At 35.5% G+C, this 72,089-nt stretch overlaps 1 protein-coding gene across 1 annotated transcript; it reads right to left on the bottom strand.

The window, feature by feature from the left end:
- Positions 1–21,144: 21,144 nt before the first annotated feature.
- LOC145689865 (uncharacterized) lies at positions 21,145–66,228 on the bottom strand. Its single transcript, XM_081764135.1, has 3 exons — positions 66,003–66,228; positions 48,233–48,781; positions 21,145–23,939 (listed from the first exon to the last, which is right to left on the bottom strand). The coding sequence occupies exons 1-3, from the start codon at positions 66,011–66,013 to the stop codon at positions 22,595–22,597; spliced, it is 1,905 nt and encodes a 634-aa protein (XP_081620261.1). The 5' UTR covers positions 66,014–66,228; the 3' UTR covers positions 21,145–22,594.
- Positions 66,229–72,089: the final 5,861 nt, after the last annotated feature.

Here is a 72,089-nt window from a genome sequence, read left to right as displayed (position 1 = left end):
TATGCGAATGCGAACGGTCCCGACATGCTGGGATTGATCGTCCGAATTCGTGCGAATAAAGAATCGTCTGCAGAGGAATTGAGCACTACGTGACAGGAGAAAGTTTGTTTTGCGTGCAAGTAGACTACGTTGTGAGGTGCGGAGTTAAAAAAAAATAAAAAAAATAAAGATGGAAATAGATGTTGTAGCTTTGTGTTTTTGATAAAGTTCCATTGTGGAACCAAGCTCATCCATATTACACAAACGACACGTCGTCAACAAATGGGCAGATGTAAGCAAAGAAATTTGAGTGAAAGATATGTGTATATTCTTTTCTTTTGTCTTTAAAATATGAAGATTTGATTAATACACGAACCGCAACATTTTATTCAATTTGTATTTCGTTTTTTGTTCCTCGAATAATAATTTTACGAATAAATGTAATTATTGACAAATATGTTTGAAATAGCATAAACGCGTTTCTTTACTGGTGGAGAAAATTTTCTTAGAACGTAGATTGATTCTGTAATCTCTAATTTTATTTAGTTAACTTATTTTATAGTGAAAATACATACAGGCAGCGCAACCAGAGTACGATTTCTGCAATCAGGCTCTTCAGCGGCAAAAGCGGCTCGACGCCTGTCCGAAGATCTTTTCAAGGTCGGTCCATCCGCTGTTTGCCGACCTTCTTTCGGCTCCTTTACTTGTCTGCACGCCGCCGACGTTTCGGCGTCTTTCCGACAATATTTGCCGCGGTCGTCATCCGCTGTTTGCTGTCTCCTTCCAAAATGTTTGTCAATGATCCTCTCGTACTTATATTTTAAGTATTTACTTCTCATATACCCTTTACGTGCAGTCCCTTTACTACATTTCTTTTCATGCATTTACCTTTTTTATGGTCGGCACGCCGTCAACGTTCCGATGTCTTTACAACCATCATTTGTCCCTGTCGTTCTGTCCGCTGTATGCCGACTTTCCGCCGACTCCGTTTCCACAATGCAAATTTTATGGAATTAGTGCCCACCCACAAGAAAAACCTTCGGACAGTTTCAATTTTTACTTCATCATTAAAGAAGATACAAGCTCTATTCATTTTCCAAAATACGACTCTTTGACGCTGGTACGCGTTATTGCAACTTTTGAAGACGTCGTTTTTCAAGAAATATCCGTCAGTCTCTGTTTGCAGTCATCGTTCGACTGTCTTGCCGACTGTTTCGAGAAAGCTTTATACGAGGGAAATATAAGCCCTAATTCGTATTTTAAAGCATCAAATTACCTTCTAACTCTCTTTGTTTTCTTTTGGTGAACGAATCTCTTTTTGCTCGTCGCGGTCGAAAATCGACCGGAAAGACGCCGGTGTCCGGCGCCGGCAATCCGACCGCGGCATCTGGTCGGCATGGACAAATTGTCCGACTATAGGCGGTAGGATCCTGATGAGGTTGTCTGATGAATTATTATAAACTTTGTGAGCGTCTTCTCTTGCTTCACAACTCGGTACATTTCCAAAATTTACTGTACGTTGAGATTGTGGGTGTGAATCGGTGTTCCATCCTGACGTAACTACATCATCACCAACTGAAAAATGTAAAATATGTTCCAATACTGCGTCCTGTGGTAACTGCTGACATGCGAAAAATCATTTGTGAGCAGCTGTATTTTCTCTAGCAACTTGATCTGTTTTAGCTAATAATATTGTGAAAGTTGGTTCTCTAATGCTGAAACACGTTCGCTTGTTCTGGATTCAATTCCTACCAGTAGCGTCTCCTCAAGTGGATATTAGGGCGTTGGCAAGAAAGGAAAAATATATTAACCCTCACAACCATAGGCGATACTAGAGGGGGAACCCGCTCTTCCCAGGAGGAAAGATGGGCCCACCCACATTTTTTTACTGATCAAAAATATTGTGATAAATTTTCCTGAATTTACGCATAACTATTTCAGTGGCATTCGCATTCAGCATACGAGTATTTAATAGTGACTATACTTTGCCTACCCATTGATTTCCTTAATATAGTCTCCACTTGGAAGTTCTCGCAATTTTCGAAAGTAAGGAACCATGATCGTCACTGCATCATGTCCTATTTACGCCAACCTATAGATAGCAACTTACTTCTAACAATTTAATCTGGAAATTGTAAAGAGCAATCAAGGAGGATGTTATTACGTAAGAAATATATTTTTTATAATAATTATAGTATAAGTAAATATACCCTCAAAATATGAAACTGAAAATCAAAAACAACCAATTATTTACTTACAATTATGTGGATTTCAGCTCAAGTCGTCTTTCTTTGCGTAGAAACCTCTGGATTACTGCTTTAGAAACAGTAATAGGGGACCGAAACCGTAAGTCTTGATGATGACCCACTTAACGACAAAGTAAATAAAAATTAGGGAAATAGAAGGGCAGAATAGAAAACAGTTCTGTAGCTTAACATCCAGTTTTTCTTTCTTTTTTTATCAACTAACACTTGGAACACAACTTGGAACGAGAAAAAATTATATTTCTTTTCACCATACTCCTTACACGTATTTTAGGAAGAAGTCTATTGCATCATTAACTTTTAAATTGAATGATATTTTTAGCAATAAAAAAAATCATACCCCCTCTCCCCCCAAAAAAAACAAATGTTTTCCGTATTGATATAAAATATCTGTACATCCACAAATAAATCTACAGACTTGGCAACACTTGAGAGAAGCAGAAAACTCAAGACGTTGATTTCCTAAGCAACGCCTCGGATCACACAAGCACGAGGTGAGGAATACGAAGCGCATGCACAATAGGCGCCTTCTAAAGCAGTGAAAATTCAACCAAAGCGTTGACAACGACTCATCGCACATCCTCAAAACATGACGGAGACCGCACAGCACTTCTCTGTTCTCTTGCACTTCAACAGTTGATTGTCTCGTTGAAAATAAGAAATTCAAGTTCTGACGATCCGCTTAATAAAATTAAAATACTCTTTTCTTCATTTTTCGTTGGGCGTTAACACACGACTTGCACACCCAGAGAAGACTCTACTGATTTCTACCACGGATTCATCAACTTTGGTCATAAAATCCTTTTGTACGTCTCGAACCACTAACAAAATTCTATCCAACTGTGGCTCAACGTCCTGAACACTAACACTAACGTATTGTATAAATTCGCTTCTCTGATTCTCCAGTTTCTTAAAAATTTTTATCTACTTTGTTCTTCATCGCGGTATGATGTTGCTCGTACTCAGTACAAAGATTATCTATCCTACTAACCACATCTATAATTTCACTGCTAGAATTTTTGCTCAGATCTTGTAATTCACTTTGCAGTTCTGCAATTATATTCGTCTGTTTACTTCCCGTAACTTGAATACTAGATACTTCACGATTAATTCGTTTCTTTTCTGAACTTAAATCATCGACCTTAGTACATAATCGCGCTACCTCTTGCTTTAATTCGCCTTGCGCTTTCGACATGGATTCATTGCTTTCACTATCACGCTGAGATAACTGAGACTTGATATTACTTAGTTCCTTACCAAGAGTGTCCTTGAAATATTTACGACAACTATTTATTTCTTCCCTCATACTCATTAAAATAGCTTAAATGTCTGCGCATTCCATTTTGCCTTTTATATATCCACTACGCAAGTACATGAAATAAAACACTCGATGACACTAATAGTTAGACAATGCAAGTACATCTAAATATTGAATGCAGGAAACAGTTATAGCAGACGTACAAAATAACAGAAAAGAGAATATTTGAAATTACAAGACATATCTGTACAGTACTGATTTGAAATAAAATAAATATATTACTCGGGCACAAAAGTAAGGCATAATTAAACAAAAAGTTAGGCATAATGTGGGTTACTCTAATAATAACACTCGGTGTGATTTTAAAGAACAACATAATTGCGAGTATGCATGAAAATTTCATGTTCACGCCCATAAGAACAGCTAAGCTGTGAACCTACAAATATTTCGTTACTATTTTTATTATTTCGTATTATTTACAATAATATTCTTAGTGCAACATCGTTACGACTTAATAAACAATTCGTTTCTTATAGGAACTCGATGTTGAAATGCTTGCGGTTATTTTTTCGATCGGTTCCTGGTGGAATCTCAGCGGTGTGTCTTAACAAAAAATTCGTTGAGTGCGGTTATTTTAAATAGATCGTTTGTTACATAAACTCTCTGAAAAAATGTTGGGATCCAATAAAATTATAGAGTAAGAACACAATAAAATTCTTAGATATTCATCTTATTTTTAAAATATCGAACTCTCATTAAGTGTAAACAATCTCGGATTGTGATCGCACAAATAATACTTTTACTACTATTAGCTCAGAGATTTTATTTTTGTAAATATGTGTATCGAAATCATTAATTTACAAGATCATTACAAAATTTCTTCCAGTTCATGTTATAAGGTTTTAGTTTTATTTTTTCCAATCATGTAATTCATCTATCATGAAAATGAATAAAGATACCAGTTGTATTTCCGTTCGATTATAACTTAAAGAATATTCCTGTTATTTTAATTTCGTTAAAGTTAGAACACTTGGAATTCATAAAGTATGATACATATTAATGAATATCAAATATGTATAAACACAGCGATAAACATCAATAAGAATAAAACCCTATTTATTCGTTGGATCGTTTGTTACACAAACTCGTTCGAATTATTTGTTTTTCGGTCAATCATACTGGAATCTCATTTTACTTATATACTAATAAATTAGTCGCTACAAATTTCATTAGTGAACATATAAATTATTCGCTTGTTTATAAGCTCCAAACAATTTTCGATTGCGATGCAGTAAAATTATAATCTGTGGAATGTAAACTCCTAAGAGCAGAAACGGTGTCAACCTACAAGGAATTCGCTTCTTAGAGAAACTGTTTATTCATTAGAGTGATTACATTTTAGCTGGTTCGTTACACTATGTAAATTCCTAATAGTAGCTACGTTGTGAATTTAGTAATATGAACCTTATGAACCTATAAGTAATTCATTTCCTACAGCCTACGTAAAAGTTTGTAGTTACAATTGTTCCGAAAATATTACAATTTGCTTGGCTTCAAATAATAATTTGTTACAATACATGAAACTCTTTAAATGTAAAATACACAAACTAGAATGCAATTCTTAATATGTTCGTTTCATTACATATAACTCTGTGTTTCAAAAACTAAGTTGCAAAATGATAATGTATCTTTGGAAATTATAAATACATGTTAAAAATAAAAATATAATTCTTAATATGTTAATTTCATTACATGAGATTCTTTTATTAAAAATGCAAGTTAAAAATAAAAATATAATATTAAAATAAAAATGCAAAACGTGAAATAAAAATTTACTCTGAGAAAATAAAAACGTAGTTGCAAAAATAAAACTGTTAATGTAAAACAAAATTAAAAATGCAAGTTAAACTAAAAGAAGTTTAGAAAATGAAAGTGTAGTTCGCAGAAGGAAAAAAAATAAGTTTTGTAAAATGTATAATTGCAAGTAAAAAATGAAATATGTCTTTTCAAAATAAAATGCAAACACAAAATTAAAAATATAAATTAAAATTAAAATTAAAAAAAGTGCTTGAAAAGAGAATGCATAATTCGAAAAACAGAAAAATAACTTTTGGAAAAATAAAATTGGAAGTTAAAATGTATCTCTCCAACTAAAATGCATAAACAAAACTAAAAGTATAAGTTGAAATGAGAAGTATTTGAAAATGAAAGTGAAATTCGCAAAACAAAAATAAAACTTTAAGAAAACAAAAGTGCGAGTCATAGTAAAAATGTGACTCTACACACCTAAAATATGCAAAACAAAACAAAAATGAATTTAAAAAAAAAATGTAGCTTTAAATTTAAATAATTTAAAAAATTAAAATATAAGTCGTAAACTAAAATGCAATTTTAAAAAATAAAAATGGAAAACGAAAGTTTAAAAATTTATTTTTTTACAAAATTAAAATATAATTTTAAAAACCAAAATGTAATTTTAGAAATAAGAATGTAGTCTAGCACATCTAGCATTGTCACAAATCCACATCTAGCATTGTACTTACTTTGGACTTAATTACATTTCCATCGCTTCCTGCCGAAGTAAATAGCATATTGAGCTAAGTGGCGAAAACCATCATTAATACATATATTTAACATAATCTCCGATATTTTAAAATTTATTTCTAATTAACTCCCTTTTTATTTATAATTAATTTATTTATAATTAACACACACACACACACTTATATATATATACAGGGTGGGCCATTTTAATCAATCCACGGAAATATCTGAAAAATGATAAAACAGAAGAAATGTTTGAAGTACACGTTATAAATTGGTACGGGGGAAAACCAATACCGCCAAAAGTGCCCCTCCCCACCCCGCCGTAAATGGGGTAACTTTGAAATGTCAAATGGGAACATGGGTCGAGTAATACCTCGTTCGAAAGGTCGTGGAAAACTAAGTAACGCTGTACCAAAAGATGTTTCATATGGAGCACCAGTTTCAAAATGGCCGCCATGATAGGTTCGGAAACTCCAGTACCCGTAGTATAAAAACCATGGAAGGTAAATGAATGGAACAAAACTGAAATATGTAAATATCATAGGGCATATCGAATGGTGTGGTCCCTGTGATCCCAGTGGCCTGCCTGAAAGGGTCTTGGGGGCTAACTTCAAAATTTCAAATAGCGACATGAGTCGAGTCGCATCTCGTTCGATAAATCTTGCAAAATCAAACTTCTTGCAGGAGAAAACGATTGAGGTGAAACGGCAGTGTTGTCAAAAGGCCGCCGAAACATAGTATCCGTGTCAGAGAAAAGGTTTAGTACCAGTAGTATGAAAGTGATTGGAGATAAATCAATAGAAGAAAAAAGTAGGTAATTGACGTATGGCACACCGAGAGGTGTTGTCGGGGTGACACCAAGGGACAACTGAAAGGTATCCGGGGCCAACTTGAAAATTTCAAATAGCAACTTGAAGCGAGTAACATCACGTTACATAGACAAATGAATATTAAACAGCTTCTGTAAGTATATTTTCTACATGAGGTACAATGGGCAAAGTACGTTCCTTTAGCAGCTTACGTTTATAATATAAGTAGACACGACTTGCATCCATATAGTCCCTTCGAGCTAGTGTATAACAGAAAGCCGAAGTTGTTTAATGAATTGGAGACGCAATGTTATATACCAATGTCTCGTGAGTTCAAAACAAGACTCAAAAGAATTCACGAAGTTGCCAAGAAAGCTTTAGCCAAGCGACAGGCTAAAGATAAAGAACGGATTGATAAAGTAAGGCGTGAAATATCGTATAAAATAGGTGACAAAGTACTATTAAAGTCCTACGCTAGGAAACCTGGTCGTTCACAAACTAGAGCGAAAGCACTATGTTGGCCTTACGAAATACTCAAGGTGTTACCTCGTAACACCTGTGTCTTAAGATCACTAGGTAGTGACAACAAGGAATTTACGGGGAATGTTATGCGCTTAAAATCATTTCATGAACGCAAATGATCTCCAGGCAATCCTATCAACTCTGATACTAAAGCCTAAAAAAAAGTATTGATCATCTTCCTTTTATTGTGTCTCTTTACAGTAGTTTAATTAGATAGAGATGGGTGTCTTCCTGATCCAGGCCGGCTAGGTCTCAAAGACATCCAATTCATTTGAATTGATCGGCATAAAAAATTTACTTTGTTGTATACGCCCTGTACTCTCAAAAAAATTGTTCCTAAGGTTCTTCGAGTAGGCAGCTTAGAATCAAGATTCCCAGGTTTGAATCAATATTCATTTAAATTCTACCCTGATGGACGGTCTTCTCTTTTTGCAGACTGTAGAAAGGAAAACACCATCTGGTAACCGCAGGAACAATACATGTCTGGGAGTCCAGTAGCAGCCCCTACACGTAGTCATTGTAAGTCCAGTCCTTGTGACGTTTCTATAAAATTAGAGTTAGCAAGTAGACATTCCAAACAATCTACTCCTTTTGTGATGGATACCAAAGAAACACCCCAGGTGACGGTTCATAATAAAATTCCAGTTTTCCCAATTGATGTGTTCTCTGGAAAACCTCATCACGATGTGACGCGTTTTCTTGATGATTTTGAAAGCGCGGTTCAGATGTTTAAGTGGAGTGATGCCGAAAAGAGGGCATATCTACTCCCATACCTTTCAGGTACTGCTCACGATTACTTCGAAGTTCACAGTGCCGAGTTGAACGCTGAAGGGGTCACTTTCAATCAAGTTAGGGATAAACTCCTTAAGGCTTTCAAATCACCTGGAGATATCGGCGATGCATTTGCAGCATTGTATCAGAGAAAGAAGCTGCCAAATGAATCATACAATGAATACATGTTTAATGTCCTTCGCTAATGTAAAAGGGCAAACGACACTATGGATTAGAAAGAGAAAATCATAAATATTTAAAAGGGTTTGGACAGTCCAGCCCTTCAATTCATTATAACTAAGGATTGCCGAACTCTGGATGACCTACAGAAACATCTACAGCTTTACGAAGCTGCAGAACATCAAGCCAACTTAAGGGCAATAGATGAGTATACGTCCAAAATAGGCACTACCACTAAGCAGGCTCAACGCTCGGAAGAGCCAGTTCGCCAGCGTCCTAGACGCCAAGATCCATCTGTTCGGGCACTAATAAAACAACTGCGTAACATGACTCTTGAAAATCGCAACAAGCATTATCGTCAGGGTTGGAACCAGTATCGCCGTCAATAGAATCAGACATACAATATAAATACCAGCGATCAGGAGCGCAGACAGTATAATCAGTATCACCGTCACACACGGAAATTCCAACAACCACAAAACAAACGAAATCAAACTTCGCGTAATCAGAAACCATCAAGGTTCCAACAAAGACTTAATAATAGTGCACCTCAGCGTAAGGGTGGCTCCGATTCCCAAAGGAATGCTCAACCCAGTACTTCCCAGAGTCAGGAATAGGATCATTTCTCTAAGTTATCTGTGCATCTCTTATAGGTTTCCACAACTTTGTGCATCACACATTATGTGAATACCAGTATCTGAAACTATTAGTTTAACCGTAGTGACTTAAATGTTTTCATTTATTCGTAGGGAAATGTCAATCTTCATTGCTGATTTTAACGGTATGTACACCGTAAACTCTTATCTAATTCACGAATTGGCTTTGATCCCTATCATTTCCAGTCGCTTAGTAGCTGGTAGGAACCCATATATGGATCATAAGATTGTAAGACCAACACGACATTTCGAAACTTTGTCAAAATTTGAGAGAGAGCAACACAAAATTTATGAAAGAAACATAGTAATCACTTGGGGCATGGGCTCCTTAGACGCCCGAGTACTTGGAGCAATTCCTCGCGGTAGTATCATATACACTCGCGGCAGCGCCCATGTGGCAGTATTACAAGAGATTCTACAAAACAGATTTGTTATGAATATGAAAGAAAACTTGTTTGGCCCATCTATAGATGACATGCCACCCTCAACATGGGAATGTCCCCTAACTCCTCTCCATCTACACAACAACCCATACTGTCCGGTCACAAGTTTGTATCAAATGTATCGGTTGTTTGTAATCCGAGCTCAGTACGGTGATGTTGAAGAAGTATGGAACTTTGAAAATATGGAGTAATCTCTGGTATTCGGTAGAATATTAGAGCTTATTCATAGTTTATCCTTAGAAAAAAAACAGTAATGCACCTTGCACTTTCATTGATATGCTCACGTTGTAGGTACGCAACCTGAATTCGAAGTCCAAATTTGACTATTGAACCAGCATGGCAAACCAACCACACATCGCAGCAAATAATGTTCTTTATGAGATCGAGGAGTGGATCAAAAATATATGGCAGTTAAGTTTTAAGGGCATCCCATCCAAATACGTAAACGAAATAGTACCAAGAGCAATTCGAATATTTCTATCACTCCAGGCATATAATCGTTACGAAGATTTACAATGTAAGTGTTTGTTTAATATTTGGCTTTTTGTGACAAAACGTAAATTATTAAAATTCTTCCGCAGATTGCGAAGGGAACATGGATTGGCGTTCAGAATCAGGATCCGCTACAACCGCCATAATGAATGTTTTGTCATTTGCGCGGTAACTAGAAGTATAACGTGGCATGAATTTATCTTAGGAGAGAATTGATTCTCCTAATTCTTCTCTTACAGATGGCTAATTCACTAATTCACTATATTGCTCATCTGCATCTTGATTACTTCAGCTGATCAGAATCCATACACCATAACAGTAACCACCGGTGCGTCTTGGAACAAGCTCTCTCAGGTAATTACCTATGAAGCTACTATTCCTTTAGTCTATCATCAACCTGCCACTCAACTTCCAAATCTAAAGCAGAACTCTGCAATTAGTCAGAATCTTAAAGATGAAATTTGCCCAATAATCAACAATCATACATTCTCTTATTGTTCATTAGTCCAGCATGTTGACGAATTGGCGACTATCATAGAATCGCATAATGTGAGTAGGTTAAATTTTGATATCCTTGAAAGCCGAACTAAGCGTAGCATAGATTCTTTCGGCGATGTTTTCATTGGTGTTGTTCTGCAGCAACGGATGCTATAGTAGACAAAGTAGCAATTAGAACAAAGGAATTAGAATCAATAGTTCAGGCCATGAAATCGGAAGTTTTCTCGGAACATCGAAATTTAGTTCAGTTTGTAAATGCTAGTAAGAATTTTAATGTTCAGCTAAAATCGTCCATTACTCAATTAGAAGAACAAATAAAACCCACACAAAAGTCGTTAAATCAGGCACTGGAAAATGACACTGAACGAAAACAGTTACTCCTAACTACCTATGCTATGCGCCTTTACAATTCATTAATTCAACATATGAAAGATTCGGAAGATCAGGCAATCATTACTCATTGCAAGTCTCAACGCATACCACCTTCTATGATTTCTCCATCTCAACTTAAATTAGACCTCACTAAACTTCAAAATAGGTTACGTCAGCATTCTTATGTATTAGTGATACCCGTTTCTGATCTATTAAAGAACTATAACGTTTCCACTGCAAGTTGTCATTAATTTGAGGATGACGTAAGCATTGTCCTAAAAATTCCGATAACTAAGGATAATGGTCCCGCAGAAGTATATGAATTAATAACCGTGCCCTACAGGTATGAGAATGCTACATGCATAATTTCTCATCAACCCTCGATTCTTGTAAAACGTGATCAAGGCATTTCAATTTTAGCTACAGATAAACTACCTGCATGAGATCCTAAACGAGAAAGTCTTTGCTTTCTTCCAGCCTACCAAGGGAACTCAGTTCAATCACCTGGTTGCGCACGAACTTTATTTGAGAGTGCAACAGTTGAAGAAATTAGCAAGTATTGTGTATTTCGTTGTGAAGAAGGAACAGGCTTACTTGTCACAGAGATCCATCCTAACTTACATACTATCACGACTCCACCGAGCGAAATTTTTATAGAGTGTCCCAAGAAAAAGAAAACTGTATTAAATTTGGATCCTACTACAGCTGGAGCATATCAGTTGTCACTACCATGTCAGTGTAAGGCAATCATCACCGACGATCATGTTATTTCAACTTCATTCCCAAGTCCTGCTACAAATGACCGAAAACTAACACTAAAAATTTTAATACCTGCTCCTTGGTCTAAAGTTCCATCACTAAAATTAAAAGGGCCAGCGTTTGCGAGTTCAGAATATACACACCTCAATCAGTGCCTTGACACCAATTGGTCGGCCAAGATACCCCATTTCCGAATTTCGAAAACATATTCGCAAACACAATTGCCATTACATGAAGTTCACATTTCTAACATTCAATCTCCACGGCCTTATTTGTCAATTATCTACGTATGGAATTTAGTACTCTCGTTAATAGTATTATGGGTTCTGTATCAGCTACGGCTTCAACTGTTTTCGCCTGTATTTCTATTGCCATCAGCACACGCAAACTTAATGCACGAAGTTGTAGAATCCTTATCATATGCTCTATTGGCTATTCTTATTTTTAGGTTCTGTCTCTATTTTATTTCATACTTATGTTGTAAGAAGTTAGGACCCTTACTTTCCCAAGTACGTCCGCTTCAACAATAGACACTAGAGGCAGACACTCAACATATGACTTCCGCAGGAACTCCTCTACCTACCCCACGCGTCACTAGACATGCAACGTCCAGTGAAACGTCCATCTGACTATTTATTTTTTATGGCCTGTAGCAAAGTTGTAATGACCCAAACTCTTGAAATACCAATAGTTATTCACGGTGGATTAAATATGTTACCTTTTAATTCCCCGATTTTCTATGAATCATCAGTGGTAACTCTTTTTAAAGTCGAATATCCAGAAGATGTCTCATCATCAATTGGGTTTAGTAAATTGGAGCAATCCTTTTCCTTGGAAACTATTTCGGCCGACGACCCGTCAACCGGTTCGTACTTTCACACCATTACACGTTTACATACTAAACGTCTGTTATTATCTCATGGCAATATCAACCACATCTATCGTACGTTATTTTCATTTGCTAATGAACCATGGTTCTTTACGAGTCGGAATAGAAAAATAAATTCTTCTGAAGAATTTGAAAAACTTTTGACAGCTTGTCAAAGAAGAGTAGTGCACCCAAGTTTTCTAGATTTTGACGATTTATCTTCCCTAGTAGATCGTATTCAGGCTAGACTAGCTTCAAAAAGAAAAACCTTAACTATAATTCCTGAAGATCCGGTTTCTATATTCAATTATCCACTAGCAAAATGTCTAATCTCTTCTACTTACGCCGTAGTAGGAATTAAGTTGCCTGTCATAGAGCGGAATGTAAGCGATCAAGCTTATGTGGTATCACCTATTGCATTTCGAAAAGATAACACCATTTGTCATATAGAAATGCCGCAATCATTTATAGTATATCGACAACCAGGGGACCAGCTTTTGTACACTAGTGTAACATTCATAGTGCATTATTGTGTCTATTGACTCCTCCGCCCATGACTCTTTTACCATATGTTGAATGTATAAAGGCTCAATTAAAAGGCATCACGAAAGATATTAATAAGTTCTGTAAATGGACTTGTTTTGCGAAGCCGTACGAAATGTCTACAAATTACTTAAACTATACTACTCTATCACTGATGATTACGCACGAACAAACCCTAACAGTTACTTGTCCTACAGTTGACATCCCTCTGAGGGCCACTCAGAAAATTGGTGCTATTTTCGTGCAACTCGGTTGTTCATGTACACTTTCTTTTCAGAATGTAACCCTACGTCTAAAGTTTCCTTGCCTCTCAACAAGTACCTTACAGGCTAAAATCCATCATGTGATTCCATCCAAATGGATAACCCAATATCCTTTATCAGTACCAGCAGTTGTTGATTCCTTTACTTTATCTGAACATCCACTACATGAAGAGTCTCGTACATCATCAAACGTATTCGTGTCGGTGAGTGTAAGCATCAATGTTCTACTATGCATTTTTCTCATGACTATCGGTGGTTTATGTTATCGTCTTTCGATTCACAAACCTACACCACCCCCTCGAGTAACATGTGCAAATCAACTGCACCAGCGAGCTAACCGATCACCGGAATATGAAACACCACGTATTGCCCAACCTGCCGAGTATATGGCTGTATTGTAAACCGGTTGCTGAAAGAAAGCACATGATTAGTAGATACACACAAACACTCTATATACAGAAATAAGTCTAAGAGAAGGGAACAGTTTTAGTGATTATTTTAGGGCTAAGATCAAAATAATTCAAGTAAGCTTATTCTACTAAACTAATTTTCTTATCCATTTTTACTATATCTATCTGTCTTACTTTTGCTTTATTATTATTTTATTTTGCCTATAGCAAAAAAAGTTTTTTTTTAATATTTGCAATAAGTAGATTTAGAGCAATCAGTATATTTGTTATCCTATATATTAGGGCATTCACTATGTAAATGTAGGTATTCAAAGTAGTATTCATGATCAATTGTTATAATCATTATAATCAAGATATAAGTACTCAATCTTTGTATTATATGTTCTATCATGTAGTATTTAGTAAATATTATTGTAGAGTCTTGAAATAATGAATCATAGGAATTCATTAGATGTAGGAATTATGTGTAGGTATTCCGCTTCTTTAGTAATAATAAGCACTTATTTAGTAGTAAACTTATGAAATTCATTTAGTTGACGTTGACGTGCATGGTTAACACTATCTTTCTCAGGCATAACCTGTTCTTTAGTTTTTCTTTCAGATGGATGACCTATCCTAACCATGGGCTGAGAAAAGTGCAAATATCGTTCCAGTCGGTGAGATAACTTGATGAATGTTTATGGTATTTTGTTTTATTTCAGCTATATGTCGACTGCGTACACAGTAGTTCAAAACACTAACTCCTACATACACACACCTATCATTGTGTATATATCCTACATTTGAAGCATGTTGTTTCTCAACCCTTGCACCTTGAGATCCAAATCAGTTATTGTACTCATTACCAAACTGATGTACTAATTATATTTATAATTGTAACAAAGGTTTTCAATCACCCCTTGTATCTCTCTATAGCCTACTATTAGTAGCAAGGTATATCTATTTGAATTACAGCTGTTGGAGCGATATTCAGAATATATCCTTGCACTAGCATCAGGCGGCCATTTTGTTTCCGGTGCGTCCCGAAAACCAATCTCCATTAGCAATTCTATCCATTAGTTACGCAAATTCATCATTACTTTTTTTTAAAAAAAAGTTTCGCTAAATACTATTTAGTTATCGTAACACTATTAGCGGCCGCTTTATGTTTAAATTCTTCCACCATATTATGGAAATATTGAGCCCTTGTACGTGTATAATCATTATTTGCACATGTATTCCTATTGTACTTTCTATTCCTGTTTATTTTAATATTGTTTCTCTCATCAGTTGTCCGCCATTTTGTATCCGCCATCTTGGGTACACTTCCGGGGGTTACACACACATAGTTATGTATATTCCAAGTCCTATGTATAACTAACACCATGTGCGTGTCCGCCATTTTGACATCCCCCCTTGTGTCACTCCGCCTAACGAGTTCTTGGTTCAAGTCCGAACCAGGACATCCATTCTGGTTTCCGGCGGTTGTGCTACTCTTATCATTCCTATCATTCACTACCACCATGTTAACTTGATACTTTCTCGAAGTTCGCCTGAGCGTCTGAGTTCGAACCCCGTCCACTTACATCTACTTACATACTAGTAGCTGTCTAGTGAAGGACAACTTACACCTATATATATACATATATATAGTCATTTACAAACACCACCAAGTGATAAGTAAGCAGCCAAGCAAGCTTTGAAGCATACATTCGCTAAGCACATATCTTACCTCGCACTGGAACTAAAGACAGAAAGGAAGTTCATCAAGAAATTAGTTTGAAACTGAGCAGTTGCAACTTTAGTTTTGTTTATTTGCTTCTTTGGATTTCATACTTTCAATTTAGTTGCTACATTTTATTGTCACATCAATTTTATCTATCTAGTTTTATTTGGTTAGCTTTGTCACTTTATTTGAGAGTTGTTTTCCTTGCAATGTTATTTTAGCTTTTGCATTCCAATATATGACTTTAATGATTTATTGCATTACTGTCTTTCTTGTAAAAAAAAAATATCTAGTTATTATTAGTAGCGTAATTTTAATACGCTAATTTCCCGTTGTATGCTTTTTATTTCCTTATTTAATTTTAAGTGTTCCTGTTGTTTGCGTGTTACCAGCAGAGCATTAACAAACCAATCATACTCCCCACGTCACTACTATCGTTGATGGGTTGGCGAGTTCCTAGCCTCTTCGAGGTACGACCACATTATTCGCATCCGCCCATTTCTAGTATTTTTGCCCTGCCTAGGCTTCGTTGGACTATAAAGCCTCGTTGTGTTGCACATTTATGTATTTCGCATTATATGGTATCGTACGGTACTGCATTAGTTTGTATACATTTACCACCCAGCCTTCTTTCCTAATAATAATAATAATAATAATAATAATAATAATAATAATAATAATGATAATAATAATAATACTTTTCTTTCGTCCGAATCTAAAATCAGTTTTCTTTTGGTCGCTTTGTCTTTCAGTCCTTGTACCGGATACAGTGCTCCATGGGGAAAGCCATGTTTTTTCCCATCGTCACTTTCGTTAGTCGGTCATGTTTTCTTCCCAGGCACGGCCAATCACATTGTGTTTCCGTCAACCAACTATCTTCTGCTCTTCTGTTACGAATTTCCGGCCTGTGTAACCCGTAGCCACACCTAGGCGCCATTATTATATTTTACGTCGCCCCTCTTTTTTTTCCTGCGTGGCATTTTTCATGAAATTTTAGAACCCCCATTTTTATTTTTTTTATCTCATACGCCTATTAGCCACGATTATGATATTATTTATGCAAGCATTTGTTACTTAGTCCCTTTACGATTCGCTTCGTGACTTATTCATTAGTCCTCATGACCTCCCCCCTCTCAGTTACCTGATCTTTGCATTTCTTTTGCTCGCTGTTGCATTTTTTTTAAACCTCTCGCCTCAGTATACACCGATTAATTTGCAATAAGCACCTTGCTATGAGTTCATTATACTCATCTGCTCTCGGGTTCCCTCTGTTGCTTCCTAGCATCTTGTGTGTTATTTCAACTTTGTATAACTGCCCGCGTTCAACCCTGTTGATCCCGTTTCACATTTCTCACGCACTTCGCACCCACCGAGACTCGATCTGCGTCCGACTTCTTTTCCGATCCGGAAAGATCACTATGCTCTGATCGCGACTTTGCTCTGACACTCTGCCTTCCACACCCTGCTGGTGTAGACTGCGTGTTTCCTATCGCGGAACATCCGGTATCTTATCAGTCCGGATGTCTCTCTGTTTTGCTTCTACATGAACTAGTGCTATGGTATAACTATGCTCTGCTGGATTAAATATAAACTAAACCTGTGTTATTTATGTACTGCATAAATTCTTTTTTTTTTCAGCTCAGATTTTTTTCTCTCGCTCTTTTTACGAGTAGTTTCTATTTGTGCCAAGTTTACCTTATGCTTCTGTTATTAATTCTGATTTATTTCGTTTCATACATTTCTGGATCCTTGGTTAGCGGTTCTCAATCGTTGGACCGCAGCCCGCAGTACTCCATGGTTTCCCTTTGAGTTTTCCCCTGGAATGGGAATTTTTTCAGTGGGGGATGCGAGCATTTTGCTCTGAACCCTCCGCCCCTGTTCACTATGGGTATGATCTAAGCCGCTATATGCTATAATTTCTGCAGGCGAAACTGTATTGCGTTTGGATCTTGCGCGCTGGTGTCTTTGCTAGACACTCCACTAAGGTGACATAAGCTGGTAGTTTTTCGTCCAACATGTGTTATGCTACTGTTTCGTGATTGGCAATATTACTGTACTGACTGTATTACCTTTATTTCGCAACCAATAATACTCTTGTGTTTACACATGAGTATATGTAATATTCACGTATATGTTTATATATCTTCTTATATCTACTATTGACCCTAGGTTGGTCTACATTTTGCATGGCTCGGTGTTTCCCAACATTTACTGTTGCTCAGCACACTTGTGTTCGCGTATTATGGTTTGGGAAACGGCGACCCTAAAGATGACACGTCCACCCTCACAGAACACGGATCTTTGGGTGCAGTTGAACATATTATTTTAAACTCATTTTCGTTTAGTATGCATTTTTATTTTCACGTCCCGAAATCTCATCTTCTGTGACGGTTGACAGCATCTTTATTTATATTATTCAAAATATGTTATTCATATATTAAAGTTATTCATAGTGTATGTTAAGTTACAGATTTCCTTATATAGCTTCGCCCTGTCTATATATAGATATGTACTTATGCGTCCTGACGAACGTGTTTTATTTTTGTAACATTGCATTTATGTATTATTGATCTAAAGCGCTTTGTTCAAAGTTAAACGTCAATTTGTAATGTGACATATCATTATTGTGTCCATTAGTATAACTAGAGTGTAATGTATTTAAGGTGTAGATTATGGTACAATTTACTTTTCTTTTTATCTATGCTTCTACATAGTTAAGCAAAGTTTTTTAATTTTTCTTTATTCAATTGTTTTTTTGTTCAATTTAAAAGTTCAGTTTAACTTTTATTTCCTTATTTTTTTAATTACTTATTGTTTAGATTACGTGCCACTTTCATATTATTTGGTTTATATATTATGTATTATGCATTACTCTCACTGTTTGCAATACACACTTTTTTTAAACGGATTCACTGCTGAATCCTCCTTGTTTAAAAGTTACGGTTTACTTGCTTTCCCTTTTTATAGAAACGTTAGCAATAAGTACGAAGTTCAATGGTTCAACCATATCGATAAATTTGTTAAAGAAGTGAGGAAGTACTTTACATTATTTTACGGTATCGTTAATATTTTTGTTAATATCGAGATTTCTATCACCACTGTTCATTATGCTTTGTATTACAATGTTGTTACATTTCTGAATATTCTAACCCTGTACTTTGAATCTTATGGTTTCAAAATGAAATGATGATACTTTCACTTGAATGATGTATTTTTCTATTGCAATTCTTATGTCATGCACTGCAACATGGTTGCTGCACCTTCATACAGTCGCTATGATCACATTTAATCGATTAGATTCATGTATTAGTATACTTGTTTTCTCTGTACTTTACTTTTATTCTTTATTTTAGTCCATGTAACATTTGTGATTACAGAGAACTTGTGTCATTAGTAAACAACGTACCACTCATACGTCATGCTGTATTCAATAACTTCAGTAGTTAACTTTCTAGTCTAAGTACGTACTTCAATTTGTAACACAACATTCCTGATATGAGTTCTCCACCTCTACGCCATATTGAAGCGTCGAGTTGCATTCAGTTTCACTTAAATTGTACTCATTTACTACATTAACCCTTTCAGTGCCAACATTATCCTCTCCAAGCGGGTCGCTTGGAAAACCCAATGCGAGGAGATGTCGCGGGCTGTATTTCGTGACCATTCTATATACGCCTAGGTTCTTGATTCAATTCTCATTAACTTTATTGGAAACAAAATTTTAAAATGTCTTTCTTTGTTCTACATATGCATTGCTTATAGGAACAACAGTCTTAATGTTTGATTGCTATTTCCTTTAAATTGTCCAGTTTACCTCAAGAAGTGAGTGATTCAAGAAGAGAGGAAATAGAGAGATAACGGTTGGTTGACTAATGCATTCTAGTTTCATCCAAACCTGGAAATTATGTAAACACTTCGTTTTCTTCCTGACGCAAAGGCATCGAATGACTAGTCAAGAAAACGCAAACAATCAACTCAAGGTTATGTTGCACGACCAGTGCATACGTGACCTAGTTTGCAAGAAACAGGATATTGGCTCGATATGAATCAAGCAATGCCACAATTCAGGAAATGTCAGTATGATAATGTCATAAAGTTTGGGTTAGGAGTGATGTGATGCTTCCGATCAAGTGAGATACCATCTCCCGAATATTCGACTCCTCTCTCTCCCTCCTTAGACAATCATTTATTTTGATTGTTGAAGAACACAGATTCCGGATAAGCAATTGCGTATGTCTCTTGTCCTATCTTTCTTCCCTCCTTACACTGACACGTGAAGAGGAGACATCTTTCTTTCTGGAAAAATCCAGAATATCACATCACCACATGCTTCACAAATGACGGAGTCAGGCATAATAAAATGACCGAACCCGTAAAACATAGTGTGAGTGAGTTGAGAGAGTTGAGTGCGATTGAAAGTAGTGTTCGTCAAGTGAACTGAAGCCTAACATCAGTTTTCAGGTAAATATGTCTCTGTTTTAAGTTATTTTTTTGTCGGCAGGCAGCCTCGAACCAAATTAAATATGGCAAAATTCTAGTGGAGAACTCTCAACTAAATTCATTATCTTTCAAATGTTAGAATAACTTAACTCTTTAATTGATTGAAAATGATTGCAATTAATATCTGTCATTGTAATTTGTAATTTTGATTTTCACTTTATACTGTTATTACTTAAACTCGAAGACAGACAAGAGGTCATAGTTTGTCAAGGCTTTCAAAATATGGTCTCGGTACTCCTCTGATATATTCTGAGTTTTGCAAACTGTTTTCTTCTTTCTTTTTTCTTGTTATCTTTGTTTTATTTTAATAAATTGTATATTGTTAAATGAAGAAAGAGAATTCTTCTTTTATACTAGACCTAAACCCATCCTTTCTAGGATAGCAGTGTAGAGTACAATTAGATAGGTGTATCTTGATCCCTATATCCCTAGACCAAGTTTAACCTGTAGTATCTCATGTTTGTCTGCCTTCTGGCCGGGAAATAGAGCCGTGAGAATATATATTTTACCTATTACAGTAATCTTCAAAAAACATATCAACGATTCTATTCTGCTGGAATTCGAAAACTTTTAACATAACATGGACACTTTGAAGATCAATAACATATCTTAGTCGTTTATTTATATTTCGCTTCGAAAAACTTTTCATTCTTTTAAATTTAGATCATGTTACAAACCGGAAAGCTTATGACAACTTCAAAATATGTAATGAGACGGAGTATATTCTTGGTAACGAAAATTTGCATCTCGGTAAGTACTGCACACCTTACAGTCGTTCAAAAATTGCACAGATACGCCCTTGTCTGTGATCATTTGGCACATTAGAGACGGGGAGGTCTTTGTTCCGGGGCAGGATGATCGCACTTGATAAAATATGGGTGAACTCTTATGATCCAGAACTTAAGCGCCCATCCCATGAATAGTGCTACCCATCATCTCACCGACAAAAGGTCGGTCAGCATGAATGTAACTGAAACCAGGGGAAAGTGAAGGTGATGAAGATAGTAGCATACGATGTACGTGGTATTATATTACGGCATGCAGTCCCTATGAACCAGCCCATAAATGCAGTGCACTACCGGTCAAAACATCCTCGGTCGAAAATGCGCAGCAGATTTCTTTCTTCAGGCTGACAATCCAGGTTTTAAAGGCTTTGTTCATTTACACCAACCAAATGCTAGAATGGTTTCTAGCATACATATCCAATGCTGGAAAAACAATATGTATCATAGAATTGTATATTCTATTTGGAAAAGAACGTTCTAAAATAAAAACAAATTTATCTTTTAGTAAAACAGTTAACAATTGCTTCTAGAATCATAATACAGACTTGCAAAAACCACTAAACATAATCAAAAAATCATTAAATGGAATCAAGAATTTTTTTTCAAAATATTGATTGGTTAAGTTTTGAAAGTCAATTTTTTAAAAAAAGTAAAGTTATATAAATAATTGGACATATGACTGATCCGTATTGTGAAATCACGCTCATGCTAACGAAATCATTTTTTTAAAAATTTTTAAATATATTAGGGAATTGTTATGTAAGAATTATTTTAAACTGAATCTCATCTATCACAGTAGCAGCGATTCAATCTTTAATACTTAAAGATTGTCCGGTTTTTCTTTTCTGAGAGAAACTGAGCCGAGAAACTCCCTTCTGGTTTTCCTTTTGTAAATAGCTTCCATACACTGATGCCAAATTTTTTCACGATTTTTCTTTAAATTTTTCATATAGAAAATTGCTGATGTATTAATTCAACAATCGATTTTAAGTGGAAAGTGCTTTTGCCGAATCCACACAATATCATTTTTAGGTTTCTCTTTTGCAATAACATCTATGCTAGTAGTATACTCTTGTTTTTTGGTTTATCATTTTTTGTTGTACAATGGGCTTATAGCTCTTGAATAGAGACGCCGGAGTTCAATACTTACATCCTAAGAGAATGTAAACATGTATATATCTCATCCTAATTTAATTATTAAAACAAAATGGTTTATGGAGTGGTTTCTTCGCGATATTCACCTCAGGAAACGTGATAGCTTACGTTGTAACGAGTCTTATTCTAAAGTCCAAATAGCACTGCACAGTAGTGACAGGCGTATAAGTAGAATATCTAAGTTGACAGAAATCATGAGTCTTGCGCCTATTCAATCCATGGTTAAAACATTTACTAGTATGTGCAGATTCTTGTGGTTTACACATTAAGATTGAGAAATGCCTGTTGAGTCAAACTGCGAGACAGTATACAGTGTAAACAGTCTGATATGGAAAATGGATTAAGCATTAATTTGGAAATCACCCTTAATATAGAAGAAAACATCGGTTAGAGCCTTACAGATAGGGTTTAAAAAGTCCGTATTGCCTTTAGCCTTTGAAGCAATATGGCTTATCACATTTGAGTATGAGCAAATCTCGCACTCTTAGTGTCTATAGTGTTTCTCACCTGTATCTGTAAAATGTTGTTTTGCAGTATCTGAGCATGGATTAAATTCTTTATCTCACATTCAAACCACGTTTCTAATCCTACGTATATTATTTATGATACCAAACGCATTTTTGTAACAAATTCTTCTTGACACCTATGGCATGTATGATGAGAATCTCTTCGATCAAAGATGTTAAGTGTGAGATATTTGACTTCTAAGTATTAATACGTGTCTAGCCAAATTACATTGGCTCGTGTCGGATTTTTTACGTGTATGTATGGGCTTGTTTTCTTAAATCTGGATTTAGAATAAATCACCCAGCTATTTATTGGCACGTGCGACGATTTACACCTCTATGCTTCAACATGTGTGTTGTCAAATTAATCTTTTGTCTAAACCCCTTTCTGCACTCGTGGCACGTGTGAGGTTTTACATCGCTATGTATTAACATATGCTTTGCCAAATTAGACTTTTGACGAAAACACTTTTCACACTCATGGCACTTGTAAGGTTTCACACCTTTATGTATTAACATATGTGTTGCCAAATTGGACTTCTGACCAAATCCCTTTTTGCACTCTTGGCACGTGTAAGGTTTCACACCTTTGTGAATTAACGTATGTTGCTTCAGATACGACTCACTTCTAAATCTTTTTCCACACTCCTTGCACGTGTGATGTTTTTTAGTTGTATGAATTAATCTGTGTTTCTTCAAATATGATTTCTCAACAAATCTTTTTCCACACTCCTCGCATGTGTAAGGTTTTTCGCCTGCGTGTATTAAAAGGTGTATTGGCAGATACGACTTATGATTAAATCCCTTTCCACACTCTTGGCAAATGTATGGTTTTTCAGCTGTATGGATTAACTTGTGTCTTGTCAAATCTGATTTATAGATAAATCTCTTGCCGCAGTCCTCGCACGTAACTGGTCCCTCACCTGAATGAATTAACATGTGTTTTGCCAAATCTGACTTTTCAATAAATCCTTTCCTACATTGTTTACAAGTGTGAGGTTTCTTGTCAGTATGAGTTAACATGTGTCTTACCAAATGGGAGCCCCGAGTAAATCTTTTTCCACACTGTTCACACGAGTGAAGCTTTTCCCCCGTATGTATCAACTTATGTGTAGCCATATGTGACCTTAGACAAAATCCCTTTCCACATTCTTCACATGTGTGAGGTTTTTTATCCGTATGCATAAACATGTGTGTTGCCAAGTGTGCCTTTTGACGAAAACTCCTTCCACATGTTAGACACTTGTGAGGTTTTGCTCCTGTATGTATTAACGTGTGTTTCAATAAATCTTGTTTGTAAATAAATCCCTTGCCACACGCATTGCACGTGTAAGTTTTTATATCCGAATGTATTAACATGTGTTTCGCCAAATATGATCTCTGCCTAAATCCTTTTTTACACTCCTGACATGTATAAGGCTTTTGATCTGTATGTGTTAACACGTGTCTTGTCAATTGTGGCCGACGAGTAAATCCTTTTCCACACACTTGGCATTTGTGAGAATTCGCACTTGATTGTGTTTGCATTATTGTTCTCAAATGTGATCGGGTAAATTCTTTGTAAAATTCGTCGCAACTATGAGATTTGCAATGTGAGTCAGAAATAATTTCCTGTTGTGTAACAAACGTATCAGCATTACCGGAATACGTATTTCTACGAAAGAAGTAAAAAAATCAATTAACAAGGAAATAAATAATATGAAACACAAATAAATTAAAAGCATGTATATAAAATATAACATACAGTAGGATACTTGTTAAAAATGTTCTGAGATTCCAGGCTCCCAAACTTTATATTATGTGATAAACGGAACGGAGATTTATCAAGGAATCTCCATATCATTTCTATTCTCCAAAGAAGGATTTTTTTTTGAAAATCTCATTTCCTATCTATATTTATGTATACGACATCGGAATTACGTGTATACCAAGGTTCATATATCACAGTAAGGAATGAATATATTATAGAGGAAAATGGAGACGCGGAGTCACTGAAGATATTCATGTATTACATAATTAATTTTACTGAAGGAAAGTGTAGTAATAGATAGAACTTGTTGCAATCACAACTACCAAAACTGTTAATACAATGACAAAGAAAGAGAGGAAGAATATACTAATTTTTAAATTTTACAAAAAATACATCATCTCAAGCAGTGTACCAATTCCTGCTAGTGCTTTTTAGTATCCTTGAAATGCGTTCAAATATTAAATTTTAATCCACTTTAAAGATCTTTTCGTGTATAGTAATATAAATACGTGGTTAGATATGATTCTTATCTAAGCATTTTTCCGAAAGAAAGACATTTCATTAAGATGGAGTTTTCAATTCCTTGGAATTTTTCACCTATTTTTAACAAACACCTGACACTAGGAATATACTTTGACGCTAAGGTAATGAGCAGATATATTGTCCCATTCGTGTCACTAATAGAAGGTTATGCAATATCGAAGGCTGATATGCTCTAAAATCGCAAGTTTGGAAGACACAAAAATAAGTGTGCTACTGTACGTTTTCTCTTCACTTGATGTGGGGCACCCTCGTAGCATACTCATTAAAGTTCTTACCATCGGCGCGAGCGGTCCCGGGTTCGCTTTCGGGAGGGGGCACTCGGTCGAAAAAGTTTTTCGCGCCAGTCTTAATGAAGAAGTTTTCCTTTTTCCATTGACACCAGGCAAATACAGGTGTGGTACGTATAATATAGGTTCCTTGACGCTTCCTTACTACCCCAATCTTTCTTTTTTTTTTCCCCTTTCCGCGGCTGGTATGTTCGTCGATCAACATCATCCCTCACACGTGATGGGATAAAATGGCCGTAGATGCCGAAACTCATAACACTAAATCACCTTCACCTGATGTTGTGCCATTCGAGAATTACAAGTCTATACTGGGATCGCAACACTGCTTTTTTCAAGGAATTCAAACAAATTCTCCCGAGTATTATTTCCATCGTGAGAAACTTCAGTTCATATTTTTTATTACTTTAAATTGAAAAAAGGGTGTAAAGCAAATGGTCTATCTGTATATTAAAAGGAACGAAACATGTCACACATTACATTAAAAAAAAGATAAACCACCTAAAATAAATTATGTAATGTGTTCCTACCGGCAGCTCAGTTCTTATCACGTTACTGTCATTGAAATGGGTATCGTGGAAGCATGCGTAAGGAGCATGATTAACAACGTGAGTCAAAAACTCCTGTAAGCTTTAATCCTGTGTGTATTAATACGTGAGTTATATATCTGATTATTGAATAAATATCTTTCCACACTATAAGGACGTGTTGGATTTTACATGTATGTTACATGTGTCTAGATAAATATGATCTACGACATAATTTCATTGTACACTCTTGACACGTGAGAGGTTTTTATGCATCTATGTCTCTTGCCAAACGTGAACTATGACTATACAGTTTTCCACACACTTGGTATACCTGAGAATTTGCACTTGGATGTGCTTGATTATGTGATGGAGTAAATTCTTTGTAAAACTCGTCGCAACTATGAGATTTGTAATGTGAATCAGAAATTACTTCCTGTTACGTAATAAACGTATCAGCATTTATGGAAACTGTATATTTATGAAAAATGAAAGCAATCAATAAATAAGGAAATAAATAATATGAAACACCAAATAAATCAAACGCTTGTATATAAAGTGCAGTTAAAAAAGTAAGACACATGTTTAAAAAGTCATGAGATTCCAGGCTCCCATACCTTATATAACGTGATATAAGTAACGGAAATTTATAGGGGAGTCTCCATATCATTTTTATTCTCCAAAGAAAATAACCTTTTTTTCAAAATTTCGTATTCTATCTATATTTACATATACGATATCAGACTTAAGTATATACCAAGGTTCCTATGTGGTTCATAGTATATATCACTAGGGAGCTAACATATTTTAATTTATATGAAAATGGAGATACGGAGCCACTGAAAATATTCATGTATGGCATCGTTAATTTTATTGAAGGAAAGTTTAGTAATTGTAGGAAGTTTTTGCAATCCTCACTGCCAGAAACCTTTAATATAATAACAAAGATACAATGGAAGACTGACAATTATCAAAATTTAGGAACAAATAAATTATTTTAAGCAGTATACGAATCTCAAATAGTTCTTCTTAATATCCTCACAATTCTTTCAGATTTACCTAACCTAAAGACTTATGTCTGTGTTTATGTTTATTGTAATAAAATTGGGTGGTTGGATATGATACAAGTAAACATTCTTCCGAAATATAGCCTTTTCAGAAACATCGACTTCTCAATTCCTTGTAACTTTTCACCTATTTATAAGAAACTCTTGGTATTAGGATTGAGAACTGACGATAAGGTAATGAGTAAAATATATTGCCCCAATCGTTTTCCTTGGGTTACTATTGTTAAAAGTTTTTAGAATATCGAAGGGTACGACGCTGTACCGTCCCTTAATTGCAAGAAACAAAAACAAGTGTTTTCTATTCTATCTCTCCGCCTGATGTTGGGCACTTGCGTAACATAGTCGCTAAAGATCGCGTTCGGTGCGAACGGTCCGGGGTTCAGTTCGCACTGAGGACACTCAGTCGATAAACCTCTTTCAGGCCAACCTTACTGAATGAAGTTTTCCCTGGTTCCTCATTCACACCAGGCAAGTGCTACCGTGATACCTGATATAGCTCTCTGGACGATTCGTTTTTTCCCAATCCCTTTCCCCGGATAGTGTGATCGCCCAGTGACACGAGTCCTCACACGTCACAGGCTAACATTACCATAGATGACGAAAGCCCAGAACTAGAACTCCTAAATCCACTTCACATAATGATGTGCCATTCGAGAAATTACAATTCTATACTAGGATTGCAACACTCCTATTCCGGAAAATGTCAAACAACTTCTTCGTATTATTGTTTGCTCGTGAGAAACATCAGTGTTTATTTATTATTACTTTAGGAGTTAAAAGGGCGAGTATAGTAAAATGCTCAATCCTGTATATTTAAAAAGAACTTACACATTATATTTAAAAGGAAGGTAGATGATCTAAAATATATTTTCTAATATGCTCCTACTTCTAACTGGATACATTATCACGCTACTTTCGTTGAAATGGGTATCATAAGGAGAGGAGGATGATTAACAATGTATGACAAAGATTATCATATCACGAGTCTCTCTTGTTACAAAGAGAGGGCTTAGTAGTGTTTTGGAAAATACCGTATTTAAGAGGGACATGACGAGCAATCTGAATATTACTTTTCAATACATATACTTGACATCCGGATTGTCTGCCATTAGCTCGTGAATCGCTTTATATTAAATTTTACATTGCAGGTAGTACTGTCCTCAACGGCTCTTTCCATTTGTTACGTTACTTTGATTAGAATGAGGAAACTATGAGTAAGAAAAAAGTTTTAAACTGTCTGAAGAATGGATTATGTTAGGGAGCTGAACTTTGTCACAACGTCTTTCATGAAAAAAAGTGTACAAGTTATCTCTTTAAGAGATGAAATCGACAAATTTACGTAGTATAGCTATTAACAAAAATACCATATAATATAAAATTAATATTTGTTGTACGCAATCCATCACTTATCATGTGATACAATTCAGTAACGACAGTTTTGATAGGAAACATGAAATTCTAGGGAAACGAGTTTTCTATACGGATGTCATCAACTGTTATTCAAATGTGAACTCAAACATCTAAAACACAAAATATACACTTGTTTTGATATTTCAACATGCGAAACGTCTAAAATTCCACGTCTTGTGGCATAGAACTTTGGAAATCTCTTCAGGTAAATAAAATAATTTGACCATTTTTCTTTCTAATAAGGCCATTTTCCTGTTCCTCACGTGGTCTGTTAGTTATGTGGAGTATTCTACTTCTTGGGTGAAATATGCCAAAGAATAACACTTTCTCCCTGCGTAATTCTTATTAATATTACGCGTTTGATTCGCGAGTTATTACACTAGAGCATTGGCGGGAAGGAATTCGTGGGTCCTCTTTACTATGTATATCTAAGTAATTTTAAGGGCTTGATACATGATATAACTTTTTAAACACACGCTTTAAGGACTAAAATTTAGAAAATACTTTTATCTCCAGCTTTTACCAACCCATTTTGAAAAAAAGTAGATATTTAATTTATATTACCACAGCTAGAGTCGCTTTAAACTAACTAACTCTATGGCCTATGGAACCCGGAGGTTCAGTGCCGCGTTCACAAAAGCTCTCCACTGACTTCTATCCTTAGCTAATTGCATCCAGTTTCTACTTTGTATTCCTATCTCTGCGAGATCCATCTTAATATTGTCCTCCCATCTGCGCCTAGGTCTTCCTAATGGTCGTTTTCCTATGGGTCTACCAGTCAAGACTTTGAAAGCGTTTCTACTTTCTTCCATTCTAGCTACATGACCTGCCCACCTAAGCCTCCTAGACTTCACGACCCTAACAATGTTGGGTAAACCGTATAAACTATGTAGTTCCTCGTTATGAAATTTCCGCCATTCCCCATTCTCGTTCCTCTTGGGTCCGAATATTCTTCTCAGGATCCTGTTCTCAAATACTTTCAGTCTATGTTCTTCCCTCAGAGTAAGCGACCATGTTTCACAACCATACAGAACAACAGGCATGATTATCGTTTTATATATTTTAAGCTTCAAATTCTTCGACAGAATTCGCGACGACAAGAGATTTTGAACCGAATAGTAACACGAATTCCCTGCTTTTAGTCGACATTTAATTTCTTCGTGAATATGATTTTCATCTGTTAATATTGATCCTAAATATTTGAAAGTATCCACTTTATCAAAAGTATTATTTAATATTTTAACGCCCCCACAATTTGCCGTATTACGGTCCCGACGCACTTCCATGTATTTAGTTTTCTCTGCATTTACTTCTAAACCCATGTCCCTGCAAGCGTTTAATAAGATCTCTGCATTTATTTCTACTGCTCTCCTATCATCCCCTATTAAATTTACATCATCAGCATATGCCATAACCTGGTGAATGCCGTTCAACTCTAGGCCCTGGTTGCTATCTTTGATTTTCCTTATGGCGTATTCCAGCACAAAGTTAAATAATAATGGCGACAACGCATCTCCTTGTTTCAGGCCATTTTCGACGTGGAAGCTCGTGGACAAAAATTTTCCTACCCGGACTTTACTTTGGGATTCACTTAAACATATCTTAATTAATCTAATTAGCTTTCTCGGTATTCCAAGTTCTGTAAGAACGTTGTATAATGTTTCTCTCCTAACCGAGTCGTAAGCCTTTCTAAAATCAATAAATATTTGATGTACCGGGGTATTGTATTCCCACTTCTTTTCGAGTATTTGGCGAATGGTAAATATTTGGTCGATAGTTGATCGATTTCGTCTAAATCCGCACTGATAATCTCCAATAATTTCATCTGCATATGGGGTCAATCTTGCTAACAGAATATTTGAAAGTATTTTATAGGATGTTGACAGAAGAGAAATGCCTCGATAATTATTACAGTCAGTTTTGTCGCCTTTCTTGTGAATTGGAACTATGATTGATTCTTTCCACTCTTGTGGCAATTCTTCCTTGTTCCAGATAAGGAGAATGAGTTTGTGTATCTTGTTCCACAATTTTTCGCCTCCAGCTAAAATTAACTCAGCCGGAATTTCATCTACACCCGGAGATTTATGTTTCTTCAACTTCTTTATAGCGGGTTCCACTTCTATTCGATTGGGTTCTGGAATATACGGTTCTGCGGTGTGTATCTCCTTTTCTCCACGCACATTAGTTTTTGGCTGCGTGTTCAGCAAATCGTCAAAGAAATCTTTCCATCTATTTAAGAGGCTATCCGTATCGGTGAGAACTGTTCCGTCAGATTTCTTTAATATATAAGCACGAGGTTGATAGCCTTTCTTAAATTCACTGATCCCCTTATACATGTCCCGAATATTTTTATTTTTACTATTATCTTCAAGTTCCTTAATTTTAGCTTTCAAAAAATCCCGTTTCTTTGTTCTAAAAGTTTTGGAAGTTTCCCGCCTGATATCTGCGAAATTTTGTGTAGTTGTTTCATTCGGATTTTGTAGCCACCGTAATTTTGCCTGTTTTCTCTTCTCTGCTAGTTTAATGCATTCTTGGTCGAACCATGGTTTGTTCCTACGTATTTCCGCGTGTCCCAATTTTTCTATTGCTGAACTTTTAATGCTATCTCTAATTTCAATCCAAGTATCCTCAACACTAGTGCACTCCGAGTCTTCTAAAACCGCGAATCTATTCGAAACTTCAATCTGGTATTCCCCTCTTACCTGGCTCTCTTCTAATTTCTTTAAATTAAATCTCTCCGTTTTCGGACATTGAATATTACCTTTATTCAACGATAATCTCTCCCGTATTATCGCTACTACCAGGTAGTGATCAGTGTCACAATCAGCCCCTCTAAACGACCGGACGTCAATTATGCTAGATTGTCTTCTTCTATCTACTAAAACGTGATCAATTTGATTATGTGTTTTTCCGTCTGGTGATGTCCAAGTGTATTTATGAACGTCGCGATGTGGGAATTTTGTACTCTTCACGATTAGGTTTTTGGATGTTGCAAAGTTCACGAGTCTAACACCGTTGTCATTACTTTCCTTATGCAAACTTTCGTTCCCTATAATCGGTTTGAAAATATCCTCTCGTCCTACCTTCGCCTTGAAATCCCCTAATAGAATCTTCATATGGTATCTCGGGAGTTGGTCAAATATCCGTTCCACTTCTTCGTAAAAACTATCTTTTATATCGTCACCCTTATCTTCAGTTGGAGCATGTACATTTAGAACAATAATATCACACCACCGTCCCTTAAGAAAGTCTGTCAGTAACAAATTCAACCCGTTTAATTGCTGGTAATATTCGTTTGTGAACGAAAAACCCTGTTCCTAACTGGTGATTTTTATTTCCTTCCCCGTAAAAGAACGTAAAATTTCCGGAATTCTCAGATCCATTTCCTTCCCATCTAACTTCCTGAACTCCTACTAAGTCCATCCTGTATTTCTCTAACTCACTCGTTACAGATTTTAACGCGCCTGCCCTATAAAGACTTCTAATATTCCATGTTCCAAATCTCATGTCCATTTTCTTTTGCTGATGTCGTGCCAAGTTATCAGTCCTTGTCCGAGGCTTTTGTGAATGTTTCTGAACAAGTACCTTTTTTTACAGGATGAGGGTGTTAGCCTTACCCAAACCCCCAAGCTGGAGGACCACTCCTAGTCGTCTGTCAGCGACTGCTTATTCAGTATATTCGCAGCTAACCTCTATATCTAGAGGCCTTCTCCTCGATCCGCAACCTGAGGACGCGCCATGCCGTGGTGACAGGAACCCACGTTACACGGGCTAGAGTCGCTTTCCTTTATCAAAATGTGTCCTCAAACTGGTGAACATTTCATTCCAGTTATAATAAGATGGAAACATTGCAGATCCTGAACGAGGGCACAATAAGCATAAGGTTAACCCGGGTTGCATTTATCAACTCTGACAAAAAAGTTGTGCACTGGTTCTTAGGACATTTTATTGCAGAGATCACACCTTTGCGTGTTCCACTGGCTAAAAACAGTAAAGAACTTATTGTGCATATATTTGGGAAAGTAAGATTAAAGCCCGAAAAGAAGTAAATATTTGAAACACCCCTGTCCTTCATTTAAAGTTTTGTTAGAAATTTATACTGTTGTAAAATTGCAATGTGCAACATTTAAGAGCAAATATTAATTACAGAAGAAAATAGAATATACATTTCAACGTTAACATTAGCACACATCCGGTAATATACGAAATTCATTTACTTTGTGATTAACCCAACTCAAAATTTCATTGCCGCAGAAATAAAACTTTTCTATTAGATACCATCCTGGATTAAACCAAGTAATTCTGGATTCCTATCACCCATTTTCATACGATCCTATAATATTCTCTTATCGCTTCTTGAGGTACCAAACCAGCTATATAGCTTTTTTACGAGAATTTATGATTCTCATGCGTATTACTGACGCAAGTGACGTAGCCCACCTATATTAGAAAACTTATTATTTGTGTAACAGCAATAGATCTATTCCTATTGTAAAGATCAACAATACCTACAGCGACGTAAATTTTCTTTTAGTTCAGCTCGCGCTAAGTAACTTACTGAAAACTTCGTGTTCAAAATCCACCAGCCTTCTTTCCTGCGAATTAATAACAAACTATATAATACGACAACCCGGACTAGTGCTAATGGAATGTAATCCTGCTTAATTGAAAGCAACATGGGGGTCGGAAGAATCATTTCTACCTCAAAGTGGTTTTGCGTGTGAATTGATACCTTGACAAAGTATTAAGTTACTATCTCAAAAGACAGTTTCTACTCGATCGCTCAAAATGATAATAAGTTATCAGGAAGGAAGTTTTATTTCAGAAGTACAACGCTGTATCTGTTGATTCTTTCTTATTCTATTTTGTTTATTTATATCGTAATTGTGCGCTTCAGGACCGACGAAGTTTCAACATGCCACGGACAATTAACAAAAACTTATAGGAATCAATTTCTTCGTTTCAAATAAAAGTTACATACAGGCCTGCAACTCGAAGTGCCCTTTGGAAACAGTATTCCTAACGGAGTGTGTGCTACTTTAAGGTGTATACACAAAAAAGCGGTAAGCGTATTTTTTGGTAGCCTATAGTTACCATATTAAAATTACCGAATGTACGGACAATTTTACAGTAAGAAAAAAGTTTCAAGTTTAGAAAGAAGCCGACTCATTAACTTCTAAAAAGAGGTATTTTTTTACCTAAGAAATGCGTTGACGATATCTTCAACCTTTGTGTAGTTTGCCTAAAATAGATTGGCACCAAACATAAGATTAATTTTAATACATTTTTTTTATATCAGATTGTAACTATTTATGTCACATTGGTTTTCCACTTCAGTTGTCTCGTTTTCCAAACAAAAACGACAGATGTGACTTTTACTGAAACCAAGATGTCAGATTGAACGCAGAATCATCTCAAAACAAAAAGAGACTAAATGATTATGCACTTCTCAAAACAGTGAATCAAACACACACACACACACATAGATATATATAGTAACAGTAACAATATTATATGTTGAAATATGTAATTGATTCTTTCGTTTCATACAACAAACTTTAAAACTTGATGTAACCTTGTTTGAAGAAGTAAGTGCTCTTTCTAAAGGAGAACAATTAACACGTACTCAAAATATTCGTAGACCATGATACAACTCTTGGTGGAGCACATAACTGCTAAGGAGTTAGGAATACTTTAGGTTACATTGCGATATTAGATTGGCTGTTTTATATTTTCGGAGTTCAATGAAGTAGTGATGATTGCAAGTGTGGCCTGGAGAGGAAATTCTATACAATTTCAAAAGCTATACAATATTCGTCTCACTATATCTGCAACCAAATACAACGTGTATTATCTCCCAATATAAAATGGTGGCGTAATCCATGAGTTCGTACCACTCCTGACTGACTAAGTGTGTGTCTGTACACTCATGCAAGCGTAGTGAGCCCGTCACGTGTTTCGTAGGAGAAGTAAAAGTTTCTCATGAAACCATGAAAATGAACACGCCAATAGCGCAAATTCCAACGAAAACAACACGGTAGACTGTTCATAAACATGTTGCGTAAGCAAAAGTAATCAATTCAAACATACAACGCTAGTGATGTGGTGCTTTGATAGATGATAATTAAAGATAAGCAAGAAAATTCTGTCGCTTTTCTGTGGAGGTCTGTTTTAAATTATGCCTCACCTTGTGAGTTGAATGCGAATGGAGATACGGCGAAGGTCAGTTGTTTGTGTGAGTATAATCAACATACTGCCTGGTTGTGGCAGCCCAGTTACACCGTGAACTTGCGTAAGGACAGAGTGAACATGGTACCTCCACAAAACGTCATAAGAGAGTGTATGCTGTACGAGCTCAAATTGGTATCAAACGCCGCTGCAGAGCGTCGAAATATGCCTGGCCTTAGGAGAGTGTGTCGTGACTACGCGGACAGTGCAGCGGTGGTTGAAAAAGTTTAAAAGGGCGACGAAACAAACCAAACGCACCACATGCCGAAAAACCAACATTTGTACAAAATGAATATCCTCAGGCGGTAATTAAGGCAAATAGTGGCCAGACGTGTGAGGAACTGGACCTACAAACCAATCGCGTCACCTGAATCAGCTTGGAAAGCATCACAATTTGAGTTGACAGATCCCTCATGGCTTCATTCCGCGCTAGACAGCAATGCGAGCAGACGTCTGTTTTCTTTGCTGTCTGGTCCAACGAAAGAGATATTTCTGAACAGGATATTGACATGTGATGAGAAGTGGGTACAGTACGATGCTCCACGGCGCCGTCATCATTGGTTGCCATCCCACCGACCGGTTACAAATCAGCCGAAACCAGAACTGCAGAACAAGAGAGTCCCCTTGTGTTTTTGATGGACTGCTCGCGGGATCGTGCATCGGGAACTGCTACCAACAGGTCGTAGCATCAATACAACTGTGTACTTTCAGCCGTTGATCCATGTTCAAGAAGAACTGAAAACTTTGAAACCAGCACTTCTGAATCGCAAAGGGTTCTCCTGTTACAGGACAACGCTAAGCCCATGTGGCTAGGTTGACCCCAGACATTAAACATCGCCTTGGATGGGAACACTAATGCATCTGCCATACCCCCCGTACATTGCACCATCCGATTACTACTTATTCCATTCCTTGCAAAATCAACTTAAAGGACGCCAGTTCAAATCCCTTGTAGAGGTGCAAAATGTACTTGATTCCTTCTTCGCTTCACGGCCTACCAAGTTCCAGAGCAATGGATTACATGGCATTTCAGAACGTGAAGGCCGAAGGCCGTTGATGCTGATAGGAACCAATCTTGGTCTTCCAGGTACGTCTTAGGTGACATAACGAAGTTCGAATTTAGTGGATGAAAAAACGACAGAACTTCCTTGGTTATCTTTATATAAAGCGGAGATTTACGGCACGGAATTTCTTACGTCATAAGTATAAAAAATTAAAGTATCCAGCAGTAAGCGGAAAAACGGAAGAAAAAAATTGTCTTATTGATTAGACAAGATGATTTAACAATTTACTTGGTGATTATAGATTCCTAACTCTGAAAAAACACGTGTAATAAGATGTTACTAGGTTTATGTAGTTGGAGGCGGAAGTCTTTCTTGATCACTACAGTAAAGAGTAACGAAAAATAATCTGAGGCAAATTTGAATAAGGCGCGACCTTCTACTCTAAATTTGACCAAAAAAATTAAGGATGTATGGACCAACCCAAATATGAAATTTTGCATGGTCTGTAGCAATAAAATGCAACTAAGAAGGCAGGTATAGTTCCTCACTAGAGAGTCACTTGCTCACAAAGGGAAGCCGCCATTGAGTGCGGTTTCTTTTCATACTGTCCTGTTTGTTTTTCTTTTCCCTTGAAAACTGACTTATGGGCAATGAACTGAACCCAAACTGTTGCCAAATTTTTGTCAACGATTCTCTTTCTTTCCATCTTTCTGTTAAAAGGAAAACAGTTCAAGATAGGCTCTCGACTTAAACGATCTTGTTTTGAAAAGGAAATCAATAGGTTTGTGTAATCGACATATCTTCAATTGCTAAGTTTAGGAAGTGAGAATAAATAGTTCGTTAGTGTGTACTCTTACTGGCAGTCGTAATAATTAGTGTTAGTTATTTTGGATGTTATTGAGTTCATTTGTGATCTTTTGAGTGTGGTTTAAAACATTGGCAAGACGAGGAATCCAGTGCAGAAAGGAACAATGAAGTCCCTGAGGAATCCGCTTTTTAAATGAATAACGAACAGTACGAGCAAACGGATCCTTATATTAATAACGAAACTAGCGGTGATAGTTGTGCGACACCTAGCATCAGTGGCAATGGCTCTCCTGTTAGTTTTACAAGAGCACTTTGCAGGCAGTGTAAACATCAGTATGCATTGCGCATGACTGTCGTTAAAAATAAATCAGGTAAGGGATCACTTACCGAGACGGCGTGAGTTCTAAAACTAAATAGACGAACTGTACGTAAAATTGTCCAAAGAGGCCCTCTTACAACAAGAGAAAAGGGAAGCAAGAAAGTTCGTTGTTAAAAACTTTACCAGTTTCAATGCGAGTTAATCAGGAGATATATATATGTTTTTTTTTATATATAAAAAAAGGCAAGCCCCCAGCTATTCGCGAGTTGCTTTCACGCTTAAAAAACGACTGCAGAGATTCTATATCGAGAAACTACGCTGAGACATATCGTAAAGTCTCTTGGATTTCGTTTCCGTACACTCAATAAAAGGCGAGTGATAATGGAATCTTCGAGGATCGTTGCCTGGAGATATAAATATATTCACAGACTTAACCAACTGCGAGCTGCTGGCTATGGTGTGGTGTATTTGGACGTAACATGTTTTGACATGTACGATACAGTGAAGAAGGAATGGGACGATAGATCTTGCGGCAGTGGGCTTAATACACCAGTGTCACGTGGGAGAAGAATAATGCTTCTTCGCCTAGGCGGAGAGGAGGGGTGGTTGACTTAATTATCTTTATCTTTCAGCACAGAACATCGCGGATGCGAAAGCACTGTCGTGATGAAATGAATTCTATTATTTTTGAGAATTGGTTCCAACATTCCCTCCTGAATAATCTTAGAAGTGATAGAAAATATGCTATAGTTCTCGATAATGCTAGTTACCATTCCAGGCAAATTATCAAAATTCCTACACGGGCAACACCCAAGCCCAAAATCGTAGAAGTTATGAACGAATTTAATATCCCTTTCCCATATCTAGTTCCAATCAAAATTGTGTTACTGGAACTTATTAAAGTAGCCAATATTAATAAACAGTTTGCAATCGACAAATTGCTTAAAGCTGCTGGGCATGAAGTATTAAGGCTCCTCCCTTATTATTGTGTACTAAATCACACTGAAATGGTGTGGGCTCAACGAAACCACAAAGTGGGGAAAAGTAATGTTTCACATTCCTTTAGTGCTACTGTTTGTGTCCAGAAGAAATTAACAAAAAGTTTTGCAGCAAGTGTGTGCGGAAAACAAAGGAAATAGAGGCGACGTATTATGCAGCTTTAACAGTTAAAGAGAGATTTGTCATTCATGTTGCGGACGACGACGATGATGATGATGATGCTGACAATTATGAACCCGGTAACGGAATCCAATAATGGCAAAACACTACTCAATTTTTATTCTGAGTAAACAAATTATTTCATTATTACTTTTTGTTGTTTTATAACTAGCCTTTGGCTAGCTGAGGGCTCCGCCAGAGACCCTGCGTTCGCTCGGCCTCCGGCCTCGCTTCTCTTATGTGTCAGCTTTTGCATGAACAGTAAATTTCGTGCATTTGCTCTTCATATTTCCTGAAATTGACCAGCTGATGGCTTCGCCCTCATGGCCGGCCTTTCCTCGGTCTACGGTCTCGCACCTCGAAAGCCCACTAATCTATCGAATTTCAAGTTTCTTTTCCTATTACGACTACCTAAAAGATAAGCTTTAGTATCTCAAAAACGTCTATTTAAATAATATAAAATTTTTTACATCCGTCCTTCAGACCCCTTAAACATTAAAACTATTCACTTACGGCAATTTTCATGTGAGTTAGTCCCGGAAGACTACAACCATGCCAAGTTTCATCATTCCAATTCTGCCGGAAGTGCGTAAACAGTTTGAGGTGTAGAAGACGTCCTATATCAATAACATGAGAAAGATTTTTCAGTTCCCCACAAAAAACCTTTCTAAATTTGGAAAATTTTATTTTTACTGGTTTCCTTGAATAACGCCAACGAAATCGTACGAACATACCGAATTTCAAGTTTGAATTCCAATTCCAAGCACCTAAAATATAAGATTATATGTCCAAGAAAATTCTCATTTAAATAACATGGGGAATTTCTTAATTTACCCTATAGACACTTGAAAGTTCAAAATATTGAAGTTTGGCAATTTTTCTGTGGGATAGTCCAGAAAAGACACAATCAAGACAATTTGAATCCCTACAGGAAGTGCCCAATAATTTTGGGTTGTAGTTGAGTTGATTTTAGTTTAGCGTCCCTTTCAGCAGCGAGGCTATATGAGACGTGGACCTACTGATTAACGTGGAATCCGAACCACATGAGCTCCCGCCGGGAATCGAACCCGGGTCTCCCACGCCAAAGGCGAGTACGCTAACCGCTTAGCCACGGAGGAGCTCAATTTTGGGTTGTAGATGTCCCATATAAATAACATGGGAAAGGTTTTCCAATTTGCCCAGATTACTCTAAAATTTGTTTTTTTTTTATTATTGGTGAATCAGTTAGATAATAGTAACGAAAACGTACAAGCATACCGAATTTCAAATTTTTGTTTTAATTCCAAGTACCTGAAAATAAGAGACTAGGTAAAAAAAAAAAAAAACGCCCATTTAAATAACATGGTGAAATTCTTCATCCCCGCTTTAGGAGAGAGAAAAATATTTACATTTGGCAATTTTCATTTCGGTTAGCCTGGAAAAGCTACGATCATGCGAAAATTCAACTTTCCACGTCAACTGGAGGTACCACTTTAATTTATGCCAGTAAATGTAGTTTTTTACAGTTAAAATAGTATAGAGAAAGGCAGGCACACAAACACAAACACACACACACACACACAGACACTGTCAGACGGATGGATAGGAAAGAGGGAGAGAGAAAAGGGGACGAGGGAAAGGCACTACGCATGGCAACGATTAGTTTTTTCTTCTTCGAAAGGGAATCACAAACATTATGACAGCTTCTTTGTGCTAAATTCAAAGTTTCCCGACTGGCTATCGACTGGGCGCCGTTTCTATAAATAGGAAAGAGTCTGAAATTAAACAAATCGTCGAAGATAATCTAGGACAATTCGGCCGCGCATACCGTATACGAAAACACACACACACACACATATATATATATATATATATATATATGTGTGTGTGTGTGTGTGTGATGAGGTAGTTTCGAGTTTCGATCCAGTATATTCCAGTTTGTGAAGATAATTCATAGAGGTCTTAGGAGATAAGGGTGGATTTCCGTTTGGAAGAACCAATACCTTTATTACACCCTACGGTTGAATGATAAATATCCAAGAATACAGGATATGATATCCAACCTCAATTTACGGATAAGTGGCGACAGCCAGCTCATGATGTAGTAGTGGAATGAGTAAAGTGGCCATTCCAGAGAATCGTAGAAACATAGTAAACTGAGGAATGAGGAACATCCAATTTCACTTCTAAGTAACATATACAACAAATTGAAATGGTGTTATTGATTTTCAGTCAGATGGGAAAAAAAACTACAGAAAAACAATTGTAAAAAATAAAAACTATGCTACCAAAATATTAGTATGCACACTGAATTATTAACTTAAAATATCAATTATTTTCAGTTGGGAGCACAACAAAAGAACAGATTTATATTTACAGTGAAATTATTTTTTAAAAAAAGATATGGGCTTAAAATGATATGCTTATTTTATCTACATGGTAAATACACTTTAAGTGCTAATACAAACAATAATGATCAAATAATATTTTTACTATAGCAATTGTTTTACTTATACCTCTTTTTATTAAAGTTACGAGTATCGCAAAAACCTGACAAAGTTAATTCACAAATTTTCCATAATTTTACTACTTTGCAGCAATTGCACAGTTGCACATCTTTTTTTATTATATGTTGTAAGGAAATGATAGTACTGTCATTAACTACAGATTATTTTAATCCATTGGAAGCACTGAACTCAATAAATATAACTATTATATGTAGTGCGAATATAACTTTAAACAATAGTAGTAATATTTTTGAAAAATTAGGCGTGTAGATACAGCGCTTGAGTTCTTCACGTGCTCAAGGCTTTTGCTTCTTCTTGTTCTGGGTGCTCACTGCTTCGCATTTCTGCACTGTTGCAAAATAAGAGAGGGAAGGGGGAATTAAAGCAAAGCATATTCTTCAGTGAACAGCAACTGACGAAAGAGTTACAAAAGGCGATGTCATAATCGATGAAGTTAAAGAATTACAGATTTGTTCTCTTTTTTACCATACATATACAACAGCTTCAGCTATGTACAGTTGAGACACCTAACTGTTTTTCAAGTATCTGTATGCTCGGTTGATCTCATGGCTGCACTTCTAAAAATTGCGCCTAACAAAGTTGAATTTTATCCATATAAACGAAGGCTAAATAAAATGATCTATTGGGTATATAACATTGATAATGTTATATAACGGCCATTGAAAAAGATTTTTACTGCAGAAGTTCGAATAGCACCCAAGAATCCAGGAGGTATCATTCCAAAATTTTCACTTCACTAAATCAATTAACACGACTTACTTGAAGATCAAAGACGTTTTTATCAATTGGATTCCATAATGTTAATTATTATGAAGTCCCTTGAGAAGGGTAAAAGAAAGTAACGAAACGCAACAGTCTATGCACAATACGGTTTACGTTTGATGCGATGTGTTTTCCTTAAACTTCCAGTCTGACCAAGAAGACAAAGATGTTTTCTTATCTCGCTTATTCTTATAATTGCTCAAAAAGATTGAATTTTTACACTTATGCCGCCAAAAATTTCTTGCTAGCTCCCTTTCTAAACGTGTCACCAGAGATATGCCTACATTTTTGTGCTGGCATGTAAAGAAATTGATCTCATAACTATCATGTACAATAAGTAAACAGCAACCACTCAAGATCATTATCATTAAAATATTGGTGTGGATAATAATAACAATAATAATAATAATAATAATAATAATAATAATAATAATAATAATAATAATAATAATATAGTTAGCTAAGAAAAAATCTGTAACTTAAGAAGAAAACGAATGAAATGAACGAGAAGAAATCTTATTAATAGAGAACAATGCATACCTATGCTATTAAAAGTTTTTTTTTTTTATTATTAGACTTAACATTAAAGAACTTAAACATTGAAAACCCGTCAGTTTTCAGTAATATATAATTAAAATTTTGATTTAGAGAAGTAAATATTACCAACCCTGAGTACAGAATAATCTATTGCATTTCTTCTTTATGTGTATGTTGTATGAAAGAATTGGTACTGCGTATCGTAGGAAGGAAAATTGGATGGGATACATCTTGCAAAGAATTTGTCTTCTTCATACTGCTATAGAAGGAAACCGAAAAGTAGGAAGAACACAGCTGATGGATGATTTGAAAAATATAATATGGGTAGCTAAAAGAGGAAGCTGAAGATCGACAAACGTGGAAGGAACATTTCTATGTCCAAACCGAAGTAAAAAAAATAAATGAAAAAAGTGCACACCATTAGCTCCAGGACCTGCCAAAAAGCAGAATACTTCATAATAATAATAATAATAATAAACCGTTTCCTGGAGTGAAGTTTAATACGTACTCTTAGCAGTAATTACTTATCACGGCTGGAAACTATAAAGTTAGTATTGTGTTAAATTTAGACATTTTAACGTTCAAATACAGACTAAACAATCCACTAAACTGACATCATAAAATATATATACCAACATAATTCGGGGTTAACTTACGGATCAACTTTCGGGATACTAATGAAAAGAGTTCGAGATTTAAACCTGTAGTATCAACTAGAAATTAGCAATAGATATAACTCATCACGCCTGGAACGTGTAAAGTTAATATTGTGTTACTACTGAACACTTTAATATTTTAATCCCAATCAAAAATAAAGAAAATACCAAAAAGTTTACAACAATATTCCAAATTTAAAACTAGGCAACAAAATATCCGTAACTCTGGTTGCAATATATATTAAGTAACGAATATTTAAAAGAAGAACTTGCGAATACAGAAGTGTGAATTTAAAGCTTACTCTCTGCTTTTTAACTTAATATATTTCTTTGAAAATAACTAACTCTATGGCCTGTGGAACCCGGAGGTTCAATGCCGCGTTCACAAAAGCTCTCCACTCACTTCTATCTTTAGCTAACTGCATCCAGTTTCTACTTTGTATTCCAATCTCTGCGAGATCCATCTTAATATTGACCTCCATTTGCGCCTAGGTCTTCTTATTGACCGTTTTCCGATTAGTCTTCCACTCAAAACTTTGAAAGCGTTTCTATTTTCTTCCATTCTAGCTACATGACCCGCCCACCTAAGCCTCCTAGAGTTGACGACCCTAACAGTGTTGGGTGAACCATATACATTATGTAGTTGCTCGTTATGAAGTTTCCGCCATTATCCATTCCCGCTCCTCTTGGGTCCGAATATTCGTCTCAAAACCTTGTTCTCAAATACTATGTTCTTCCCTCAGAGTAAATGACCATATTTCGCAGCCATACAGAACAACAGGCATGATTATCGTTTTTATATTTTAAGCTTCAAATTCCTCGACAGAATTCGCGACGACAAGAGATTTTGAACCGAATAGTAACACGAACTTTCTGCTTTTAGTCGATATCTAATTTCTCCGTGAATATGATTTTCGTCTGTTAATATTGATCCTAGATATATGAAACCATCCAATTTATCAAAACTATTATTTAATATTTTACCGCGTCCATAATTTGCTGTATTCCGGTCCCGGCACACTTACATGTATTTAGCTTTCTCTGCATTTACTTCTATACCCATGTCCCTGCACGCGTTAAATAATATCTGCATTTCTTTCTATTGTTCTTCTAACATCCCCTATTAAATTTACATCATCTGCATATGCCATAACCTGGTGAATACCGTTCAACTGTAGGCCCTGGTTGCTACCTTTGATTTTCCTTATAGCGTATTCCAGAACAAAGTTAAATAATAATGGCGACAACGCATCCCCTTGTTTCAGGCCGTTTTCGACGTGAAAGCTCGTGGACAATAATTTTCCTACCCGGACTTTACTTTGGGATTCATTTAAACATATCTTAATTAATCTAATTAGCTTTCTCGGTATTCCAAGTTCTGTAAGAACGTTGTAGAATGTTTCTCTCCTAACCGAGTCGTACGCCTTTCTAAAATCAATAAATAGTTGATGCACCGGGGTATTGTATTCCCTCTTTTTTTCGAGTATTTGGCGAATGGTAAATATTTGGTCGATAGTTGATCGATTTCGTCTAAACCCGCACTGATAATCTCCAATAATTTCATCTGCGTATGGGGTCAGTCTTGCTAATAGAATATTTGAAAGGATTTTATAGGATGTTGACTGATTCTTTCCACTCTTGTGGCAATTATTAAATGTTCCAGATAACATGAATGAGTTTGTGTATTTTGTTCCATAATTTTTCGCCTTCAGCTAAAATTAACTCAGGCGGAATCTCATCTACACCCGGAGATTTGTGTTTCTTTAATTTCTTTATAGCGGTTTCTACTTCTATTCGGTTGGGTTCTGGCATATACGGTTCTGCGGTGTGTATCTCCTTTTCTCCACGCACACTAGTTTTTGGTTGCGTGTTAAGCAAATCGTCAAAGAAACATTTCCATCTATTTAAGATGCTATCCGTGTCAGTGAGAACTGTACTGTCAGATTTCTTTAATATATAAGCACGAGGTTGATAGCCTTTCTTAAATTCGTTGGTTCCCTTATACATGTCCCGTAGGTTTTATTTTTACTATTATCTTCAAGTTCCTTAATTTTAGCTTTCAGAAAAATCGCGTTTCTTTGTTCTAAAAGTTTTGGAAGTTTCCCGCCTTATATCTGCAAAATTTTGTGTAGTTATTTCATTCGGGTTTTGTAGCTAGCGTAATTTTGCCTGTTTTCTCTTCTCTGCTAGTTTTATGCATTCCTGGTCGAACCATGGTTTGTTCCTACGTATTTCCGCGTGTCTCAATTTTTCTTTTGCTGAAATTTAAGTGCTATCTCTAAATTCAATCCAGGTATCCTCAACACTACTGCACTCCGAATCTTCTAAAGCCGAGAATCTTCTCAAACCTTCAATCTGGTATTTCTCTCTTAATTGGCTCTCTTGAAATTTCTTCAAATTGAATCTCTCTGTTTTCGGACAATGAATATTACCTTTATTCAACGATAACCTCTCCCGTATTATCGCTGCTATCAGGTAGTGGTCGGTATCGCAATCAGCCCCTCTAAACGATCGGACATCAATTATGCTTGATTGTCTTCTTCTATCTACTAAAACGTGATCAATTTGATTATATATTTTCCCGTCTGGTGATGTCCAAGTGTATTTATGACCGTCGCGATGTGGGAATTTTGTACTCTTCACGATTAGGTTTTTGGATGTTGCAAAGTTTACGAGTCTAACACCGTTGTCATTACTTTCCTTATGCAGACTTTCGTTCCCTATAATCGGTTTGAAAATATCCTCTGGTTTTACCTTCGCATTTAAATCCCCTAATAGAATTTTCATATGGTATCGCGGAAGTTGGTCAAATATGCGTTCCACTTCTTCGTAAAAACTGTCTTTTATATCGCCATTTTTATCCTCATTTGGGGCATGTACATTTAAAATAATAATATCACACCACCGTCCCTTAAGAGTAATAAAAGAAAGCGTGTCAGTAACAAATTCCACCCGTTTAATTGCTGGTAATATACGTTTATTAACGAAAAACCCTGTTTCTAACTGGTGATTTTTATTTCCTTCCCCGTAAAAGAACGTAAAATTTACGGAATTCACACATCCATTTCCTTCCCACCTAACTTCCTGAACTCCTACTACGTCCATCCTGTATTTCTCTAACTCACTCGTTACGGGTTTTAACGCGCCTGCCCTATAAAGCCTCCTAATATTCCATGCTCCAAATCTCATGTCCATTTTCTTTTGCTGCGGTCGTGCCAAGTTATCAGTCCTTCTCCGAGTCTTTTGTGAATATTTCTGAACAAGTGTTTTTTTTTTTTTTTTTTTTTTTTTTTTTTTTTACAGGATGAGGTTGTTAACCCTACCCAAACCCCCAAGCTGGAGGACCACTCCTAGTCGGCTGTCCACGATTGCTTATTCAGTATATTCACGGCTAACCTCTATATCTAGAGGCCTTTTCCTCGATCCGCAACCTGAGGACGCGCTATGCCGTGGTGACAGGAACCCACGTTACACGGGTTTCTTTGAAAATACGTAAGTTTATATGTCAGGAATACCTCTGGATTATTTAGGCGAGGCATATATGCGAGACAGTATGAGTTAATGAAAATTCACCCAAGATACATACACCATTACGCACGACATTCACCAAGCCCACGATCTACTTCAATCCACTATGAACTACTATGACCAATTGCTCTACGCACCTACTGTGGACCACCGTTACCTACTCTGGTTAACGTGTAGGCAACACCTGCTGAAAAAGAGCATATATATGTTAACATTACGCACACGTATTTTATTTAGCTAAACGTAATAATCATTGAATTAAATTTTACATAATTAAAGGAAGAGAACACAAAGAACACTGTCATTTAGTTTTTATTCAGAATGTGATCACCTATGGTTAATCCCTCAATGTCCACTTCCTCTACAGCAACTATAGATCAAACTCTTATGATATAAGCAGGGTTGAATGTTTGTAATACTTAGGCTAAACGTAAGAGGGACAAAACAGCCTGAAGCGAAGTTCTAGTTATGCTAAAATGAGGAAGTCATCTCGTACACAAGTTATACATTGTATCTGAAAGTCTTAGGTAATTTTGATCCTATTTGGTTCTTTTTTATTGTCCCACATTCTATCAAGCTCCTTTGTTGTTTCTCACCCTAGGCATACATCTCTTGGATACCCTTGTTGGTTGTAACGTTTGTCATGAAATATGTTTGCATATAAACCTCATATATCTCTTGTCATTTTATTCCATCAGAACTGACATTCTTCCTTCTACAAGAGAATACAGACAAGCATTACTTATCAAATTATGCAATCTACTTGCAGTAAGCAAAGGTAGAACTGTCTCTTATGAAACAGATTTCCAACGAATGTTCTTTAAAGTACCATTCAATTCCTCACTTTATTAAAGATGTTACAGAGTTACTCAATTCCTTACTCGCAATCACTCACAAAATTTAACACATAACTATTTCATAAACGAAGCACAGCACACATTATGCTAATAAAGTGTCTCCCTACCATTGAATTAAACAATTGCAAAACACCTTTTGAAATGATTCTCATTAAATCATAATGTAACGAAGTATCATTGAACATTAAGCAAAAACCTCTTAATTTATAATTTGATAATGGAACTTCGTTACAGCCCAAGTATTTTTGTCTTGACCTAGGGAAAACGAAGTATGGAAGGAATGTAGATGTTCGTTTGCAAAAGTCGAAGCAGGAGAATATTAAAATAAATTATTCATGGATTTTAGTGCTATCGGATCCTTTCTACTATAATCGAATTTTAATCCTTTTAGATTCTTATTTCTTGAGCAAATTGCTTGTCAACACTTATGTGTAAGACGGTCACTTTTAAGTTTAACGCTCCTCAATAATCCACCTCAATAATCCTGGCAATAAAAATGGTGGAATGAGGAAAGTGGGAGGCACAGAAGAACTCCGAGACACCCAAGCAAGAGATGTTCCTATACCACAAGGACCATTCGTCGGGATTTTAGGATCGCACCAGGTCCTGCCGAACCGTAAGTCATCATTCTACTAGTACTCACCATGGCCCCGTGACATGGTCAGTATTAATAGAACACAAGAGTGGAAGACGTTAGTTAAGAGAAAGATTATTTTGTGGGCAAATGCCATACAAAAGTAGGAAGAAAAGCCCTTTTATCTATAAGCATTGCCCGCGAAACAAGGTCATGTCGTCGTTTAACCTCGTATGTCCAATTATTGTGATTTTCAGCTTTCGACTTAAACCTAATAAAAACCAATATTTAATGTTCTAGCAAACGCTCACACACTACAACATTCGATTGCTGAGAAACAATCGATTATAGTCTTGGTTTTTATATCGATTGTTGGAAATTTGTGATATCTCGTATGGCACCGAGTTCAATGTATTATAGCCATCTATGCTGGGATGTGAGATGCTGCATTAGAGTTTTCGACGGACAATGCACTTTTTAGACGAACTGAAACATTAATATTGTGAAGAGATGTAGTAAAATTATTTTTGTTTCTTGAAAAATAAGCATATTGTACATAAGAGGTAAAACGCCTTAAACTACGTTATGATGAGACCCATCATTACACGATACAACTTCTGAGATACGAACGTTCAGCAATGAAGTTAATGAAGCCATATATTAAAATAAACCATTTACAAAAGCTGAATGTCTGGTTGGTGTAGTAGCAGTTTGTTGGAGTTGCAGCAAACATCAAAATTAGAACTATCGCAATAAGGAAAACGGCTCCCTAAGGTTAACACCTTAATAATAATAATAAACAAACAAACATGATAATTTCTCGGTATGATTCAAATCTGACATTCTTATTAACTAGTATAACATAATGCTACAGTTTCAGAAAAGATAAATAAATAAATATAAAATTCTCAGCTTTTGTATCATGAAAATATTTTGAGTGACAGGACAAAGTTATAGATAAGACAGTGAGGCACTTTTAAGATTAACAGGCAAAATATTACCGAATTTTATGCAGACAAAATAAATATACTTCTTATTGCAATTAGTGCTACAGAAAACAACTATCAAATAGTCTTCAGAATAAATGAAAATAGATTACACGTTGTTTAAAGTATTACTGAGTAAACGCATTATATGAACATTTATAAGAATTTTTGATGACATTACTAAGACCTGTGTTAGTGCTCATCCTAACACTCCAGGCTTGCCGTAAGGAGGAGGTTTATAGTGACTTACCGTTAGGTTTTGATACTAATTTCACTATCGAACTGTCTCACCTCTTGCAAAGCTAAGCATTCTGTTGTGTCCTTTTGTGTGTTCAAATCTTTCCGATTCATTAACTCAGTAATATCTAACTAAGTATTTAAAGTGTTGAAAAGAAATATTAATGCAGAGATCATCCTGATGAAATAAATGCATTTAAACGTACCTGAGGGTCTGAGCATTGATACCTGCTTCTCGATTATCAATTTCTTCAACGTCCACTTCGTGATTGTTCATATTTCCAATAGTGGCAGAGATGTGACTGCTTGACTCTTCCGTGTTGCTTGTAAAATCGGAGAATTTTAGATTGATGTTACTGTGAAAAGGTGTGGCAAGTTCTTCAGCTGTTGAGAAACACTTGACAAAACATGTTTCTCTCGAATTTAGATCCCAATCTAATACTTCTCCATTCTCATTACTTTCTGAAGCGACATTCTCTGCTCCCATTTCACTCTCCCGTTCTTTACATTCCAAAGGTATTGTTAGAGGATCTTTAAGATCATTAGTGCTACTAGTACATACTTCATAATTACATTCCTCAAACCACTCACTTTCTGATTTCACTTCAACTTTAATAGGAACGTTTTCCGTTTCCATTTCGACTTTATTAAAAGTAAAGTCGAAATAATGAAAAGATATTTCACGAACAAAAAAAAAAGTCCAAGTTGGAGATTTGAAACCTTTAGTACTTGGTGTTAAATGGAACCAAACAAACCTGAAATAGCAAAAATATTATTCATTTTAACAAAATTCATGAGGCAAGCCGGGAAAACATAACGTTTAGTACCATTTCAGTTATATTGAGTTAGTGGGTGGAATAGTTTGGGATCAGACTAGGAACGTGAAAGGTAATAAAACAAATATTTTAAAGTATCCGAAACTTTGTTACAACTCATACCAATTGTAGCGATAATACCAAAAATACAGAACTATACCGAAATATGGAATTATTGGCCAATATCTGATTTTTCATTTACTTTATCGCTTGCCAAAGCAAAACCTAACATATTTTTCTTCTATTTTACACACAAGTATATTACATGCCTATATTATGTTTCATGTACATCATTATCTTTGCTTTTGATATACAAAAAAAAAAAAAAAAAATTATGGAAGTACGATTCTAGGTTTTATCTGTTTCATTTTTAAATAACAAAGCCTTTCTTGTGAATCCTTAAACTACGATCAGTGTCGCATGAGGATAGAAATCGCCGAAAAGTAAACTCTTCTATACAGGCTTATATTTCTTAAATAAAATATTAAAAGAAGTGTTATAAAATTTTCCACTTAAAAATTGATAACATTTTAAAGACGTACTGTAATAATCTAAAGACAGATGTAACTGTTCCATTTTTTTTTCTCTTTATTCAAATACATGTAGCGCAAGCAACTTGTAGGGAAATTTATGTTTGTCTTTTTTGCATGTTTTAATTTAGAGGTCTTGTCTTTTTTCAGTATTTTAGGCTTTTCAGTGTTTAATTGTCTCCCGATATATGATATTTCTTGGTTGTATTGATGTATTGCGTCCATTTTAGTACCAGTAATATGAAACATGGAACTACTGGTCAAGGTTGGATTCTAACAATACGAGTTCTTACAAAAAATTAACTGATCTTTCGCGCAGAACGCGCTCGTGCTAATCAAAGAGCACATAGAGAGCTTTCATGTACTAATGGAATGGGAGATATAAAAACTTGGTAATCTTATAGTTCATTGAGCGCGGTGGCTCAATGGCAGATCATTTATCTTTTACGCATGAGGTATTCCGTTTCACCCCAACTCGCACCAAGTTACTTTGTGGTGGACAAACATCATGCACGTGTTTTTGGGAGGTTTCTATGTTTACTCCTACTTTCTTTATTTCACCACTTTATTCATTTTCATCATCATCGTCTTCTTTAGCCCAGCCGGCATTATAGTGCAACAAAAAACTTAAAGATCTCATCCATTATTTTACAAACAAGCGCATATCTACTTTAAAATAACGAATGAATAAACGTATTCCTAGCCTAGGTATACGGTATATTTTACTGAAATGAAACATTTCATAAATTGGAATTCGTTTTCATAGATTTTTTTTTTGCGATGTGATGTTTACTTTTTTTCTATATTTAAAACATCATACCCAATATCCCCAAACGTTAACACGGAACAGTCAGAATATATATATATATATATATATATATATATATATATATATATGCTGAAGAAAAATTTCATTTCAATTGAACATTAAAGTAAAATAGAAATATGAGATAAATAGGCTAATATTCTACTTAACCAAAGTTATGAAATAAATTTATTTTACAAAAACAAATGCCTATTCATATTATTCTTTCTCTTTAAGATTTAAACGTTTACCTTTCCTATTTGAATGCAGGAAAACAGTTAATTTTTGCCTTACGAATAACAATAGTACATTATTCTCCTTCTGTAATGTTTGTTTGTGTTATAACTTTTGGTACCTTATGTAATAGTTGGCAGACAATCTTCTTCTAAATTCTCAAAGGAGGACAGTGAATGCCACCTCTCAGAGCTAAAAAAAAAAAAAGAAAAAAAAACAGGATTTTTCCGAGAGAACTCAACTAGAGAAACTAAATCAAACTATACGATTTACGTCCCACGTTTATACCGCCTAGGCTAAAAGAGACGGTGAAGATGAGAAATGAATGAAATGTAGTAATGAAGCAGAGGAGAGGAAATAAGAAAACCCACGAGCACGGTGTTTGTCCACCAAAAATCAATACGGCGCGAGATGGGATCGAAACAGGTGGACTTACCTAGAGCTAACAGTACTTTCGCAGTAATGTTTGTTTGAATTCAAAACAATTCCTTGAGAAATCTTTTGAATTCATCACCCCTACACTGAAATACCGAGTGGAATATAAACACTGTGGGAGCTAATTACGTATATATACGCAGACCTCGATTGCGTATAAAGACAACTTTCAAATAAAAATATATTTTAGGTTTTTCTTTCATACTTGTACTTTCTTTCATAACAATCTTCGATTATACTCTAGATTACACAGACCGTAATTTAGTTACGAGATAATATGTAAATGCTTCTTACTGCTCTGTTGGTGTTCTTATCCGATAGCCATGTGAGCCTAGTCTTACGGTTAAAATGGCGAGACAATATGTCTGATGATATCTTACCCCTAAATCCGGAACATGAATTTAGCGAAAATGTCGGAAATCTTTTTGATGCAGAAGTATTTCGAATATTTTAATCCTTTTGATCAATTCTTCTATACTGTACAAAAAAACTACCAGCGGAAAATTATTCCTTTTGAATTTGTGAAAATTATTTGCGATCGATTGATTGTACAAAAGAGGGGTTCTGTGCGGAAATCCTTCGAAAATACGAAACCACTACATTGATCCTAGGAAAACAAACTTACTGTAAACTCTACTGCTGAAGTCGCATTGTGAAAAGAAAGTTCATTTAAATTTTTACATTTATAAAAACAGTTCACATCATGAATGAATATAATACAGTAAAGTGAAAATATGTTTTACTTAATATATATATATATATATATATATATATACAATTAATAAATTAATTCACAAGGTAAAATATAATTCATGTGCTTCCTTCTTGCATGTACGAATCGTTTTCTTATTTATCTTTTATGAACTTCATGCAATACGTAATACACTTTTTAATATTGTTATATTCTTCCTGTGTAAAATATGGTACACCAAAATAGAGAGGAAACGTCAAACTTGGCAGTGATATACGTTAAATAATTTTAGCATTTCTAGATTTTGAGTTATAATTATTTAATACAGAAAAAGAGCTTCTATTTAGACAAAGAGGAGCAACTGTTTAAGATATAAGCTAACCTAATATTAATAGAATTAGCGAACTTGTAATTTTCTTTCGATTGTACAGAAAGGCTGAGCTGCATCAACTAGATATAAGCCTAGGAAATAAGAACTGTATTCTTTGAAACTCCTCTGTCTAGTGTTTCCACTATTATTGGTAATAACTAAACACAGAGTGGCCGATGTCCTTTTCTTACGGACATACCCAAGATGCCGCGCAGTTCCACTTGTTTGATACTGTCTATCTCAGTTATAGAGCATTCGTGTTGCTGGTTACAACTTAGCACAAGTTAGTTTGTCTCTTTTGCATTGTATTTTATTATTATTTTTATGGGCTACTCATGCATCGACGGCCCAATTTGGGAAAATTTACCAGATGAAAAGGAGAATTTATTTTCTATTTTAAAGAAGACTGAGTGAATATCAGGTGAGGGGAATAGTTGAAGTTGAGAAAACACTTGTTGTTGTTAGTTTATATGATGTTGTAAGCAGCACTATATGTAAAGATGAAAGGGACTATTTGGCGGAGAAGCATACATGTTGTGATTTATGGGAAAGGCAAAGTGGAAATTGTGCGGAAATGACAAGATTGTCACGTATTATAACGACTTATCAAAAAGATAGTCGTAAACCTGGTTCGTGTGCTAAAATAAAAATCCGAAGTGGTAGTAATTCTTTGACATTAAAAATATTAACTTCGATCTTTAAATACCATTAATCTCACCTTTTTAATAAAACTGACAACGTCTATAAACGATGTTAAACTGGTTTATTATTTGATATAATTTATAGTATCCTTTTCTTAAAACTGTTTAGTACACAAATTCACTGACTAGGTAACCATAAACATGTCCATATCAACAACTATCCCATAATGATCTCATACATATATTTTAAAAACATTCTTCTTTTGTTAATAAGAAATGAACATTCTACTAAGTATAGTGCATATGTATGAGTACTTTCTGCCCAAGGTACAGGTAAATATTATACAAACCAAAGTATTTTGTTATATAAAAATGTCGCTCGACAAAGGGACTGAATATAAAAGTCATGAGTAGGCTTGGGTTTTATCTTCAAGAACCACTGGTCCGTTTACATTAGTGTTGTTTACATCACATATGTCAATCATATTTTGATCGCACCTTGTATATCTATTCATTACATTTTACAATTACATATATATAAATACAATACATTCATAATAAATCTTTCATTTCATCAAATACCTATTTTCAACAAGAAAGTTTTAACACAAAATTAATATAATGAAAACAATTTTTGTGCTTGATTAATCATGAATTAAATTACAATCCTTCACGTTAATAAGAAAGAATTCAAGTCATTGAAAAATTATCGTTGATGAATGAAAATCAAAGAAAATATAATTGAACAAAAATCAAAAATTAAACACAATCTACGTTTGAATAAGCACATGTAAGTAAATAAATCTATTTTTTTTTTTTACGGAAACAAAAGACACCCTTTTGTTGTTATATAAATACATTTTTCATTATTATTATTATTTTTCATTCTTATTTATTTGAGCAAGAATGTCAGGTGCTACTAATTCTTTCACTAGATGCATCAATTTTTCCTTTGTATACGGAGTAGGTTTCCAAACCTTTAACTCATCTATATTGCGAAGTCCAATTGACATCCCCGTTTTAGCGTTCAACAATTCGAAAACTTTAGGATTTATTTCCTTAAAACATAAATAAGGACCTGAGAAAATGTCACAAAATTTGTAAATCTTCTTTAACAACATATTACTTTGCGGATGTTGTTTAACAAAAACTAAGTCATTGACCTTGATCCGATATTTTCCTTCCTGTAAAGACTCTACTTGCGAATTACGTTTCAAAAACTTGTTATGTCTTCGGATCTTTACCATATTCACTAGATTGGATGAATCTATAATTGTCGAATCTTCCAATTTGACATCAAAATGTTGTTCCACAGGGAAAATCAGATCAGAGCCATTATGAACATTAGCAGGAGACACACCTAAAGTGTCTGATATAGAATGGTTCAAAAGGTACGTAATTTGGTTGACATGCTTAATCCACTCAGCATGTTTATCCTTACAAAAGTGCCGAAACAACATACCAAAATTGCGATGTACATTTTCTACCACGGAGCTACTTGGATGGTACGGAGTCACAAAATGAATTTTAATGTTGGCCTTGTTCATGGCTTTGAGAAACACATCACTTTTGAATTGTGAACCGTTATCGCATAATATATGCTCGATAGGGCCACAATGTGGAATGTATACATTCAGAATTTTATTCACGATAGCAGCGGAGGTTGCTTTACGCAAGGGATAGGCTACCACATATCGTGAAAAGATATCCATAGTTGTTAACAAATAAACTTCTCCAGTAGCTGCTCTGGGTAACGGTCCATATAAGTCAATCGATAGAAATGAATGTGGTCTCTCAGGTGTTATTGAGAGCATTGGTTTTTGTATAGCCTGATAATTATGCTTAATTTGCATACACTCAATGCAGTCATTGATATAATTTTTGACTTGAGCTCTCATTCCCTTCCAGTAAAAAGATTTATTAACCAAGGCACATACCTTCACATACCCAAAATGTCCGAAATCATCATGGTAGGCCTTTAATATGCGTGCTGTTAATGTAGGGGGAATGCAAATTTTATTCCTAGATTTGAATTTGAAATCTTTAATAAGTAAAATCCCGTTGTTTAATTTAAATCTGGAATTCCAGTGTTTGGGACAACTACATCCCTCGCCACATGAAGATAAATGTTCCATGATTTGTTTATATTCATGATACTTCATTTGATGTTCTCTTAAATCTTCTATTGAAATGGTAGCTATTTCATCCTGTAAGATCTTAAATTCGTTAATGGACAAAATATGTTGCTCTTCTCCAGGAAACAGATGTGATAAGGTATCTACGGGTCCATTATCTACCCCTTTAATGTGTTGTACTTCGAAATCATAAGCTTGAAGATCTAACGACCAGCGAAGTAATCTGTTATTATATCCTTGTACGCTATTGAGGTATCGCAATGAATTATGGTCGGTAAGTACTATAAAATGACATCCGCTAAGGTATGGAGCGAATTTTTGTATTGCAAAACGTATAGCCAAAAGTTCAATTTCTGTCGTGGTGTATCCCTTTTCAGCTTTCTTAAGAGTACGGCTAGCGCAATGTATAACAGCTGGTTCCTGAATAGTTGGGTTAGGTTGCCAGAGTACTGCAGAGATTCCAAGTTGAGAACCGTCACACTGTACATAGAAAGGAACGTCGTATCTGGGGTGGTTCAAATGGATGTTTCGTTTTACGCACTCCTTCAACTTACTAAAACTGTGTTCTTGAATCGGACCCCATTGCCATGGTACCCCTTTATTTATGATCATAAATAAAGGCTGGGCTATCTCAGCGAATCGCGGAATGGCTTTGCGAAACCAATTGAAGAGTCCTAATATTTGTCGTGTCTGTTTCACATTTACTGGCGCAGGTAGATCTTCTATGGCTTGAACTTTAGATTGACTGAATTGTAAACCAGAGGCATCAATTTGGTACCCAAGAAATTCTATAGAATTCTGCAAAAATTTGGATTTCTGTAGATTGATAGTAAGGCCTGAACTTTCCAATCTGTCTAAAACTATATCTAAGTACTTCAGGTATTCATGTGGATTTTTCCCCATGATTAAGATGTCATCAGCATACGTTATCACGTTGCTACGTAAGTCTTGACCTAGAACTTTGTTCAAGCAGGATGCTAATGCTGCACTACCATTGATAAGCCCAAAGACTACACGATTGTATTCATATAAGTGACCTTCAAAACTAAATGCTGTGTATGGTTTTGAATCTTCATGTAACTCGACCTGATTATACGCCATCACTAGATCTAGATTTCCGAATACAGTGTTCCCTTGTAAAGAAGCTAGTATTTCTTCTACTGGAGGATACCTCACTTGTTCCAGATCAATGTGACTGTTAGTGCGTCTCAAATCTAATACCACACGTAGAGAACCATTTTTCTTGGGAACAACATGTAATGGATTAAGGTGGACGCTTCTTGAAGGCCTAATGATCCCATCTCTTAACATATTTGCTATTTGCTGACGTACATTCTCCCTGTATCTATATGGAATTATATAGGGCTTGGTTACTATGGGTTTATCTGTTTTAACTTTAAAAGAATAAACAAAATCCTTGCAGCATCCAGGACGTTCTGAAAAGACATTTTTATGTTTATATAAGATGTTCTTAAAGTCGGCTATTACTGTATTATCAGCAAAATCAAGGCTGCTTTCGAGAGATTTAACATGTTCAGAAAATAATACATCGTCCTTTATATTCATCAAATTTTGTTTGTCTTCCAATCGTGGATCATTTAATTTATCACTTTTTGCACTAATAGAAACATTATTCACTATAGGAGACATATCATTATATTGACAAGCAAGATTATCTAATTTTGGAAGCAGTTTCTGAACAATTTCCTGAGGTATACCCGGTATCGTCAACGTTTGGTTTTTAAAATCAAGCATGACACGTAATTGGGATAATAAATCTAAGCCCATAATTAATTTCTCGTTAAGATCCTTTATCACCAGAATAGGGATTGATATTTCAAAATCTTGAATAGATATTGTCACACGAGTAACTCCTGCTACTCTCTTTTTATGTTTACCGGTAAAATCAACTATAATAAGATTCTCAGCCTTTTGTAACTTAGGATTCGAATAATTACTAGTAATTGCTTTCCACAATGAATACGATAATAGAGAGGCATTTGCTCCTGTATCAAGTAGAGCTTCGGTACTTAATTCATTGACTTTAATAGGTATTTTAGCTGTACTATATGACTTTAAAAATACAAAATTTTCTTCAATATTAAAACCATCATTGACAGTATCATCTTCAAACCAACAACGATTTATAACCGGTATAAATTGGTACTGACACCTATTAATTGCTATTTCAGAATAATTATTTACCGTGACGTCATGTGAAAGATCATTTTCATAATTAGCATGAACATGTAAATTGGAAGATAAATGTTCACAAAAATTATCGCTTACATTTTTAGATAAATGTTCATGAGAATCTACAGCTGACATGGGTTTAACCCCTACCACATCAGCCGCGATTAGTTTAAATTCATACTCGTGTATGGTTCCAATAAGGTACACTGTACAGCACAATCGTGATTATGTCCCGTATTATTGTTCTGTACAGAAATTACTTCAATGCCTGGATCTTGATGCGAAGTGCCATCTCTTGTCCTTCCATTACGTCTATCCGCGTAGTTCGCTGTATTTCTGGAATTTCGCCATACATTACGTCGATTTTTAAATCTATTTTGACGATATGGTCTAATATATGAATTGCTACGATTAATTAGGTTAGGCGGATTCTCTACATAACCTTGTCTATTTTGCGTATTTTGATTGCTAGAGTATACTCGGCTTAGGTTAGGTTCTGTATTATTCACACTTCGGATATTTAAATTCCGAACAGGCACCAAATGATCTGAATTATTCTTATTTTTACCTATTCCTGATTGTGGATTCATGGCATGGTATTGAGTTTCGTAGCATTGGACAAGCATCAATAAATGGCTGAAACTCATACACTGTGTGGAAAATAAGATCTGTTGCAATTTAAATGGAAGCAAATTTCGAATCGATGCTATTATTCTCGATTCCGATTGCAAAGGATTAACGACCTTTAATTCGTTGTAGACATTTACAACAAATTCTACAAGAGATTTGTGCAATCGAGGATTGAAGTGTTGATTTCTAAGGGTGGCATCTCTATTTGCCAGCAAAAAGTCATTTTCATAATTTGCGATCAATGCCGCTTTGAATTCCTCATATGAACTAATGTGATCACGTATTGCTTTAAACCGTAAGGAACAAGGTGGGAGTAATACATGGGGTATTAATTTCATATACTGTGATCGATCAATACACATTAAATTGCATTCGTCTTGGAATTTCTCTAAGAAAGAAGTAGCATTCTCATTACACTTACCACTGAATTTGCTCATAGCTCGAATTTCACTCATCTTAACACTTAATTTTACCTTCTTTTTCTCATTCCTTGTTCTTGTTGAGTGATAGTTCCTATTCGTGACATGCTGTGCCGTCACACCATCTATGTTTCGCTCATCAGTACTCTTCGGACAACTTTCTTCTAGTATAATATCTTCATCTGACCCCGGCGAAGGCGAGTTCATCCCTGGTGAGTGGGGAAACTCAAAGCGATCACTACCCAGGTTATTACGGTAAATGTTGTCTTTAGCCTGTAACGTTCTAATCTCTTCCTGAATAGTAGCTAACAACTGTGTATTTACACGTATGTTATTAGAGTTGTTGCTGACCTGGATCTTTTGCTGTTTAATGCAAGATTCTATTACTTCTATATCTTTTTTTACAGCACAGATTTCTTGATTTTGGTGATCATGCTTTTCCTGACAATCATCGGATATCTTTTTTAACTTTTCCTCGAACTGTGAGGATATGTCGTTCACCACCTGGACAATTGTTTGTTTCGTTTCATCTGATTTCTGTTCTATCCGTTCTATCCGTCTACTTAATTCTTCATATTGCTTGTTAGCTTCGTCAAACTTCAGTTCTATCTTCTGTTCCATGGTCTTGTTAGATTCGTTGAATTTCTGTTCCATGGTCTGCTTTAATTCTTCATTTTGTTTGTTAGCTTCGTTGAACTTCTGTTCCATGGTCTGCTTTAATTCTTCATTTTGTTTGTTAGCTTCGTTGAACTTCTGTTCCATTCGTCTACTTAATTCTTCATTTTGCTTGTTTATCTCGGTAGACATCTGCCTGAATTGTCGCTGTAAAGCTAACAAGAGTCGATCCTCTGATGACAAACCTGGTGTTACACTAGTTTCACCTTGGTCACTAGTATTTGATTCCTGCTGCATTGCTTCGTTGTCCATTTTTCTTATGATTACTTTACCACTTCGCAATATGGTTAAGTTCTTATTCATTAAATGTAGTATAAAAGTAAATTCAACCTTACTCTTCTTCTTCGGGAACTGAATTTACAAAGTCTCGGGTGAGGTAAACCAAAATTTTATAACGACTTATCAAAAAGATAGTCGTAAACCTGGTTCGTGTGCTAAAATAAAAATCCGAAGTGGTAGTAATTCTTTGACATTAAAAATATTAACTTCGATCTTTAAATACCATTAATCTCACCTTTTTAATAAAACTGACAACGTCTATAAACGATGTTAAACTGGTTTATTATTTGATATAATTTATAGTATCCTTTTCTTAAAACTGTTTAGTACACAAATTCACTGACTAGGTAACCATAAACATGTCCATATCAACAACTATCCCATAATAATCTCATACATATATTTTAAAAACATTCTTCTTTTGTTAATAAGAAATGAACATTCTACTCAGTATAGTGCATATGTATGAGTACTTTCTGCCCAAGGTACAGGTAAATATTACACAAACCAAAGTATTTTGTTATAGTATAATGTTTCAGTTTTGTGGAGTTGTACACAAATAAGGAAGGAAAGTTTTTGAAATTCTGTGAAAGGCATGGTGTACTAAAAAGGCGAACAATTTTTCGTAAGTGTAGACACGAACTGAAACTACATAAAAGAAAATCTAACAAACCTAATTTACTTCATTTTGGTACTTTATTGAGATAACATTTAATATCTCCCCAAAGCTTTACAACACACAATATGACACTTCGCCTATGCCATAAAAATCAATATACAAAAACATAACGTTTTAAACAACTTTCGTGTGATTCTATCATTAAAAGTTTCTAATGATATAATTACATCATTTCTAAAAATATGTTCTTTCTTTTCCACTCTCATCAAAACAGTGTGGATAAAACTCTTCGGGACGCTCCGGATGGGATCAAAACAAACAGGGCTTGAAAGTGAATTTTTCGGTGTTTTAATTATTATAAAATTATACTAAAATCATAAACAGTTATAGTTAATCGTATTACATATAACCAAAACGCTTAAAACAATGAAAAGTTAATAAATGTGATTTTCTCTGTTAGTAGCATAATACCTCACCCTTCCTCTCTGCGTTTGTATACCCAGCAGTTGGGAGAAGATGAAGAAATGAAGGAGGGAAGACAACGGTAACAGTGCAGAATTTGCATCAGAAGACCGAACATTTAGTTCGATTAATCCGCCATTAATTGGCGTTCAGTTTCATATAATATAGTTGGCTTCGTTAGTATAATAAGGACAGTGGAAATACATGATTTACGATAATCATTATGAAATTACATTGCAGTAAAACTAAAACGCTCACACACACAGAAATACATACGGTAAAGTTGCAAATATTGTGCAGTGAATCTTCGCGGATGGTTGAATGGAACACACAGAGCAATGCCATTTATAGTGCCATATATAGTGGTGCGGCGTCAGCCGATAGAGCACACGTCAGACTGTTATTTTTGTTTAACAAAGGTAAGAAGAATAATCTCAAAAAGCAATAAGTAAATCATATACCAAAATTTACTTTAAGCTGTTCGACCTCTTTCACACAGCCAAGAGTTACAAGTGCCTGTTCCACTAGAAAATGGTTGTATTATTTAGATGAATTTGCAACTTCCTTAGGTCGTGATTCCAAAATTGAAGAAGAGGAAGATCCTGTCTATATTAAAAAGTTATCGGGGCCACGATTGATATCTCAAAAGTAAAAAAATGATCTTGTTAGAGATGTGTACTTGTCCAAATCCCAGGCTGAACTACTAGCTTCGAGACTACAAGAGTGCAATCTTTCAGAGCAGAACACAGAAGTAACTATGTATCACTTTCTTGAATTTGATCATAGCGAAGTTTTTGAACTCTTACAAAGATTTGTTGTTTTGTACAGATGTTTTTCGGCTGTTACGAAGGTTTGGTGTTCTGTTGCATGCCGGCATTGAACGTTGATAACGATATGGACAATTGGCGGTTGATTTTTCCAAATTTAAACTAAAAGCGGTGTTATTACACAATGGAAATAATTACCCTTCTATTCCAGTTGTTTATGTTGTAGGTATGAAAGAAACATATAAGAATATGAAGCTTTTACTTGAAATAACTAGAGCACGGGGAACATCCATATGTCACTTTCGCCGATTTTAAAGTTCTTGGCCCGTTTTTGAGGATGCAATCAGGGTATACGAAATATTGTTTCTTTTTGTGCGAATGGGACAGCAGGACAAAAAATCAACATAAAGATATGACCTGCAAGATAGTTTTTAACTCCTGGCCAGAAAAGTGTTAGTTACAAATCTCTTGTCGAATGCAGAATGTGTACTTATCACCATTACACGTGAAGTTAAAATTAACGAATATTTTCGTTAAGGAGGTAGATAAAGAAAGTGGTGGCTTCCATTACTTGAAGGCGCTATTCCCTGCATTACAGATACAAAAGTTACGGCAAGGATATTCGTTGAACCACAACGTGAAAAGTGAAGAAATAAGAAAATAAGATAATTGATGAAAGATCCAATATTCGATGAAATCCTGAGCGTAAACGAGAGAAGAGCGTGAATTGCGCTGAAGGATGTAATAATTTTTTTTTCTGAGTAACAAATTCTGAACAATATGCCCAAATTGTTGAACTACTACTGAGTTTTCAAGAAATGGGTGCAACATGACTGTGAAGCTTGATTTCCTCCACTTGGACATCTTTCCCGAGAACTTAGGAGCAATATCAGATGAAAACAGTGAAAGATTTAATCAAACAATTCGTGTGGTGGAAGAAAAATACTCGGGAAAATATGAGGGGGTCTTTATGTTATCTGACAATTGATGAAACGTACAAAGAGAAATGAGGGTGCGTACAAAAGAAAACGCTCAATAATACCATTTTGTGGAGAAGTAGACTTTTTTTATTTTATATCTGTATGTTATGTTTCATTAATTTTGTTTCAATACATGCGCATTTTAATTTAATGTTTATATTTACAATGCATTTATCTATTCCCCCGAACTGTCCACACACAAAAAAAAAAAAAAAAAAAATCAGGCACATGGATGTGCATAGGATCTTTTGTGAACAACAAATTGCTGAAAAATAGGAAATTTTGTGACAAAATCATACAAATTGTAGATACAATTGCATAAAACCAGATTTTCTAAATGACAATCCAGGGGACAAATGTCCCCTTGAGGCACTCACAGCCAAACAGTGGGAATTTGTATCTGCTAGGAGTGATCTAAATTTCATACGTTTCCATCAAAATTTAGATTGCCTTTATGAGCTCTGTAACGTTTAACCTAGCATAGTAATCATATTATGTGTTAAAATTTTAATCGGCTGTTACTCAGAATTGGAGGCTGATGTACAAATTCCAGTTACATCGCTCTAATCAGCGTAAAATGTTCTTTAGGAATCAGTCATTCTTTTTTAGGAAAGAGGAAAAGCTGAGAATTTGTTTCACAGTGTAATTGCAAAGTGAAATACCTAGTTCACTGATAATTACTGCATTGCTGTGTTTAGCGTTGCACAGGTACAAGGTAATAACTTTCTGATTACTAGATTGTACTTGAACAAAAAGATGCTCTTAGCGTTATTAATGACTATAGTTTCATTACATCGAGCGACCCGTAACTTTTGGACCGTAAAAGCCTTACAATAATAACCTTGACCCGTTATTAACAATTTACCAGGACTTGGACCCACGACTGTTTTATATGGCTAGGGACCCACGGGACACAAACTCTTGACTGTTATATATGGCTGCCTATTGAACAGGGACGTAAATGTAAAACTGTAGGTTAGTAAATGTGTAGGCCATCGCTAATCTAAGCAAAATTAAAATTTTATAGTGCCATTAGTATTTCTTTCTTTCGAAAGGTTTCATTTATTGGTTAGCAACATGTCGATTTCAGAAAGAGTAAAAATAATGCAAGAAGTAATAAAAGGAAGGATTACATTGCAATGTCAAAAAAATATGAAAATGCCGAAAAGTTTCTTACTTTATCTGAAAAAGAATAAGCATTAGGGTTGCACAAAGAAACTAATCCAGTTAGGATTAATGTTAAGCAGTCAATAGCGAGTTCACTTCTCAAAATGAATAAATCGCGTATGGCTAAATGTGTAACACAAATTGCTAACGAATGTGCTGAAATACCATTCGAGTTTTTTAGACAGTTTCATATATTTCAAGATATAATTACGAAATTTCAAACTTGTAAACTAGTTGTGAGCAAATGCCCTGACAAATGTGTCGTTTTAAAACTTTTTTTTTTTTTTTTTTTTACAGGCCTTGCTACTGCTAATTAAACAAGCTGAAATACAAAAGTTAGATGTCAAATTTGAATAATTTAAAGAAGTATGTAACTCAGAGTTTAAATTCCCATCTCTAGTTAGTGTAGAGTTATCTGAAAACAAACGTTTGGAAAAATATAGCGTATGACACAGTTTTTACGAATTCACAATCTATTGAAACCTTGCAAGTTAGGGATGAGTAAGACAAGTTTAAATCAGATCTGGAGACATTGTTTCGATTAATCGATGATTTGTCAATAAATGTCGACGAAAATTTGAAAAGTTTAATGCAGAGTTGAAAAAAAAAGTAAAAAGGTAGTTGAAGAAAATATCATTAAATCTAAAGCGGAATTACATAATAGGTTACAAAAAATGACACACAAGGGTAAAGTAGATATTGTATTTACTAGTGATAAAATTACGGAAGAATCAGATAATTTGCAGGCTAAGCTTGAAAACAAACTACTTGTTTAAGTAGGTCAAGTTCAACAAATATACGAAAAACAATTGCAAGTGGGAATTAATCAGTTACAACGTCGAAGTGGTAAATGTAGAGATAAAATAAATTATGTTGCTAAACAATTAAAAGGTAATAGAAAACTAAATATCTGTTATAAGAGTGTGGATAATAGTAAGTGTAAGTTATTTGTTGTTACTCAAGAGGAAAAAAAATATACCCCCTTCTCCAATTTTATTGAAAACTGTAAATGCAGGAACAGTAAAAGAAAAAGTGAGTAATTTTGTTAATGTGTCTTGCAAGATTCCGGCCTTAAACGCCGTAGACCTTAGGAATACGTTTTTCAATAAATTACCCGGCTATCATTAAGAAACGCGTGTTTCATGTGTTATATAGCTAAAATGACAGAGAAAAGTATTCCTTTCGACTCTTTGAAAACAAATAAAAATGTTTGTGTAGCCTCACCGCATGACTTTTGCCGTCTTGTAAGTTACAGGTTAACCAAGACAATATTTTTAAAGGAAAAAGTGAGTAAAATAGCATTAAAATTGCATGGGCACAGAATTATCCATTAGGAAAGATATTAGTTATTGTTTTTGCCATTGATAAAGTGACTTGCATACTACCAATTGTTAAAGAAAAAACATATATTAAGGATTTGCATCCCGTCGAGTCTTGCAATTGATAACTAAACGTAAGTTGTCTGATAAGGCTAAAAATAACCGTAATGCTTGCAAAAAAGGCACTGAAAATTAATAAAAGTGTCACAAATGTGGAAGAGAAACCAACTACGGAAGTTCAACCTAAACTTCACTGTTCTAAAATAAAGCCAAAGGAATAAACAAGAATTATAAGAATGCAAGAATGTTATCAAAAACATTTTGTGCGTAACAAAACTAAAATCTTCCGTGTTGTAATGAGTAAACCGAAATTTTCAAAACAATGCATGAGTGGTGAAAAATATGGATTATATCAACTGTTAGTTAGGGAAATCAAGTAGATTTAAACCTAAGAGGAAAAATAAAGGCCTGAATACTGCTTCCATCAAGTGTGTTCGTGCTCAATTCCAGATAGGGAAAAAACACAATAAAAATTCATTGAAATTTAATTATAGATCAGCTGATCGTCAATCACAAGCGCGATTGGGTGGAGTGAAACAATTCATAATACGTAGTATGCAAGCAAAGCTAAAAAACGTGACGACATATAGTCTACATATAGTATTAAAAACCAAAATGCAAATTTACAATGTCAGCAACCTAAACTTACAGCATAGGTCTACCAAAAAAAGTTGAGATATCTGCGTGTCAAATGTAGAAAATTGTTGCAAATTAACATAATTAACTGTTATTTACAAAAGTGTGGAAAATAATCCGTAAATTTTGCTTACAATTTTCGAAGCAAAACAAATGGAAAAATGTTTTTATGAAATTCGCCCGTGTTAGTGATAGATAATTCACATAACCTACTCAGCCGGATTGCGTGTATATGGGAACGACTATACAATATTTACGATTCACGGATAAATCTCAATCATTTTTTTTTTTTTTTTTCGTTTTTAGTGTTCTAAATAAATACATTTCATAACATGCTACAAAAATATTTTCGCAGTTTTCAAAAGATAACTATTTTGTATTTCTAAAATTATTTTATGCATTTTATGAGATACTATAATAGTTGCTGCATAGATAGAAATTAATTTAGTTGTAAAAAATCACCAATGTGTAAATATGTGATAAAGTTAGTTATTTGTTTGTGTCTAACAAAACCGTATGTTTGTTATGTACCTACATCTGAGTTTTGCAAGAAGCTACAAAGCTTATCTGTTATAAATATAAAATGGATATGAAAATACAGAGAAGTTAGAAAGTATTAATCCTTTTGTCGTGTAAGGAAAATATTATGAAATGTAAATATAATGTTCGAGGAGCCAGTCACATGCTAGAATATACAGACCGCAAACTAGTGATGGGTAAATTCCCGGGAAATATTTTTCCGGAATATTCCCAGGAAAAATCCACAAAATTGGAATATTCTGGAATGCATTGTATTACTATATTGACTTAAAAATTAAATTCCTACTTTTATCACAGCATATTTATTAATGTTTTCTCCAGAGGATTCTTTAAAATGTATATTCTGAACGGTATTATATGGTTATATTATATTTAGACAGTACGTATAAATGTAGTATGTTGAAAAACGTTTGGTATAGGAATTCTACATACTTTTACACCGCTAAACAGTTTACATTTATACGTAAGTGGATTTTCTAAACTTGACTCGACTACTGATATTATCAATATATTAAATTTTTAAATGTTATAAAGAAATTAAGTTGTGTAACTGAAAAAAGAAAAAAATCCTCACCATTTTATCATTTGTGCATACTTATTTATGTCCACAATATTTGCAAGATACCGACTTATCTTTAGAATTTAGCAGGTAGCATTGCCACACAAGACCTTTCTTCCTCCCCATATCTCGAAATTTCATGCGTTAATTCACATGTAAGGAAAGCAAAGAGTACCTATTCAGAAGCTGTAAGTCAGAGACAGCAGACAACATCAATTATAAACGGTGATTCAGGGTGTATTGATAGTACTTCAACTCTATCTCTACAGAATTTCTACATTACTTATTGACTAATTACTTTTCATTTATAAATTAGTGTTTTGCTACTTTATAGCACAAATGGAAATGCATATTTAAAATGTTGAAGTTACCACCGCGTAGCAGCGAGGACTTCGTTTTGGTCAGCGCTCCTTCGATTCGTCGCGGAGAATCGCGAAGGGACCAATACTAACTATCGCCAGTCATGTGGATGCGGTTATTATATATATTTCCTGACGGATTGTTCCTAAGTGAGCTCCGAGGGTCAAAAATAACCACTGCCTCAACATCATGGGCCTTACGCAGAGTCGTTGTGATCAGGGTGCGAATTGGCGGGGGGGATGCCAGGGATTTCCCCCCCTGACAAAAATCTTTCCCCCCCTGGAGAAGAGAAATTTTATCCCTGGCAGGGATAATTTTTCCTCCTCTGGAGTATTTTTAAATAGACATGAAGATAGAAAAAGGAAACAATTCTTACTTTGCGTAGCTAACCTAAGTATTGTTTGAGTGAAAATTTATGACACATCTCATATCTCAACTGTTTTGAACTTGTTAGTATATATATATATATATATATATATATATATATATATATATATATATATATATATATATAGACAGATAGATAGATAGATAGATAGATAGATAGATAGATATGGGAGGAGGACGGTGCGCATATGAGTGAAATTCATCCCCCCCTGGGAAGATTTTTCAATTCGCACACTGGTTGTGATACTTGATTAGTGAAATACTAAGAAATCGACTAACATATGTTTTCTGTAGTAGTCAGGCTTTTAGTATAATGCTAATCATATTTCCTAACGACTCTGCATAAAGCGGTATGAAGTGAAAAATCTTGAGATAAGTGCTATAATTTATGAATTTAGATATCAACTGCCGTCGATTATTAGAAAGTGTGTATGCGAGAACTATGAAATAAAGTATATAGGCCTATTTTAAAATAATTGTCAATCTATGCTAATGCGAGAATTTGTATGATGTTTCTTGTCAAGAATAATAAATAAATATTTTTGTCAGATAATCTTAAAGAAATTAATCGAAATTTCAAAGAAAATCACTCTTATGTAGATAGGTTCTGTGTAAAGGGGCTTAAATTGTAATAGTTATGCACAAAGGCATAACATTTGGTCCGGAGCTGTAGTTCTTGGTTAAGCGTAATAAAAACTATTTGGTACATAATATTTATGGAGAAAAAGCAGAAACCAAAGCTTTAAAAAAAAGATTTTTTGTTTTCCGGACGGAAGCGATAAATATCCGTTTTTTTCAGGCCTCAAAATCACTAACTGTAAGATTTTTTGGGGGGGCTTTCTAAATTGTAGCTGTCTTCCCCCTCCAAAAAATGACGGGCCCCTCCTAGATAAACTTGCTGGCTACACCCCTGATTCAAAGCTTGTCTCATGGCCATCTCACACAGCCCACTGAAGAGTGCTGTGTGCTTATCAGATTCTTATCACTTCTGAAGAATGCTTATAAATTCTGTTCTCGATCATTATCCTATGTAGTAAATTACAGACAGTTAAATTTGATTCTGCACGCAAGCAAAAAAAAAAAAAAATACTAAGAATTTTAACATTAATTCAGTGTAGGACTTCTCACGCAAAGACCCTCTTCCTTATTCTTAAGTGGAAAAAAAGCAGACGACAAATTTTTTTGCGCGCTTCATGGTTATATGCCGGTGGTTATATGCCGCTTCATGGTGAAGTGACGTCAGTCCGGGACAGCCTATGACCGTGCAGCATGGTTAAGAGGCAACCTGTTCTCTAGTAACCTTGAGTATAAGTAGTAGTAGTAGGAGGAGGAGGAGGAGGAAGAGTACGAGGAGGGGGGTTAAAAGCCTCGAAAGGCTCGTTTTTTTTCACCCTGTGTGCTACGATATAAATTTAACCTCAACTGTCTCTTCAACTTTCTTCTTCTTCAATCCCAACAAAGTGGCAATGTTCTTTTATTCCTACTGTAATACACAATACATACACCACACGGTTTGGACAATCGCAAGCTGCAACCAATCAGAAACGTGTTTTTAGATTCTATGGCTGGGGTCGAAGGTGAAAAAATATGCTGTTCAGAAGATACTGTCTACAATGCAGTAAGCAGAGTGAGTCGGTGGATCAGAGTTGGTCTTACTAAGTGCTGGGTCACGGTGGGTAGTGGGTCGCAGTGGGCTACGCTGGATGATGGGTCGCAGTGTGTCACTTGCTGTTAACCCACGATCCACTGACTCACTCAGAAAACTCGATCAATTAGGCCCACTGACCCACTACAACTCTGGATTTGACACCACATAGAAGATGGAAGACCAAAAATCACATGTTTACTATATTTTATTGTTTTCCTTCAGGCAAGGGAAGAACGTCTCAATAGCTTTTGTGATTTTTTGTGTCCTCCATGTTTCTGTGATTTGTCCCTGTTCTTAAAGAGTTAGTAGAAAAATTGTATAAGTGAGTAAAACGCGTCAAAATAGGAAACAAGTTACTGAATAAGGTTCGTTAAATTAATTAACTTAAAAAATAATCCAGATTCCAATCAATATAAGTATCTGTCCAATGCCGCGCCACGAAAAATTAGGGCCCGAGGCGGCAGCATAAGGCAGCGCCTCCGTACATATGAGTTGTCAATTTAAAGTTGAATTCTCTGGACTATTCTTTCTGCATAGTACTTTACTATTTTATCGTAACTGAAATCAGAAAGTTTCAGCATTATTACACTGGAATCGTAAAAGTGTGTAATTACTGAATTCACTGCAGCTCCATTTACTGAATTCACTGCAGCTCCATAAACATTATCTTCCCATTCAGAAAAATTAACAATTGCCACGACGGGATTTGCACCCAGGTAGCTGCAATGGGAGTTTCCTGCTTTCACAATTTTTTAAAAACAAATCTCCCCAAAATCTCCCGAGTATTGTTCGCCACTGGCACCTCATATCCTTTCGACGTATTCCAAACACTACAGGACACGAACACAGAAATACTGACGACAGATAAAATTCCGACCTTGCTCTTCAGAGGAATTCGAACCCCTAGTGCAGTGGTTCTTAAACTTTCCGATAACTCGGACTCTCTGCTCATTCGGAAAGTAATCTACGCACCCCTTTTCATTCGGGAAATAATCTGCGGATCCCCTTGCAATGTTATCTGAAATTTCACATGGTATTTTAAAAAATATACTAATTAGAATTATCACTGACAAGAAAAAGATCAAGAACAATAATGTAATATGTAATTTATTCTAAAAATACATCAACGAAATTTCCTAATGAACGAAACTTCAATTGAAAATACCGACTTTCAAGACCAAAAATCATTCTTTAAAAGGAAATTCATTTGATAAACAAAATTCTCAAATGTAGGTCTTAGTCTCCACAATAAGACGATTTCGCTTTAAGGTTTTAATACTGCAAAGAGCAGAAAAGGTCTGCTCGCACAAGTAAGTGGTAGGGAAGGACATCAAATGTTGCAATGCCCTTTTAGACAACTCTATACCTACAGCGCACACGTAAAAAACATTGAATCAAGAGTAACTCGCAGTGGCGGATCTGGGAACATATTTTGGGAGGGGTTTCCCATCGTTTTTTTTTTTTTTTTTTTTACAAATCTCAGAATTGGGAAGGGAAGCTTGATGTTTAAAAGTACAAGGATTTACATTTTACTTTTTACATTTAGTTTTTTTAAAAATCTGGAATTGGTAGTAGTAGTGGAAGCTTTCCGCCACTTGAAGATGAAATCCATGGAATTTCGAAGCGTCGTTCAGTTAATGTACAACTGATTTTTTGAAAAAGTGCGTTAACAAAAAAGAACTTTCCCTCCCTTGAAATGGTGCTATATAACGGTTGACCGACTTCAGAGCAGAAATTTAGTAAAGTAGGAAAACATTAAAATTTACAAACGTAGGTATAATTTCTAATTGCTTTCCTTTCAGTAACTGAAAAAAAAAATACTTCTTTTGTAACAGCTGTGAATTTCATTATATTACAACATATTTCAAATTTTAGGCGTCGCGGACCCCTAGCTAGTTCCCACAGGTCCGCGGACCCCACTTTGAGAACTACTACCCTAGTGAATTGCGCCTCATTATCAGCAGCCGAACGCCAGAGATTACTCGGCTAGTGCACCGACTCAATTTGCCACAAATTCCTCATATAACATAAGAAAATAAACTAGTAGTTATGGAACATAAACATAGAACTGTCTATTTATACACGTGTTGATACACTTCAAAGAATGTGAAAATAATTTCTGTCCTCTTTTCTTCTTTGCAAGTTAGAAGTTAGGTTAAAGACGAAATGTAATGTAAATCGGGACCATCCCTGCCATCGACGACCAGCGCCATAACTTAGATTTTTTCTCGGGTGCAAGCATTAATAAGCTTATTTGAGCCCCCTAGAAAAGTTGTTTCTCTAATTCTTGGGCCACCTCTCTCCAACTTTCTTTTCACCTTTATTGCCCTCCCGTACGACAAGGTCTGCGGTTCCGTTAGTTACGCGCTGGGTCTATTCCATACATAACAAAATTATCAAGGCGACAATATTGATAAATCCCAAATCCATACAAACAGATATTATTTCTAGAGTCCTTAATAGTATACATTTGTTACTGAAATGGGTCCACGACTCATTTTTGTTCTATTTACTTTTTGTGTGCTGTTTTGTTTATGTAATGTAACGACCTTATTCAATGCTTCATTTCTAATTTCATGTTCGTATCGTATATGGAGTAAGAAAATTTTGTCTCAAAATGGGTACCCTCGAATGTCGGGGACAGTAGCCCCTGCCCCCCACAAGTTATTACTCTGCCGATGGCGTAGCCTCAACTTGAAGAACGTTTCGTGATATTTTCCTCATTGAGGAACGTCAATATAAGTTGTTTTTGAGTTATACAAGAAAATCTCTAGTAAGTCATTAAGGCGCTCACGCAAGTTTCTTACTGCAAATACCGAAAAAAAGTGTTCTCAGCAATCGGCATTTTCGCTATTCATCGGTCTTTACAGGAAATGGAACGATTAGCTTCAAACACCTCTTCCGCACAAGCTGCAGATTACTAGGCAGTGGTCAGTGGTGTCAAGTTACTTAGAGGGATGGAAGTGTTGAAAAAGAAAATTCCTACGAAATTCGCAGACAGACGACATCCCACATCCTCTGCCCCATCCTTCGCGAGGAAAAAAAAGTAAAGAAGGGCGGTCAACTTTAACTCAAAGATCTTGTCCTATCTTTCAAATTGGGTTCATCACACAGCCATCTATCTTTGTAAGTTTCGTAAAAAATGAATACTATGCCCCCTGCGAACGTAAAATTCTACTGCTTTCTGACGACACTATTTCATGGCTTTAGACCAACCTTAAGATAAAGTTTCCCAAACTTTTGTTTATCTATATTTTAATATCCCATGTGATGTTGTAAACAAATAATTCCACATGTCAGTGTTTACAAACACCACCACGTGGTTCGGCAAGAAGCCTTCACACGAGATGGATCTACAATCACTTCCAAAAAAGGGTGAAAGGCTTTCTCAGGTCAGCCATCCTGAAAGAAGTTTTCCTCATTCACACCAAACAAATGCCAGGGTGGTACCTAATAAAGGTCTGCACGGGCTCGGACCGTACATTTTTAAATACACAACCAAATTTCTTTGCGGGCCTAAATTGGTAAATATACTATACAACGATATTTATTGTACCATTTTTTTTCTGAAGAATTTAAAACACCACTGCCAAATTAAGCCTCTTATTGCTGTAAATAAAAATACATTTTTACGTTAATTATTAAGTTTCTGTAAGTCGTGTTTATTTCGGGCTCATTGGATTATCACATGAGCTCGGGTCGGCTCG

This window comes from Thermobia domestica, chromosome 7, assembly GCF_964235325.1.
Source record: "Thermobia domestica chromosome 7, izTheDome1.hap1.1, whole genome shotgun sequence".
NCBI lineage: Eukaryota > Metazoa > Arthropoda > Insecta > Zygentoma > Lepismatidae > Thermobia > Thermobia domestica.
The sequence above is the reverse complement of the archived record's forward strand: the minus strand, read 5'-3'. Positions and strand labels throughout refer to the sequence as shown.

Bases quoted from the DNA above. Each gene is read 5' to 3' on its own strand.
- LOC145689865 (XM_081764135.1), bottom strand. The intron at 23,940-48,232 runs GTACGTTTAAAT...CTTCTTTCGTAG, and splicing joins ATCAATGCTCAGACCCTCAG to AAATACGTATTCCGGTAATG.